Source organism: Euphorbia lathyris, chromosome 7, assembly GCF_963576675.1.
Source record: "Euphorbia lathyris chromosome 7, ddEupLath1.1, whole genome shotgun sequence".
NCBI lineage: Eukaryota > Viridiplantae > Streptophyta > Magnoliopsida > Malpighiales > Euphorbiaceae > Euphorbia > Euphorbia lathyris.
This window is the reverse complement of record NC_088916.1, coordinates 26,213,129-26,285,217: the sequence shown is the minus strand read 5'-3', so window position 1 is coordinate 26,285,217 and position 72,089 is coordinate 26,213,129. Positions and strand designations below refer to the sequence as shown.

Sequence of the window (72,089 nt, the reverse complement as noted above, 5' to 3'; positions counted from 1 at the left end):
TTCGCATATGGAATATACGCGAAGTATGCGAAGATATGGTGTTCCATCATTGGCTTCGCACACTTCGCAAATTTTACGTATTTGTGAAGTATGCGAAGTAGGCGAAGATATGGTGTTCAATCATTGGCTTCGCACACTTCGCATATTTTACGTATTTGCGAAGTCTGTGAATGTATTTGCGTAATATGCGAATTCGCATAATCGGATTACTACGAATTATGCGAAGTATGCGAAGTGTATGTTATTTCATGATGTTATTACATTCTGTTATCTCATTTCTTTTTTTTTTGTTTATTATTGACAGAAGAATGTCAGACCAGTTTGTGTTGTGTGTGATCATGTGGAATGGCCGGTGGAAAACAGTTGGTAAGACCACGACATACGATGGGGGCGAGAAGAAATTGCTGAAGCTGTCTCCGGGATTGAGATTGGAAAGGCTGCAAGAGATAGTATACACTACTGCTCATGTTGATCCAATGTCATTTGATCTGCGTATGACTATGCAGTTAACTATCGGACGAAAGCAACTACCTGGGGCAGTAGTTCCGATTGTTGATTCAAGTGATGTTGAGTGTTTTTTAGATTATTGTCGGATGAAAACTGACGTTGTTACCCCACTATATGCTAATTTTGAGTCACGAACAATCCAACCGCGAGTCACGAAGGTAGAGAATGTTATTCATTCAAGTTGTGATGCCAATGCCACAGTTGTATTTGAAACAAATCCTGAAGTAGACAACACAACTATTGAACTCCCCCCTCATAGGCCAGGAAAAGAACCAATCACTGAGTGCAATATTGCATCCCACACTCCTGGTTTAGATGATATTAGCTCGAATCAGGTTTATCATCGGGAGGACCAGCTGTACGATGATGACATTTGGGGTCATGATCACACAGAGGAAATGGTAAATGATGGACAACCTACCCCTCCGAGACAATCGCATTGCGAAGCTGTTCCCCAAAGCAGGGTATTGGCAGAGAGTGTAGAAACAATAAGGAAGAGGAGTGATCCATTTCGATGGCTACCTGAGATCCATGATGCACCCAAATTTACTATTGAAGATAGTTCATCGAAAGGGGTCGTCGGTTTAAAGGTACACGATATGTTCTCTAACAAACGAGAATTGCAGGCTGCACTAGGTAAATACGCAGTGAATAATAGGTTCGAATGGAAAGTGTACAAGTCTAACAAGTCCATGTTTGAGGTTAGATGTAGACATTCGGATGTATGTAAATGGCGTGCTAGAGGAATTGCGATATCCAATTCAAGTATGTTTAGGCTCCGAATAATGGATACAATGGACAACCACACATGTTCTAGGGATCAAATGTTACCACATCACAGGCAAGCGGGGAAACGAGTGGCTGGCATGCTACTTTCAGCTAAATTTGATATCCAGGGTAGAGTGTTTAGACCAAAGGACATTGTGAAAGATTTTGAGACCCAATACAAAATAAACTTGTCGTATATGCAGGCTTGGAGAGCAAGGAATTGGGCGATAGAAGATGTGATGGGTTCACCGGAAGAGTCATACATGTTGTTACCAGACTACTGTGAGACGTTGAAAGCATGCAACCCAGGTACGGTAACACATATTCAAACCGACGATGCTGATCATTTTCAGTACTTCTTTATGGCGTTTGGTCCTTCACTTAGAGCTTTTAAAGAACACATTCGGCCTGTCATTTGCGTTGATGGAGCCTTCCTAAAAGGTAAGTATCCAGGACAATTGTACATTGCAGTTGGGAAAGATGGTAATAACCAGATTTATCCTATCGCTTTTGGGGTTGGACCAAATGAGAGCAACGAGGCTTGGAGTTGGTTCATGACGAAGCTGAAAGAATGTATTGGGGACATAGATAATTTTGCCATAATCTCGGATAGGCACAAAGGAATTGACTATGCTGTGAATTTAGTGTTTCCAAATGCAATACATGGATGTTGTTGTCACCATTTGAAAATGAACCTGCAGGCCAAATTCAGGTCAGTTAGAAAGATAGGCGATGTGTATTGGGGAGCTGCTAAAGCTTACAGGGTTTCAGATTTTATTGAAGCATTCACTCGGCTACGTGAGCTACATAGCCCAGCAGCAGTATATCTAGAGCAAGCTGGTATCCAGAGATGGTCGCGTGCATATTTTCATACCCGTCGTTATAACATAATGACAACAAACATTGCTGAATCATGGAACGCTGTAATGGTTGAAGGAAGACGTTTGCCCATCACAATGTTGATAGAGTACATTAGAACTACTGTGCAACGATGGTTCTATGAAAGACAAACAGCGGCTGGTAAATATTTTATACGTTGTCATTTATGGTAATTTAGCTGATACATAAATACATTGCCTTCATTTTCCATTTCCAGGAGCACGAGAACATTATCTGTCATTGGACGGTGAACGGAAGATGAAGAAACATGTTACTAAAGCTATACCATGTACATTCAGTGGAATAAACCAACACACATTTCAGATTGGGGACCGAGGGAAAGGGGGTATTGTTGACTTAAATGCAGGTACTTGCACGTGTAGGCAATGGCAACTTTCTCAATTTCCTTGTAAACATGTATGTAAAGTTGCATGTGAGAATCGACTAAGTAACGCATACCAATGGGTTGATAAATATTACACCAACAACGTAGTTAGATTAGCTTACGCAGAGTGCATCTACCCACTCGGACCCCAGACGGAGTGGACAAACTGTGCCCCTCCAAGGACTGTGCTTCCCCCTGTAAGAGGTTCTGCCCCAGTTGGACGACCAAGAAGTCAGAACAGAAGACCGTCACAAGGTGAAAACCCATTGCCAATGATATGTAGCCGATGTGGGAATAGAGGGCATAATAGGTTGAATTGTGACCGACCGTTGCCAAATACAATTCAAACTCCCAGTACAATAGCAAGTTCACGAAGTTCTAGGACTTCGAACAATTGATGCGGTTTGAGCAAAATTTATCCTTATGTCTTATGAGATTAATTATTGTAATGAATTTGGTTCTATCGAACTAAAGTGTGTTTTAGAACTAAAGTGTGTTTTAGAATGTTTGGTTGTATCGAACTAAAGTGTGTTTTAGAATGTTTGGTTATGTCGACATAATGTGTGTTTTAGTTTGTGTAAGACACTTCGCGAATATATGGACAACTTCGTGAATCAATAGATATGCGAACTCGCGAATACACCAGTTTGCGGATCAGGACGTATGTCTGCGAAGTAGACGTTCGCGAATACACCACTTTGCGGATCAGGACGTATGTTCGCGAAGCTGATATGATTCGCATAAGCAATGGTAGCTTCGCGAATATATGGATAACTTCGCGAATCAATAGATATGCGAACTCGCGAATACACCAGTTTGCGGATCAGGACGTATGTCTGCGAAGTAGACGTTCGCGAATACACCACTTTGCGGATCAGGACGTATGTTCGCGAAGCTGATATGATTCGCATAAGCAATGGTAGCTTCGCGAATATGAATATTGCGAACTGGTATCCTCGCGAATTCAGTCATATGCGAATTGGCGAATGCAATGGGCACAAGATATAACTAAAGATCTATATAACAATATATAACAAAAGATCTATATAACAATACAAATTACTCAAAATGCATAAAGTTTGCCATGGAAAATTTCAAGTACAACACGTAATCTAAGGAAATCTCCGTCATCTGGGTCTAATTCATGCAATTGTCGTCCAGCTGTTAAAAGTTGAGAAAAAATGCACACCAGCATCCCACAATCGTTCGATGCTGTTCTCTGTTGTGGAGTGTCCGGTAGCCTAGTCCACCCTATCCGGTTGTCCTGATTTTGACCAGTCCACCTTATGGTTTTGCCAATAGCGTATGCAAGTACGGTCAGGGGCCTCTGGAGTACTTGACCAAGCTTCTCCTCACTGTCATTAGAAAGACAACTATCATATATGTACATGTGCATATTCGTTGTATTTAGCACTCCTAATATCCAGTGGTTTCCTTTTATGTTGAATGGCATGAATATTCGCTTCAACCCCTTCCATGGTCTCATAAACATGTCATCTCTCCCATTGATAGTATTACACACGTGGCCCATATCTAGATTGTGTGACAACTGTATATATCCGGTGAATTGGCTATCACATGTAGTCCAGTCCGCATCTAAGCCATTCTCGAACGACTGGCGCCGCAACAGATACATGAATGCATCGATGTGCTAGTTAAAAAAGAAATATAGACATAAGTCAAACACATGCTTCACAAACATATGCATCACAAACAAACAAAACATAATATCTAAAAGCAATACCTCCCCGTCCCAATATTTTCCCGGTGTCTCAGCTTGTATGAACCACGGGATTTCCGGCTGCAGTGGTTCGGTCCCTTTAACGAGCCTTGATGATTTTTTGTTGCAAAAAATCCTCCACACCTCATACGTAGACACATCGTCCTTATCAATCCGGACTGACCATGACGTAGGTACAGGAGGTGCTCTAGGAACGGCGGGACTCTGTGATACGACAATATCCATGCACTGAGCCACCGTCTTAGTTCCCTTATTGGCTACCTTCTTAGTTCCCTTCGTAGCCAACTGCTTACACCTTTTTCTTTTCTTTTCCTCCGTGTATGGTGTTGTCACGTGCTGTGATCGCTTCCTTTGTCGCACCGCCCTTAACGGCTGAGGCTGATGCACATCATCTATCACGGCTTGTGTGTTCTCGCTTAAAGTGATAATTTCTTCCTATCAAAACATAACGACCAACATCCTGTAAGGAACATATTTAAAAATAAATATAAATCTACGTGTATATAAACTATCATACCTTTTCAGGGAGCATCTCTTGTGGTTCCGTGTCATCACCGATTTCAATCACCTCCCCACACTGATCCTCCTTCCTCTCACCCTCTTCTTTCTTATCTTCTCCACACTGCTCTTCCTTCATCCCACCCTCTTCCTTCCTCTCACCCTCTTCTTTCTTATCTTCTCCACACTGCTCTTCCTTCATCCCACCCTCTTCCTTCCTCTCACCCTCTTCTTTCTTATCTTCTCCACACTGCTCTTCCTTCATCCCACCCTCTTCCTTCCTCTCACCCTCTTCCTTCTTATCTACTCCAGTCTGATCTTCTTTCCTATCCTGGTTTTCGTTCTTATTTTCATCTTCACTATGTTCCGCACCATGCTCTTCTACAACGTTCGCCTCCCCCACATCCCCAACAAATTCGAAGTTAGTATACATATCACATCCAAGACGCTCTCCCATCCGATCTGCCTTACTCACAGCACGTAGATCTGCCATCAACTCCTTCTTCAACTCCACCCTCAACTCGTCCTTCAACTCCGCCCTCAACTCTCCCTTTAACTCCACCTTCAACTCTGCCCTCAATTCCTCCCTGAACTCCGCCTTCAACTCTACCATCAACGCCTCCTTCAACTCCACTCTCTCCCGCCTATTAGACTCATTGAACTCCGATCTCATCTTCCGCTCGAATTCATTTGCCAATGAATCTTTAAGTTCCACCTTCAACATTTCAAATCTCTCCCGCATCCTTGCCTTCCTTTCTTCTTCCTCATTTTCCTGTATATTCACATCATTCTTCTTCTTAGACCTCTTCTCGTTTCTAATTCTGTCCTCTTCATCTATATAAACATACTCTTCGCTCTGGTTACCTACAACATTCTCTTCCTCAATCTCTACAGCATTCTCTTCATCATTATGTACCTCATTCTCTTCCTCATTGTTCTCCTCTTCTTCACTTAGCTCAGACCCCTTATAAGGTGCGAATAACACATCAAGGTCAAGGTCTACAGCTTTCCCATCAAAATAATCCTTCATTGGCGCATACCAATCGCACTTTGCCTCGTCTTCCTCGATAACAAGTTCAGATGCTTGCACATCAGCTGACTGAAAACATGAAAAATCAAACCCAACTCCACAAGTACATGTTACTTACATCCAAAGCACACATTAATTCTGTACACAAGACATATGTACTTACCTTAAATATTTCTTCAGCTTCTAAGAAATTTATATTCTTTGCACTTATCCACCGACATATACGAGGGTACACGTTCTTTGGTCTCCTCAAATAGTATTTAGGGGTTGCATGCAATATCTCCAGTATCCAAGCCTACAAAGTATTAAATAAAAACCATTACATTTGAAATCTAACATTAATTAAATCACATGCATATAGGAAACATACCTGGAATGCTTGTGCTAATCCATGAAGCTGATATGGGACGACCTTCTTCTTTCCTTCTTTCGCGTTGTCCGCGTCAAATGCCTTCTTCCTTCTTGGGATCCCACGTCTCATCGTCTTGTATAGCTCATTCCAAGCAGGCACACCCCATGGAAACAAGTTAAATACAGTCGGGAAATCAGTTAGGTTGATGATATTGTCATCAACCTTTTTCACTGCATCAGTTGTGAGTAGGAACCTGTGTATAACGAACAACATAGCCATTGCCACCGCATCATCGTTATTTTTTTTCTCCCAATTAGTCTCTAAGAAGGTATCGAATATATCTTTGTGATATATGCTCTCTCTACCTCCAAAATAGAGATTCCTCAATCTGTTTTCCCTTTTATAATTGCTCATCCGTTTAAAAATTGGTAACGGATCACCTAGTCTCAATCCGGTTACGAGTGCGAATTCACGCTGACCGAATTTCACTTCAACACCATTGATTTGGAACCACATTTCTCCGGATTTATCCTCTTTCGGATTGATCTCCATTGTAAGCACCCCATGGCATAGAGGAGAGGACAACGAATACACTTCGAAGTCCACCAAATGCCCAAAACATGTTTTCCTGAACATGGCCAATTGCACTGTGGATAATCTTTGTTTCACTTTCTTCATCACCTCAGCATCAGAACGAACTGTGATGGTAGCTCTCGTATCATAGGCGTAGGGGTACCTAAACGTGTCTTTTACACTCTTCTTAAGTGTCTTTGATGTCCTCTTCCTCTTTTTGGAATTAGACTTAGAATGATCACCCTTCCAAAGCATAAAGTATATCAAATTAGTCAAGTCAATACTCACTTCGCGAATATAACATTCGCGAACTGACAAGCGTAAAAGTTGTCTTCGCATATGCGGAACAATAGCATATGCATCGACTGCTATGTGGGCATGAGTTTACTTCGCAGATTTTGCTTTTCGCGAAGTAAACTCATATTCGCGAACTGGTCGATTCTGTAAAATCTGGTCCACCCAACTGATTTTAACTATTTCTAAGTATCATTATAACAAAATGAAGCTCTGAACCAACCAAAAAACACAATTAATTTGCAAACCCTACTTCTAAATCGCATGAGAAGTAAAATCACTGTAGTATAGGAATAGAAGCGTTAAAACCTAATCAGAAATCACAAAATAACATACCTTCGTGCCGGTTCTTGCCATTGAAATCGGGTGGAAGTCGCTGAAAGAAGAAATGTAAAGATTGGAGGTGTTGAAGATGTTCGTCGTTCGAGTTTATAGTTATCGTCCTTCAAGTTTCGCGAATGGTTTAGGAGAGAAATGCAAAAGTCCTTATATATATATGAAGGGCATTTCTGGAAAGTTTTCAGGGCATAGTCTATATATGTAAGTTGAACAATAATGGGTATTAAAATGTAAATGGGCCTCCCATTTGACCCAGTTTTGTAATTTTCCCTAGTATATATCATCCTAAAATTCTAGAAGCTCTTGCAATTATAACTAATATGCTTTGGCTGAAAGCTAACGAGTTGGATAAGGTTGAATTTGAAATTGATCTAGTGGTTAGTAGCGTTCTTTCCAATAAAGTGGATCTTTTGAACTTCAGTAGCTTGATTCAAGACTGTTATTGTATTATTACTGGTGATCCAGACTTTTCAATCTATTTTACTCATCGTTTACCGAACAAAAAGGCTCATTTAATTGGTAGGTAAGCTCGTTCCAATGCTATCGTTTTTTTCTCTATTAATGTTTCCATTTAGCTCCATGATGTAATTGTTAAGAATAACCATCGTTATTTAATGCAATACGAGGTTTTTTTTTTTAAAACATTATCCTTTCATAAGATTATCAATGAATAAAGTGATAATAACATTTAGGTGCAACTTTTTTTTTTTACAAAAAGCTTATAATACTCTTGATTTTTCATTTTTTTTTTAATGTATTAAGTTCTTAATCTTTTATTTTGGATATTTAAACCATTGATGACCATAAAAATTAGTTTTAAATATAAAACTCAATTAACGGTGTTATTCATTTCACATGCATTAAATTTTTTTTATTTTTAACAGTTCGAAATAATTTTTAATATGTCTAATCTATATATAATATAAAACAGTAACGATGGAACTGAGGTGTCACTTCCTCCTTTTTTAGTGATAAAAATTTAATATATTAAATTTAATTGTATTATTATATTTATCTATAAAAATATTATTTTATCCGTACTATATCTAAAAGTTCTACAGAATTTAAATTAATCCCTAAAATCTCTCTAATTCTCTACATATCTATATATAATATAAAACAGTAACGATGGAACTGATATGCTACTTCCTCATTTTTTACTGATAAAAAATATAATATATTAATTTTAATTCTATTATTATATTTATCTATAAAAAAAGATTATTTTATCCGTACTATATCTAAGAGTTCTACAGAATTCAAATTAATCCCTAAAATCTCTCTAATTCTCTACATATCTATCTATATATAATATAAAACAGTAACGATGGAACTGATGTGTCACTTCCTCCTTTTTTAGTGATAAAAAATTTAGGGTTATACTATTCGTCGCCCCTATTTTCCTTACCGTCACCTCCTGTTTGACATTTTTGCCCTTTTCATTTTTCATTCAAAAAAATGAAATTCTCTCAACCCCGAAGAACAAAACGAAGAAAAATCATGCCTCCAAAACAATGAAAAATACTTGAACATCTAAGTTTCGTATTAACCAATAATCTGAAATTTAACGAATTTAACTTGAAACGAACTTTTTTTTCGTTGAATTTACTCTAAACGGGTAGCCCATACGGTCCGGTCCATGGACCGACCGTATGAACTACCAGTTTTGCCTAGGCAAAATCGGGTAGCATACCCCTTTTTACCTAGGCAAAACGGGTAGGCTACCCGATTTTGCCTAAGCAAAACTGGTAGGCTACCCGTTTTCCTTTAGAAAAACGGATTTATTTTTTTTTTAATTATAATAAATATTAAAAATTAATTAATTATTTATTGATTTGATAGAAAAAAACGTATAGATAAATTATAGATTGGAAATAAAAAATACGGTATTGAAGTGTCCAATTAATTTTTATTTGGTAAATTATATTTATTTACCTTTTAGAACGTAAATTTAATTATACGTAAATTATGTATTGACTGGATAGAAAAAACGTATATATAAATTATTGATTGGAAATAAAAAAAATACGTAATAACACGTGCAATTAATTTTTATTTGTTAATTTATATTTATTTATCTTTTAGAACGTAAATTCAATTATTGATAAATTATGTATTGATTGGATAGAAAAACGTATAGATAAATTGGAAATAAAAAATACGTATTGAGGTGTCCAATTAATTTTTAATATTTATTATAATTAAAAAATAAATAAATCCGTTTTTCTAAAGGAAAACGGGTAGCCTACAATCGGGTAGCCTACCCGTTTTGCCTAGGTAAAAAGGGGTATGCTACCCGATTTTGCCTAGGCAAAACTGGTAGTTCATACGGTCGGTCCATGGACCGGACCGTATGGGCTACCCGTTTAGAGTAAATTCAACGAAAAAAAAAGTTCGTTTCAAGTTAAATTCGTTAAATTTCAGATTATTGGTTAATACGAAACTTAGATGTTCAAGTATTTTTCATTGTTTTGGAGGCATGATTTTTCTTCGTTTTGTTCTTCGGGGTTGAGAGAATTTCATTTTTTGAATGAAAAATGAAAAGGGCAAAAATGTCAAACAGGAGGCGACGGTAAGGAAAATAGGAGCGACGAATAGCAATCCACAAAATTTAATATATTAATTTTAATTGTATTATTATATTTATCTATAAAATGATTATTTTATCCGTACTATATCTAAAAGTTCTACAGAGTTTAAATTAATCCCTAAAATCTCTACAATTCTCTACATATATAAAACAGTAACGATGAAACTGAGGTGTCACTTCCTCCTTTTTTACTGATAAAAAATATAATATAATATATAATATATTAATTTTAATTCTATTATTATATTTATCTATAAAAAGATTATTTTATGAGTACTATATCTAAGAGTTCTACAGAATTTAAATTAATTCTTAAAATATCTCTAATTCTCTAATTCTATATATATATATATAATATAAAACAGTAACGGTGGAACTGAGGTGTCACTTCCTCCTTTTTTAGTGATAAAAAATTTAATATATTAGTTTTAATTGTATTATTATATTTATCTATAAAATGATTATTTTATCCGTACTATATCTAAAAGTTCTACAGAGTTTAAATTAATCCCTAAAATCTCCACAATTCTCTACATATCTATCTATATATAATATAAAACAGTAACGATGGAACTGAGGTGTCACTTCCTCCTTTTTTACTAATAAAAAAATATAATATAATATATAATATATTAATTTTAATTTTATTATTATATTTATCTATAAGAAGATTATTTAAAGTAAATGTGAAAATAAAATAATAATATTTAATTTATATAGCACCTTTATGTCATTAATTGTAATTATTAGATTATATTTTTATTAATATTTATATATTAAGATGAATCTGTGCATCGCACGGTCCAAAAACTAGTGTGATTAAAAACTGTAAAAACCTTATTTCGAACAGATAAAATTAATAACATTTTTTTTAACTGCATTAGATATTCATAACTAACTAATTTAATATAAAAAAGCTGTTTAATGTGATAGAAAATAAAAAATCAATGACTCAATCTGTTCAAATAAAAGATGAGACTAATGCATCAAAAACTAAAAAATCAATGCATAAAAAAAAACCAGGTCTCGTATGATAGTATAAGTCCATTATTATTAGGAGAATGAATAAAGTGCAAAAATATCTTTAACATTAGCATTTAGAGCAATACAGTCTTGATCATATGCATCTTAATGAGCACGTAGAATTTGCTCAATCACCGTTAGATTTAGGCTTATTAGAATCCTAAGAATAATACCCCTAACATTAAAAATTGTACAACTAAGGGCCTAATGTTCTAGTCCAATTTTAAAGTTTACTAACACATTTCTTTTATACTGTTAATACTGTTTAAAATTATTGTTTCTGTGTCCACATGTGTGTAAGTTCATACAATTTATGGGATTAAAATTAAGCAAATGTCATTTATACCCTCTTTTCATCTGTAGACGTAAACCTCAAATCTCCAAATCTAAATTCCCCAAACCCATCACTTAAATGTGACGCATGTAAACTTTGGTAGGCAAAGGATTGCAAATAAATAGCAGACTTGAGGGAACTGAAGATGAATTTCTTCTATTTTGCTTTATCTTATTTTGGTCTTCTAATTCTTTGTTGATTTCATCTGTTGCGGTCTCGAAGCACAGATGAGATTGATTCCATGCACCCGGAATTCTAGCAACTCATAGGGAGTTCTATTTTCCCTGCTAGTTTTGATAGAATTATTGGTTGAGATATTGAAACGGACAGATCCAAAGGAAGTTTACGCAAATCTAACGCAGAGATGGGATTGATTCCATGTCGATTAAGATTTTGAGATTCTAGGTTTATGTTTTCTGCCGAAGATCATGGTAGAATGGAAATGTGATACAGATTGGATTTATCTGAAATAGTGGCGTGTTAGTTTTAATCATAAACTAACAAAGAATAACAACTTATCTAGCTAAACTAGAAGGAGTGGATCCAAATTCATGGACTAAATCCATAGGAAATCAAAGATCCCCCATTGTTGAAGGTGAAAACCTTAACAAAGCTTCTTGAAGAATAATTATAATTGATTGATAAAAAGTTAACCATTACAAAGAGAAAGAGATGAATTTATATCATCTCAAAACCCTAAACGTTAAATTACATAAAAGGGTAAAGAGTTTAGCTAATTAAAACATAAAGATAAGGATAAATGGGGTAAAGGTAAGTGGAGGGGGTTGATTTGAAGGTGGGAGAGGAGCTGAGGGACCAAATGTGTAAATAATCAGGAAGCTGGAGTAAGGCACAAGTTCCTGAAAAGTGAAAGTACACGGGACGTACTTTGGCTGGTGAGCTCTTCTCTGGATCAGTATCCATTATACGCGGGACGTGCCCAAAAATACACCCTGCGTACTTTGGCTGCTGAACTCTTCTCCGGATCAAACCCTCAAGTACGCAGGGCGTGTTTTCTTCCACGCGGAGCGTGCCCAAACCAAGCTCTGCATATGTGACCTTCTAGACCTTCTCCGGATCAATCTCAAATACACGCTCCGGGCGTGTCTGAGCGCCCGTGTTGTATTGTTTTGGCCTCTTTACTTGCTTGTTGTTCGCACTTGGTTCTTCCTCCGACTTTCCTCGTCCGGACCCGATCCTAGAGAAAGATGCCCCGCATCAAAATGACATTTGCTTAATTTTAATCACATGAAATTTCATGAGTGGTTAGACACACGGTCAAATTAACGGAAATCTTAACATTGTAAAAGAAATTTGTAAGCGTGTCTAGAATTGAACTAAGTTGGTAATTTTGGACCTTTAATTGTACCATATCCAATATTAAGGGTATTATTGAAGGAGGCATTTTTGCACTTTATGGTTATGATAACAAAAGTATTAAATAAAACAAAAAAAGAAAACAAAAGACAAAATGGAAAATGGAAAATGAAAAATGTAAAGTTGTCTTATTTTCAAAATTTAAGGACATTTAATTTGGTGGGTCTTTTGGTTTGATGTGCCGCGTAACAATAGATCATTAATCAACTTTTTTTTTTAAATTAATCAACTTTATTAAATAAAATCAAATGTCTTTTAAAATTTGAAATCAACATGCACTTATGGGAACTTGTAGATAATTTGAGTACCTGCTGAAGAAAACAATTTTAATATTTCTTTTTAATATATAGATAATGCATAATCAGTCATCTTTATTTTAAGTTTTTTTTTCTAATTTATGTAAACAACCTATTATTTGCTGTTTTTTTTATTATTATTATTATACAATTGAATTAGAAACAAATTATATAATTTTATTATTATTTTATATAGATAATATATAATTTGAGACTGTTAAATATCCGAGTAGATCATCTTTCAATTAATTATTTTTTATACATCTAAAACTCAAATTTCAAAATTTTAAATTAAACGATTTAAATATTTAATTATTCAAATCAACTTTACTTTTGAATATCACTGTGGAAAAGGAATTTCATTTATTATTTTTTTTGAAGGAGGGAATTTCATTTATTAACTGTTCTAAAAAAATAATTAAATTTTCAAAGTTTGAAATCCAAGTGAAATTTACAATCGAGACTATTATTGCTTTACGTTTAATTAGGCAAACTTCAATCATCTATTCCTATAAAAGAAAAAAAATCAATCATCTATACCCTTCAACCAATAGCATTATGCCAAATCATATTTGCAAAATGCTCTGAACAATACACGCAATGAGGGTATTTTGGTAAATAACAGTCTTAGTTACATAAATGCGCTCCTATTGCCACGTGGAGAGATGACGGAAGACAAAAGTAGCCGCTCCTAGGGGAATTAGACTTTTAAGCCATTTACATTGCTCCATGTGGCATTCAAATATTTCGGAAACTAACTTATACGTGGCTGAATTTAAGTGGTGAAGGACTAATGCGTAAACTGCATGATTATTTTGACCGTATTTGAAAAGAAGTTATGTTTTTTTTCGGGAAAAGTACAAAAATAAACCTTGTGGTTTGGCCCATTTTCGAAGTGCACCCCTGTGGTTTAAAAGTTTGTAAGTCGGTGTCTTGAACTTCATTTCGTTAGCAAAGAGGGGTAAAATTGACTAACGGTGTTAAAAGTCAAAGGAAAAATAGTTAATTTGGTCCTTATATTTATTTATTTTAATAATCAACCCTCCTTATTATCTAAGTATTACAAAAAAAACCCAAAATAAAAAATAAAAATCAATTACACCATCTTCTTCCTCTCTCTCTAATTTTTTATTTTTTTCTTCTTTCTCTCTCCTCTCTCTCTCTCCTCTTTGTTAATTTCTCTCTAAAATCATTGAATTTGACTCACTTTCACTCCTTTTACGTATAACCATAACAGTTTCACTTATTAAGTTTTTTCATCCTGGTTTTGAAATGAGTTTTTTAACACTGACCAATTCTTCATTCTATTTACTGAAATTAAATTCCAAAAAACCCATAACAAAGAGGTAAATATACCATATCTAAATTCATATCCTAATTCCCATATCTAAATTCATTTTATTGAAATATATAACAAGCAATAATTTCCCTCCATCTCCCCTTCTCTTCCCATCATCGGCCATATCCATTTGCTGAAGCAACCACTTCATCAGACTCTTAATCACCTCTCTTCCAAATACGGCCACGTCTTTCTTCTCCGATTCGAGAATCGTCGTCTCCTCTCCAACTGTTATTGAGGACTGCTTTACCAAAAACGATATCATCTTCGCAAATCGCCCTCGCTTGCTCGCCGAAAAACACCTCAATTACAATTACAGAACTATAAGATTCTCTCCCTACGGCGAACAATGGCGGAACCTCGGGCGATTAACGACCTTATAGCTTTTCTCTTCTGCTCGTCTTGCCACGTTTACTTCTATTCGACAACACGAGGCTGGGCTGTTGATGAAGCAATTATATGAGGATTCAAGAGAAAAAGAGGTGAAAGTTAAGCTGTCTTCAAAATTTGTTGGTTTTGCTTTCAATATCATGATGAGGATGGTGGCTGGAAAAAGGTATTACGCAAACGATGTAGTTGATAGAGAAGCGGATCGATTTTCGGGATATTATGAGAAAATCGCAGAGGCTCATGGTGTGATGAGTTTGAATGATTTTTTTCCAGTGCTACAATGGATTGATTTTCAAGGAGTGGAGAGGAAGATGCAGACGGTAATGAAGGAAATGGATAATTTCCTTCAGTCCCTTGCTGATGAGCATCGGAAAATGAGGAGTCAATATTTGTTGGTGTAATTCTAGAGAGAGAAACTTGATTTTAGAGAGAGAAAAATTAAAAAAGATGAGAGAGAAAGAAAAAAATTAAAGAGTAATGGAGGAGATGGTATAATTGAATTTTTATTTTTTATTTTGGGGTTTGTTTGTGATAGTTAGATAATAAGGATGCTTAATTTATAAAATTATTAAATATAAGGACCAAATTAACTATTTTCCCTTTGGCTTTTAACACCGTTAGTCAATTTTACCCCTCTTTGCTAACGGAATGAAGTTCAAGGTACCGACTTGCAAACTTTTAAACCACACGGGTGCACTTCGAAAATGGGCCAAACCACAAGGTTTATTTTTGTACTTTTCCCTTTTTTTTCTTTGAAAGGGGAAGTTATGTTATTTGGTGCCAATTAGGGATGCAAAATGGGGCGGGGATTTCCGTCCCCATCGGTGATCCGCTCTAACGGGATAGCGAATTTTTGATAAAAATCCCCATAAGATGGGATGGAGATAATTTTATCTTCTGTGACGGGGATGGAGCGGAGATGGGGAAAGGTATTCCCATCCCGTGGATCCCCCGCCCCATTAATCTCTAATGGGGATTCCCGATTATTCTCCGTGATAATTGATTTTTTTTGGATTATTGTAAGTACATTTTAATTAGGTGATTGGTTGTTTTCAATTTTTAGTTGTTTTTATTTGAAAATTTTGAGAATGGTTGTTAATATTTGGTATTATTAGTCACTGTTTGTTAAACGTTTTTTCATTTACTGATTTTTTAAACATAAACGGTGATTTTTCGTGGTGAATGGAGAATATGAATAACGTTTTGGAACATTTGTAAACGGAGAATAGGGATCCCGTGAGGACGGAGATGGGGATCAGTTGGTCTCCATTTAGCTCGTGGGGATGGGGATGGGGACGGTGAATCCCGTCAGGGACGGGGATGGGAAATGCATTTTCCGTCCCGCCCCGCCCCGCCCCGTTTACACTCCCTACCAATTATATACTAAATAAATACAAGAAGGACTAAAAGGCATCAAATAAAATATATCGTGAAAACATCTTACTATACTTAGTATCGCATAAAACTAATTGAGAAATTAAAAAATTGATTTTCGAAATCGAACTGAAAAATAAATTACCGAAATCGATGGATTAGATAATATGTTTTTATTTTAAAAATTGATGGTTAACCGAAATTGAAAGATAGACTGATTATGCATTGATATAAAAAAACAAAAAAAAAAAACTTTTACCCTCCAATTTATTTGAATTTGATGCAAAATTTTCTATTACATAAAACTAGTATAAATATACGTAAAATTTTAATTATTAATATAAATATATATATATATATTTATTTATTTATATTTAAATTTTAAGTTAAAAATATTAAATAACTTTAAATTTATGTTTAGCTTATTTTTTTAATTGAATTTGAATTTCAATATTTTTATTTAATATTTAAATAATTTTTTTTTGAACTCAAATTTCATTAATAAGCCACAATGGGGCAAGTTGAACACATTACAGAAGAAATGTAACTCGGTAAATTATCAAAATAAACAGGACAAGTTGAAAAACGAGAGGATTGTGCAAATGCGTGAGCCATCTCGTTAGCTTGCCTTCGAACTAAGCAGACTGAGTAATTATCATTGCTATGTAGGATATCCTGGCATTGGCGAATAATATCTCCCACCTCCGATCTCGCCTCACAAGGCCGGTTGATTGCATCAAAAACTGTTTTTGCGTCCATTTCAAAAATGACAGCAACCAATCCCAGATTTCTTACCCACACCATCGCTTCTAGCAGAGCCCGGGCCTCTCCCTCCATTACCGGTAACAGCCCCTCCTCACTAGCACATCTTGCTGCTACAAAATTGCCACTGCTGTCTCTGATTGCTGCCCCTATTCCCGTTCTGTTTAGGCTGTTGAAGAAACTAGCATCAGTATTACATTTATATTTGTTAAGTGCAGGTCTGTGCCACTGGTTGCACTCCTTCTCTCGCCGATCTCCCGTCTTAGATTCTCTGGTTTGTCGAGTTTGTATCCAGTCTGATAAGATTTCGCAGCCTCTCCTCCACGACTGATGAGCTGTTAAAAAAGTATTCCGCCAAAGCCTATCGTTACGACCTTGCCAAATGCACCATAACAGTAGTAAAAAAATTTCACGATGACGAAAATTTTCTTCAGCTATCAACATGAATATCAGATGAGCGAAAGTATCAGCTTCATTCTTCCTTCTTTCCATTTGACTACCCAAACCTGCCTCTTCCCGTACAGCTTTTGCCCAATCACATTCAACCATCACATGCCATTCATCCTTAATATCCAAGCCGCACAACACACATGAACTATTGATAGGTAACCCCCTGTTGATTAAATTGATTCGTGTCGAAAGACATTTCCTTAACAGCCGCCAAGAGAAATATTTAATTTTATGAGGAACATTACTTCTCCAAACAGCCTCCCATGAACCCGCCACTCGTAATTGAAGATTTGGATCGATTTTCTCAGTAATGAGCTGATAAGCACTTTTAACTGTGTAATTTCCTGTTGTCGAGCAGTCCCATATTACCTAATCATCCTCATTTAGCTCTCTTCTACAGAAAATGCATCTTATCTCTCTCACATCATTCTCTCCAAAAAACTCTTCGATCAGCTCCCAATCACACTCAGTTGTATATGGGATAAACAGGTCAACCACTTTCAAACCTTCCAATCCTTCAATGCAAGGGGTCAGAATCTTCCTTTGATTTTCATTCCGCAGCCAAGGTTCCCTCCATACATTAACACTCCGACCATTTCCAATTTTCCACCTATATCCTTCTTTTAGCAATAGTTGGGAGCTCTAGATACTCCGCCATAAATAGCTAGGCGAGTGACCCAATACGGCACTCATGAAATCCCCCTTTGGGTAGTATTTGGCTTTGATGATGCGACTGGCTAGAGAATCTGGATTGGTCATAAGATACCAACCTTGTTTCCTAACATTGCTAAGTTGAAAGCAGTGAAATTTCTGAAATTCAGTCCTCCATACTTCTTTGCAATTCCAATACGATCCCAACTCATCCAATTTAGACTCCTTCCTCCCGAAGCCTTATTTCCCCACCAAAATGAGTTGAGCATCCTTTTAAGCTCCTCTTCAGTAGAGATAGGCAGAAGAAAGACACTCATAAAATAGGAGGGAATTACATGTCCTGCTGAACGGATTAAAGTTGCTTTCCCGGGTTTTGAAAGGTTCTTCCCCCTCCAACGTTGTAACTTTGCCCAAAGTCTTTCTTTAAAATGTGCAAATATGACTCTCTTCTTTCTGCCAATTAGAGATGGTAGACCTAGGTATCGACCAGTATTAATCGGAAGCGAGACACCCACGATTTCAGATATACCCTGAAAAAGCATGCCATCAATGTTACTAGAGCACATTATTCCGGATTTTGCAAAATTAATTGCTTGTCCTGAAGCATTCTCATACTGCCCCAGCAAATGCTTCATAAATCGAGCTTCCTTAATAGATGCTCTGAAAAAGAGGAAAGCATCATCAGCAAAAAGTAAGTGTGACACTGATGGAGCCCCTCTCTGAACTCTACAGCTGTGTAGAAGGCCTCTCTGCTCTCCATCATGTAATAATGCAGACAATCCTTCCACACAAAATAGAAATAAGTAAGGGGATAGTGGGTCGCCTTGACGAAGCCCTCTTTTTGGTTCAATAGGGCCTACAATTTGCTCATTAACTTTAACTGAATATCGTACTGTAGTAACACAGAGCATTAGTAGCTTCACCCAACGATCTTCAAATCCGATTTGGATAAGTACAGCCCTCAGATAATTCCAGTCAACTCTGTCGTAGGCTTTACTGATATCAATCTTTAGGGCAATCTCCCATGTCTTCTTCGCCACATTCCTCTTCATACTATGAATAATCTTGAAGGCGGCCATGACATTTTCAAGGATAGAGCGCCCTTTAATAAATGCAGACTGAGGTTCAGAGATAACATCTGGTAGGATAATTTTCAGTCGGTTAGCCAAAACCTTAGAGATTATCTTGTACATTACATTACAAAGTGCAATCGGTCTCAAGTCTTTCATTGTACTTGGCTCCTCACACTTTGGTATTAGTGTTATTATAGTATCATTGAGGTTAGGGGGAAACGAGCCAGCCTGCAGCCATTGAGAACCGGCTTCAAAGATTGCATCTCCCAGAACATCCCAAAATCGCTGATAGAAAGTCGGGTTAAAACCGTCGGGTCCAGGTGCTTTCTCTGGGTGCATTTCAAACAGCGCTCTCCGGAACTCTTCTTTGACAAAAGGTATTGCCAATCTGCTATTATCACTAGGCTTTACTTTTACTTTTACTTTTATTAGTTTCACAACCTCATTGTAATTACAGTGACTTGCCGAATAAAGATCTGTAAAATAATCCTTTGCAATTACTGTAAGATCGTGATTATCCGATTTCCACTCCCCCAACTCATTCTGCAGCTTAGCAATATGGTTTCTCTTCCTACGCCCTGATGCAAATGTGTGAAAAAATCTAGTGTTGTTGTCCCCGTCTTGCAGCCACAACGCCTTTGCGCGTTGTTTCCAGTGATCTTCCTCCTGGACAAGGAGAGTAATGAGTTTGTTTTTTTCACTTTCAAACTGCTGCACGTCATCTGCATTGCTGCTGTTCCTAAGAGCTTCCAACCTTTTAGTACTTTTGTTTATATCTCGGCGTAAATTCTGTTGTAAAGAGCGGTTCCAATTGCTCAGATGTTGCGCCAATCTCTCCAACCTCTCTGTTATATTCATCTCCAAAGTAGCAGCCCATTTTTGACTGATCATCTCTCTGAAACCTGATTCCCTTAACCATTTATTCTCAAAGCAAAATCGTTTGGATGGCCGGGTCACTACTGAGTCATCGGTTTGTAGCACAATTGGACTATGATCCGAATAAGGCGTAATTGTATTGTATAACGTATTATGCGGGAACATTGATAGCCATTCCTCTGAGCCAAAGGCCCTATCAAGACGTTCTTGTACTTCGTTAGGCTTACCCCTATGTCTGATCCATGTAAATGGATACCCTTTCAATGGGATTTCTATTAAACCACATGTGTTAATAGTGTTTCAGAATCCTGCAATACACCATTCCGGATGATCATTGGTCCCATTTTTATCACTTTGAGACAATAAGTCATTAAAATCACCAATTATCGCCCAAGGTAATTTCGAAGCATCAGCTATAGATTTAATGATATCCCACGATGCTCTCCTTCTACCCCTCTCCGGACAACCATAGAATCCTGTGATTCTCCAATTACCATTAATATGATCCTTAATTTCCATATCAATATGATTTCTAGAAAACGAGAGTAATGAGCACCAATCCACTACCTTCCAAAAAACACATAGACCTCCACTATGTCCAACACAATCCACCGAGTAGCACCCATCAAAACAGATTTTATTACGAATTTCAACAATACGCGAATTACAAACTAGTGTTTCAAATAAGAAAATAATATCGGGACGGTGAGCTTTTACCAGCTCACAGAAAATTGGAACTGCCTTGGCGCTCCCTAGCCCTCGGCAGTTCCAGCTGAGAATTTTCATCTTGGCTGGCAGACCCGACTTGCTGGGCCTGCCTGGCTTCCGTTTTTTGGATCGGACTCCAAGTTTGACTGAATTTCTTTATTCTGGATATTTGTATTTAGATTCACTGTGCCTCCTCCTTCCCTTTCCTTGTCTGGGTGCACATTATCTGCAGTAATTTTAATCACTTCGATCTTCTCCTGACCTTGCTCAGTTTGCTCTATTTCCATAGCCTGAGTTTGTTCCATATGTTCTGTTAGCTGACCCTTTTTCCTTTTGCTACTCTCCTCTCTCCTTCGTTTCTTTTCATCAGGCAAATTTATGCCTTCACTGTCCTCATTCTTATCTCCCTCAATTACTACCTCCTGATTCTTATCTAGAATAGATGCCCCAAAGTTCTTGGTTAGTTGTAAAAAATGATGAGGTCTACTTTCAATGCCTGTTAAAGTAATATTTCTTCTGTTGGGTCCTTGCTCTGTGTTCCCCTTGCTTGGTTCCCCACTTGCCTCCTCTTTTAACCATTTCTCTCCATCCATGCTAATTGGTCTTCTAATTTGTGCCCGGAGTGTTGCGTCCCATTCACGTGTTATTATCTCAGGTTCAGATTGGAAATAGATTTCGCATTGTCAGTCTATATGCCCAATCAATCCACATATAAAACAAAATGATGGCAGCCTTTCATATTTGAATAAACAAACTATCCATTCCCCTCCTGCTTTCCTTACTTTCTTTTCCTTCTTTAGAGGTTGTCTTATATCCACCTGCACCCTGACCCTCATATACTGCTTTGTTGCTGACCATTGGTTTTTTGGATCATATGCTAGGAACTTCCCAATGTAATTTTCCAGGGCAGTAGCAACAGTTTCTGAGAAAAAACCAGGGGGCAATCCGTGTAATTGAACCCAGAAACCTGCTGAGATCAACGGAACCGTCAATGGATCCTCTCCTTCTTTTAATTCGTGCATGACAATCATATGATTATCGAACGTCCACGGGCCGCCATCCATAACCCAACGCAGATCATAGGCATGGTAAAACCTAAATAATATCAGCCCTCCTCCTAATTCCGAGATCGATAATCCTCTCCCGGGTCTCCAGACGCTCGCCATGCGATGTTTAAAGATATGGAAATTATAGGATCGGTCTGTCATTAGGGTTCCGACTGCACACAGATCGTAATTAACGTTCCCATCCCCTTCTCCCAAATTCTGAAATTCGATTCCGCCGTCCACTATAGCGAGATTACGAAGTTGATCCTCCATTCAAAGGTAGCAGTGAGATTTCCGATTCAAATCAACTAATAAAACAAAGGGTGAGCCAACCCTAATCGCACTTTCTCATAGAGAGAAAAAACGCTCTCAACATATATTTATTTTAAAGTGAATAATTATAGATTTAAAGTAATTTTTTTTATCAAATGTTACTAATAACCGATCAAAATATATGTTAACCGACGGAAGTAGTAGATTAACTGAAATATGGTTAACCAAATTAAATGAACTGGTTAATATTTTTTATTAATGAACTGATTAACCGATCATGTGCATTCGTACTACTAATTAGGGATGACAACAGATAAAGTACACGAGGACAATGTCAATCTCATACCTTTATTCATTTATTTTTTAAATTACATGTCCAATCTCATTATTCTAATGGATATATCTTTTTAATCTAATACATGTCCCATTTAAAATATATGTGGTATCTTTACCTGGTAAGAATCAATACATAAAAGTTAAAATAAATAAAATATAAATTTAATAAAATATAACTTTAATAAATTATTCACAAGTTTAATACATATATTCTAAATTATTAAATAATAAAAAAACTAAAAACACACTAAAAATAAAATTCATTTTTATGCAATGATAACCTTAATTTTGATATATGACATGTAATGGGTAACAGGTACCTGAAAGAGTAATTCCATACATGTCGAATAATTTTTTACATCACATACTCGTCTCAAATCCCATAGCACAAGGTTCGAATAATCCCGTTAGGGTTAGGTAATATCGGTTTTAGCAGGTATCTTTACTTGTTATCATCCATACTACTAACTACTCCATTCAGTTTTAAATAGTATTTCTAGTTGTTCAATTTGATCAAATCACCCATATTAAGAAAATGATTAATTGACATTAAATTTATAAGAAAACATTAGCAAAATACCATTTGATCTCTCTTTGTTAAAAAATGATTTATTTGCATTAATTTATAAAATCTCTCTTTATTAATGATTTCTTATTTTCAGTAATATTTATTAAAATTAAACCACTTTTTACTTTCTCTAATTATTTGTCAAGTTACCTTATTATAGATTTACAATTGATATTCAACCTACCTTATTATATATTTAAAATTGATATACTCTAGTTTTTCACTCACAATTTTGGTACTCTTAATAAAAAGAAGTTAAGGCGTGGGGGAAGTGAAATCACTAGTCGTGCCAAGATCTAGTAGGCCACTAGGAGATGCTCCCATCATTGAAGAGATTGATTATTAGTACAAAGGAGAAGCAAGAAGTGGTAATTGCAACTGTTAATATAAAATTGCATATTGAAAATGTCTTAAAGAAGAGATTACAAGAAGAAGAATGCAAACTATAGGAGCAAAAGTGATTTAGGAAGGAGGTGAAGAATAACATGACAAGCTTGAGAAGATCCAATTAGATGAACAAAACCGCATCACAAAATCTTATGGATAATCATTGTAGGAGGTGAATCTGAGCACTAAGGAAGATTTAAATATTACTTTTGTTAGTATCTTGTTGAGTCCATAGTTAAAAAAATAAAATTGTTAAGCTCTTATGGGAGTTTAAGGACCGATGTTCTTAGAGTTATGAGGACATGCACGTGTTGAATATGAGTTTGGCGAATCACATTTTACCCGTTAAGCTTCAGTTTCGACCATTTCTCCAACCACATAGGAGAATGTCAAAAGAAGTAGAGTTGGAGGTCAATGAAGAGATAGAAAGGCTTTTGAAAGCAAGATTCATTATACCATTGATATATGCACAATGGTTATCCAACATTGTTATTGTTGTTAAAAATAATGGTAAGCTTAGGGTGTGTATTGATTTTGGAGATTTAAATAACGCAACGCTTAAGGATGTGTATCTGATGCATCATGCATATAGTCGATATGTTGATAGATGCACCGTCTATGAATAATATTATGTCATTTTTTGATAGTTTTTCAGGTTATAATCAAATCTTGATTGCATTAGAGGATAGTCTTAAGTTTCAAAAGAATTTGGAATTACTTAATTCAAACTTATATAATTTGAGTTATGATTTAACAAGGGGGAGAAGGAGGAAAACTTTTTAGCTTTTAGTTTGCTAAAGTGATTACGTTTTATTTAATATAAAATAATACATCTCAACATAAGTAATTGAACAATTAAAATCCAGACATATTTTGAAGAACATTGAATATGCAGCTTCAATATCATAGATTATGATAAAGTATTAGTATATAGTGCTTCAAACTGTTTTTGGCACAACGATGAGAAACACACTCCATCTAGAATCGACTTCATAGTCGTTTTCTCTAAAAATGATTTCATAATCTTTCAATAAGCTAAATCTATATGATGATAGACAAAACTTTTCTACGTTTCCATGAAGTAAAACTTAATAACATCCATATAGGAAGGAAGACAAACAATAACTAACCATATAATGAGACATACCACAACCACCCATAAAGGGAAAAACAACAAAAAAAACTACAAATAAAGAAGAAATTGTCAATCTATTATAACAGATCAATAAAAAACTTAATTCAATAAAGGAAAAGCAAAGCAAAACAAAGAAAGAGGTTATCTTCCGGCTAAAAATCGAAAGAAACCCCCAAAATCTGGATAAAGAAGACGGAAATTTCTTGACGACTAGGTTTCATGAGAAAGAACATTAGAATATAAATATATTTGAACTCTAATTGATGGAAATTTAATCCATAAGATCAAAATTGATATTATAGAGATCTTAATTAATCACAATTTCATCACACTATCTTTTTAATTACACTTTTTCCCCAGTTATGTTTGGTTGCTTCTTTTCATACTCATCTTTACCTTTTCATTTCAAAAAGGAGAGTTTAAAGTGTTTAACTATTGACCTCATATTCACATTTTACATCTGAAAAGTAGCTTTTTACAAAAGCAGTTTTTTACAAAAGCAGGAGATCCCTGCTTTTTGGAAAAACAATTTTTCCAACATTAAACAGCAAACCACATCATTAACAATAAACAGTAGGTAAAACAAACGGCCCATAGTTTGTAATTTATTAAGACAAACTAAATAAATAAATTATAATATATAATTAAAATGCAAAAATAGAATAATAAAACTTGATTAAAAAACACAATTGTATCATTTATTTTAATTAATGAATTAAACTAAAATTTTAAAATTATATATTTAAAGATGAATTGGGTCAAAAATTAGTATTTATCTATAAGAGGAGGTAAAGTTTATTAGAAAATAGTAGTAAAGTAATAAACCATCTTTTAATTTAATAATTTCTATAAATCAAAGACCATTACATCCTAATTTTTTTTTAGAAACATACCCAAAAATAATAAATCTCGCCATAAGTAATTAAAACATTACAATTCAGAAGTATATCTGCATCTTCAATATTATAGATTGTGATAGAGCAATAATCGACCATGTTTGAAATTGTTTTTGATACAACAACGAAAAAAACACTTCATCCAAAATTAGCTTCATAATATTTTTCAACATAAATGACTTTATTATTTTTGATTGAGTCAGATCTATATGATGATAAACAAAACTCTCGTGTGTTTTTTCATATTGTTGGCATTAAGGGGGTGTTTGGTAGCTGCTTTTCGACCTCCTGTTTGTCTTTTCACTTTGAAAATGAGAGTTTAAGGTGTTTGGTTAGACACCTCCTGTTTGCCTTTTGTAGTCGAAAAGTAGCTTTTTATAAAAGCAGGGACTCCCTACTTTTTGGAACAGCAGTCTTTTCAAACAGCAAACCGTAACAGGAAACAGGAAACAACAAACAGCAACAGCAAACAGCAGATAAAACAAACGGACCCTAAGTTAATTCACCTATATTAACAGCAATTTTTTTGAATTTATGTTATTAGTAGTAGTATTTGCTAATCACAAGTGGGTTACAGTTAATATAATTAATCAAATACTACATTGCTTAAATAAAGGCATTAATAAATCCTAGATTTTTGAAATGAAAGCTGTCATTGATGCATGCAGATATTCCTAGACAGGATTCAAATCATCTAATTAAATATTTTTATTAGTAATTATTTTAATACAATAAAAAAATAATAAAAAAATAAAGCATAACAGCAAACCATAAATAGAGAAAAGGCCAATATAAATATTTTATTTTAGCAAAAAAATATTACCTATAAACCTTGACGTATTTAGACGTTAGAATTGAAAAAAGAAAAATAAGAAAACAGTAGACTATGTGTGGAGCCCACTTTTAAAACTTTCTCGCCATTTTTTTGTGCCTTCTTCCTTCTTCTAAATTCTTCTCTGTTTGGCTTGGAAAATTCTTTACTTGATGAACAGCGGAAATTGAAGTTTTTTTGGTTCGGAAAAGTTTTGAAATTTGAACGGGTTTAGCAATGTTGGTTTGCCTTTTCTCAAACAAAGATTGATGGTTGGAATAGCTCTATCACGCACCATATCTTTCTTGCTTTGGGATTGCTTTTACAGTAAGTCATATATTCCTTACTTTCCTTAATTAATTCTTTTCAGATTTTGTTATCCGCGCTTTGTCTTCTTCATTTGACTTGCTTTAGATAACTTCTCAAGGAAATTTCGTCTATGTCATCTCTACAACTTGTCACCACGAGTTTATCTTGTTTCCATTTTAGGTTTCCAAAGATTGTTTTAGTTGCGCCATTCTATTCTATCGGATTGCTTCAGGAGTTCTTGAGTTCTTCTTCTATCTTGCTTTGGGTTTCAATTTCAACTTCTCCGATTTTCTTTTGTATTTCACTTGTTGATTTCTTCAAGTTTTGGGTATTTATTTTTTCTCTGATCTTTTTTAATTTCTTTGATTTTCTGTCGCGGTTTTGTTAATCCAGAGTTCGGATCTTGATTTTTACTACTTGCGTATTCAAATTACTACTAAAGACTGATCAGGGCTCTGGGCTAAAAAATGGCTTCTAGTGTTTTAGAGAACTATAATCCAGTGCTTTCTGTTTGGCATGATCTTGGTAGATAGCTATCTCCTCTGTCCCTTTGTGCATCGAATTGTCATTTTATTATTGCTTTTTACATCATAGAGGTGGGGAGGGTTTGGTGGGAGAATCTAACCAAATAAGCTTGGAATTATGTCATTTAGAAAGTTACTGCTTATTGCAGAACTACTTATCAATAATGAACACCATGGATAGTATTTTATTTGATGTTGTATCTATTTATGTCGTGGTGATTATGATCTTTTCTATTTTTTTGCACCTTTTTTGGGCAGTGGTTATGTTTTGAGAAGTGTTTTCTCAGATAGTTAAATTTGGTAGGGTTTTGAATTTAATTTCTTACGGCGAACTTTTTGTTTATGTAGAAAGCACTTGCTGATTGTAACTATTTTATTTTTGGATGCATGTTACATGTAAGCTGGTTTCGAAACAGCCACAGATTATATTATGCGACTCTTAAAAATCCTTTCTGGTGATTTATTCTTATACTTCTGGGTTCTAATTTTCTATAAGCTAATGAAATTCTGAACTTCTGAATCCTACTAATTGACATGATAGCTTTAGAAATTCTTCTTATATTCGAAGATTAAATGGGAAAGCATCATTCCTTCATCTGTTTATTTCTGAATTTTCTTGAGAGTTCACATGGTTATGTAACGTTAACCTTTTTGTTTGAACCAAACAGATGAATGGGGTTCTATTCTATATCATTCAAATATACTAGTGGCTTTATCATATTTTAATTTGGATGTGTAGCATGTGTCATTATTGTGGTACCCACCTGCCAAAATCTGAAGATGAAACAAGGAAACATCAGAACGGAAATCATCTAAACGTAAATGGTGTAGGGCAAAGCTGGTCCTGTAGGTTTTGTCAAGAGAAGCAACAACAGTATACAATGCCTAATGGTGTTGCTCCTAATTTACCAATTGCCAGTCCATCAACTTTGTTATCCAGCAGTGACAGATCTGTCTCTAGCAGCAGTAAAATTCTGCATCTTACTCTCATGTTTTATTGATATAATTCGTATAGTGACTTAAATTGTGTATCTAAAGTTATGATTTTTATTTTCTGCGAATTCAGGTGATATTTCAGTGGATGTGAACGCATATGATCGGTATGTGTTACACCATTGCTGATAAATAATGAGATTTTGAGATGCTAATTTGATAGATATCCTCTGTTGGTTTTCTTAGGGGGAGTCAAGATGAAGGTACAGTGGACGGAGCAAGAGAGGATGCCACTTGTGCACTGAATGGACAACTGCATAAGGCAAGTTCGGAAGCTTGTGCAAATGGAGCAAATAATTTGTTTAAAGTAACAGAGAACAACTTGAGTGAAGGCCAGCATAGTGATGTTGCGAGACAAATAGAAATTATGGACGCTTTTGATGGGAAGGAAACAAGAGATAAATCCTCACAAGATTCTGCTGAATCCTTAAATGACAGAAATGAGTTATCTTGCTTAAGTCATGATGAGATGGATTCCCAATTCTGGGAGCCTCCTGAATCAGAGGACCCAGAAGATGATTTAGAGGGCAGTGTGGCTTTTGATGACGAGGACGATGATTATGGTGATGGCACAGAATGGGGCAAGCCGAGTTCATTGAGTTGCTCCAGAGATGAAGGTAGAGGGAGTTACAGATTCAATGAAGAAAAGCGAAAAGCAATGGAGGAGGTTGCACATGGGAAATTTAAGTTCATAGTGAGTCAACTTCTTAAAACTGCAGATGTTTTTTCTATGGGGAAAGATTGTGAAAGTTGGGTGGATATAGTCAGTTCTTTATCATGGGATGCTGCTTCATTTTTGAAGCCAACTGATGGGAAAGGAATGGATCTGGATGGCTATGTAAAAGTGAAATGCATTGCATCAGGTTCTCGCCATGACAGGTGATGTCTCTTGCTACATTCAAAGCATCGATTTTATTTTTCCATAGAACATGCATGAGCTGAGTTGATTGAGGAAAAAATCCTTATTCATTAAATTTATTTATCTTTATTGTTTAGTGCTGCATCTGTTTATGGTAATATATTCTCTCTTTCTTTAAAATAATATCCACTAGTTACTTAATGTGTCCTCACTAAAGGTATGAATATTTGCTTACATAACATATGTTTAACTACAAAGCAAGGTAAATTTCATCTATGATCTGATTAATGTTTTAAAATTTATAAGTAGATAAGAGTATCATGCCTTTTTCTTTTACCTTTCTCAAACTTCTCAAAATTTGTAATTTGATTTATATTTTCTACAGTGAAGTAGTCAAGGGCTTAGTCTTCAAAAAGCGTGCTGCTCACAAGCACATGCCAACTAGCTACAACAACCCAAGGTTGTTGCTGATCCGAGGAGTTCTTGGTCAGTCTTCTAGTGGGTTCTCTTCATTCAAATCCATGGAGCTGGTGAGTCGATCTGAATTTTTTAGTTTTGTGTATTATGTAGAAAAATGCCACTTATACTTTTTAACTGAAAACAGGAAAAGGACAATCAAAAGCTTCTGATCGACTTAATAGAAATGTGCCACCCAAATGTTGTTTTAGTAGAAAAATCTGTTTCTCGTGATGTTCAAGAGTCTATTCTTGCAAAAGGAATGACACTGGTGTATGATATGAAACTTCATCGCCTAGAAAGAGTTGCTCAGTGTACTGGTTCTCCAATTTTATCTTCTGATTCTTTGGCGGGTCAGAAGTTAAAGCAATGTGATTCCTTTCACATTGAAAAATTTGTAGAGGAACATGCTGGCCTGGGTGAAGGAGGAAAGAAGCCAACTAAGACTTTGATGTTCATTGAGGGCTGTCCTACACGTTTGGGTTGCACGGTCAGTAGTATGGACTCTGCAGATATTTATTTCTTGTTTTTTCTGTAATTCTAGATGGAAATGCTAATTGGTATTCACATGCTTTGCTTACACGTGCCTTCATATTGATGGAAATATACTATACCATAAGATACCAGTTAAGCACATGCATGCCTCTGAGAAAATTTTCATGGTCAAATTAGAATATTGTCCCATATTAGCTGCGGAATGTGAATACTGTATATTTTATTCTAATATATCAACTTCTGGGTATGGCATGCATAGCCCCCTTAGTTAGTGGATGAATATGATCCCAAGACATGCTAACTCGAGAGGAGAATATAATAACAAAAGCTATGTTTGGCACAATTGCTTCCTTTGTCCAGGAAAAAGGAATTTCTCCTTATTAATTTATTTTTTAAAATCTTTTATAGGCCATGTTATTGCTATGGAAACATCTTTAAACAAAAGATTGGCTCATAGGAGAACATAATGAAGAAAAACAATATTGGCTTGATGTGACTCATTGATGTGCTTCATATTTGTATTTACACAATGAATGTTCTACAATCTAAAAAATCCATATTTGTTTGTGCTAGTTTTTGTCTTTTACTGCACCAGCTTAACTTTCTGTAACATTATTCTTGCAGATTTTGCTGAAAGGAAGTCATAGTGATGAATTGAAGAGGATTAAGTATGTGGTACAGATTGCAGTTATCATGGCATATCATTTGATTCTTGAGACTTCATTTTTGGTTGATTGGAGAACAATGTTCTCGACTGTCTTGTCACCTGGTACAGTTATGTCACCAAGAGATCTCCCCTCTTCAGAGTTAGCAACTGCTGATTCTAGTATTCCTTATATCGAGAATTCAATTGCTGAAACTGGGCAACCTGATCTTGACATTACCATTTCTAATGGATCTTCTGAAGAAGGTTCTGGTAATTTAAACATTGGATTGGAAAGCAATTCCATCTCTTCTGTGCCATACAACCCTGTCATTTTTTCTGGGTTCTCATCTCTTTCAGCTTCGCTTAGGAAAGTTATAGGGGAGAATTTCCCCATTGCTTCCTCTATTCCGTACCAGTCCCTGTCTAATTACTTTGGGCTCAATGAAAAAGATATTCATGATAAAATTACTAATGAGGTCCCAGTTTTGAAAACTTTGGAAGCTCTAGAGGAATGTGGTATAAAATCTAATCTTGATGAAGAGAAGTCACTTGAAGAGCCTCTATCTTTGATACCTCACTCTGAACCAATTGAGAAAGAAAACATTGATGACAAAGATGATCAAGTGGAGAGCAAGGAAAATGTTGTTGACAATAAAGAAGATCAAGCTAAGAGTAAGGATGATGTCGATTCAGCATTGGATTCTCAGAGTATTTTGGTCCTGATGTCCAGCCGGAATGCTTTAAGAGGGACTATGTGTGAGCAAAGTCATTTTTCTCATATCATGTTCTACAGGAATTTCGATGTTCCCCTTGGAAAATTCCTTCGAGACAATTTGCTAAATCAGGTTTTCTTTTTCTATTCCTTAGGGCATAGTATATTAATTTAGTTACTTGGAACCTGCTCTATAGGATCTTCTTAGGTATATCGTTAATGACTCAGTAGGGTGCAACTGCTTCTTCCTTTCTTTTTTTGCATCCTTTGAAGTATCCATTTGTTGAAACTGTGCATTTTTGCAGAGGCGCCGTTGCACTGCATGTGATGAATTGCCAGAAGCTCACTTTTACTATTATGCGCATCATGATAAACAGCTTACAATACGAGTTAAGCAGCATAAAAAGCATTTGCCAGGAGAGACAGAAGGAAAACTTTGGATGTGGAGTTGCTGTGGTAAATGCACACATGAGAATGGAGTCCGAAAATGTACAAAAAGAGTCTTAATTTCTAATGCTGCACGTAGATTGTCATTTGGAAAATTCTTGGAACTAAGCTTTTCTCAGCACCCGACATTTGGTAGATTATCAAGCTGTGGCCATTCTTTGGGGAGGGACTTCATCTACTTCTTTGGGTATGAATTATAATTCTACTTTTTCTTAGTAGAATGTAATATACGCGCTTATTCTTTTGTCTGAGTTCGGGTAAAAATATATATGACTATATATTCAAGAATTGGTACTTTAATGTCTTAAAAGAGAATAAGTCCGATAAACAAAATATATACATAATATAGAAATGCACACTAACAATATTGTCAGCATCGATTTATCAAACTGCAATTGCTCTAGTATAGTTCATAGACCAACATGGACACTCAAATAAAAGGTTGAATTTTGACTTTCACCTATAAAACTTCAATAAAGAAAAAGAAAGGGCTGGCCTAAAGTATTGAAGCATACGCATTTTTAGGAACAGTATGAATGCAAAAATATAAAACAAAGTATACCTGCCCATATCTACTGATTGAACCCCTTAGCCTCTTAATTTTTATTTTGGGTTTCGCATTTATAGTGTTTGATGTTCAATATTGACTTTTCATATCCTCTTATTTTAAGTTCAATAAAAATAAAAAAGTCAACTTCGTGAAAATTGTAGGGCCTCAATTGGGGTTGTTAATCATTTGATGGCTTTCAACATTTACATAGGTGTCTTTTATCTTTTGCCACTCATGTTGCATAGGCAAACATTCTTCTCATGAGATGACGGTTTGGGTATTACTGGAATTGGATATATTAGTATTTAGTAATCTTCTATCAAATGCTCATGTTACTATTTCGTGTCGTGTCCATATCCATGGCACTAATCCATCTTACAGATTGGGCCGAATGGTAACAATGTTCAAGTACTCTCTGGTTACAACTTACACTGTGTCCCTGCCACCTCTGAAGATGGAGTTTAGCCATTCAATTAAATATGATGGACTGAAGCGAGAATTTGAAGATGTACGTGCGTATTCTGATTATATATGCTTTCAAAATTGCTTATAAAGCTTAGTTGTTTGTTTGGCTAGTGATGCAAGATATTTCACTTCTCCATTTAAGAGATTATTAAGTTATTGAAGAGAAATCGATAATTTCTTTCATCCTGTCAAAAGGTCTATTCAAGAGGGAAATTTCTCTTCAGTGGGATTGCAGACGCTTTGAAGAAGTTAAGATGTAAATTTGAGGGATCTACTTTGAATCTTAATGGGTCACTGAAAACATTTTCTGATATTGAAGACATGTTGAAGCTGGAGAATTCTGAGTTTGAGGTTAGTTCATTCCACTATGTGTTTGCTTCATTTACTTCTGTTAGGTTTTGAAGCATACTTTAGTATTGAGATATGTGCTTTTTTAGAGGGCTGAACTGCCTGAAAGTCTCTATATTTCCTTTCTGGTGATTGGCGGAACGCATTTATCTGACATCAAATAATGTGACAATTTGTGCAAATTGTTTTGCTGCTGTGTACTTTTTCTTTTTCTTTTAAACCACTATATTAATGAGAACCTCATTTCCCTTTATTTTCGTTGCTAATATAGTTTTCGTGGTTTGTTTGTTTGTCTACATATTTTGGGGGAAATTTAGGCAAGCATTAACAATGTTATCTACAAGAATGGAAATGCAGACAAGCCTGTTTACATGTTTCTTAGCCTGAACCGATTATTGTGGGAGCTTCTTCTTGAATCATGCATTTGGGAGCGGAGGCTAAATTCACTTCTCTTGCCTGATAATACTTTGTTGGTTGGTGCTGGTGCTACCGGTAAACCAGTTCACAAGGAAATGAAGATGGAGATTAGTGGCACGACTGATGGCAGGAATATAGGTGCGGAAATTGTTTCAGGGAACAGTAGCGGCAATTCCAAAAGCAATGCAGGTAATCATGTTGAAGGAAATGAATTGCTGGTAGAAGAGATCCCAGTTAATCATACTGTGCAAGAGCCTCTAGTAAAAGATAATCTGGATAAGGCATCTTCTTTTGGTGAATATATTGAGAGGTTAAACTCGGACTCTTCGAGTCAGAGCAGATCATCCAGTCCTCAGTTAAATGCTAAACCTGATGTGTCCGTCGATCATCATTCTGGTGATTGTGCTTCGCCTGAGAATTTAGACGTTGAAAGGACCATTTCCATTTCTCTTGATACTGGAAATGGTGATCTTATTGTTGATTCAGATACATCTAGGAAGGATACGTATCTGCGTTCACTAGGATACAGCTTAGAAAACTCAAATGGATGGTTCTGGATGCCATTTTCAGAAATCCGTCAGATATACATTGAAGATCTTGATAGAGGTTTCATGCCAAAGTTTCAGTCAACCAGTAGCTTTTTACAGGAACATGTACCTGCAGCTTATCAACTAATCACTGAAGAAGGTCAGAGGCTGCATATCCATCTTGGAACCGATAATTATATTATTAGAGACCGAGATGGTGAACTCTCTACTACAATTGCTTGCGCTTTGGCAGTTCTGAAGGATATACCTGTTGCATTAGAGGTTTTTGATGAAGATGGTCGGAAAGAGGGTGGGATGTCTACTAAATCAACTGAAAATTCGCATCTTCACACTCGAATTCCCTCTAGGGTTTCACATTGGTCTTCATTTGGTTCTTCCGATTCAGATTCATTCTATTCTATGTTAAGCAATTCTCCAGAAGAATCTCGCTTCTCCAGCTTTGATGGCTTGAATCTGCTAGAATCTCTGGTTCCTCCTGAGAATCTTAGCCCTGAAGTCTCTCTGGGGGTCTCGAAATCATTTGGAAAGGGTAAATATTCAGTAATTTGCTTATATGCAAAGCAATTTCGTGATCTGCGAAGTCGGTCCTGCCCATCTGAGGAGGATTACATTGCTTCTTTAAGTCGATGTATGAATTGGGATGCTAAAGGTGGTAAGAGCAAATCCGTATTCGCTAAAACACTTGATGAGAGGTTCATTATAAAGGAAATCAAGAAGACTGAATTCGAGTCGTTTGTTAAGTTTGCTCCTCATTATTTCAAGTACATGAATGAGTCTTTTGAGTTGGGGAACCAAACTTGTTTGGCTAAAGTTCTTGGGATTTATCAGGTATGTTATACCGAGTTAAATTTTGAAAATTGCTGCTTTGTTCTTCTAACAAATTCTAATTGTTTCAACATGATTATATGAAATTATAGGTAATAACTAGACAGGCAAAAAATGGCAAAGAAACGAGGCATGATTTGATGGTCATGGAGAATCTTTCCTACGGTCGAATGATTACTCGTCAATATGACCTTAAAGGTGCTCTGCATGCTCGGTACTGTTCGGCTACTGATGGTTCAGAAGATGTTCTATTAGATCAAAACTTCGTCAATGATATGAATTCATCTCCACTCTATGTCAGTAATAAATCAAAGCGTATACTGGAACGTGCTGTGTGGAATGACACGACATTCCTCAATGTGAGTATGATCTTAATTCTGTATATTGATGAAGCTGGTCTGACATAACAGAAACCCCTTTGTGATGAACCTTCTTTAAATAACATTTTCTGAATAATTGAGATTGTTGAGCACTCTGGTTTTCTAAGCAATAGTTGTATTCTTCTTTTCACTTCCTCTCTGCTGGTGGTCCGTTTTGCTTGATAGATTTCTTGTTTTTCTTTGCAGTCGATCAATGTCATGGACTATTCTTTACTTGTCGGGGTTGATACCAAACGCCGGGAACTTGTATGTGGGATAATTGATTACCTGAGGCAGTACACCTGGGACAAGCAACTGGAAACATGGGTAAAGTCTTCCCTTGTTGTTCCGAAGAATGTGTTGCCGACTGTCATATCTCCAAAAGAGTACAAGAAGAGGTTCAGAAAATTCATGGCAGCACATTTCTTGAGTGTCCCAGATGATTGGTGCTCTCGGAAGCAGAGACCTTTTGAGCCCTGTAAACTCAGTGGTATCAGAGAGAATGATTCTGCTGAATTGAACTCCAAAAGCAATCAAGGTTGTCTTTAGTGATTTTTTTTTTCTTTTATTATTCAATATGGTTTCAAGTGATCATATTAATTAGCATGCCAATTCTTAATACTGTAAATAGGCATGGCCCCATTATTGAGCAATTTTTAGCAAATTTATGGGGATAGTTTTGTACGTATGGTGGTATGAATGCTGTGAATTTGTAAAGTCCGTTGAGAAAATGTAGAGCGCCGTCAACTGGCAATTTTAGATTCATGAATATATATGAAGCAGTTATTCAGCTACTGAAGACAACAAAAGTATTTTAGTTGAAATCAGAATTTTCATTCACCAAGATCAGTTATCAATTATGAAAACGAATATCCTCTGCTAAAACATTGATAATTAGTGGAATAGTAATGCGGCATATTGCCTCATCATTATGGAAACCTATTCATGGTCTTGAGCCGACCTACGTTACTCGGACTGAGTTAGACTAAGCTAAGAAACTGATTCCCAAACTTGGAGCTAGACTAAGCTAAGAAAACTGATTCCCAAACCTAACTAAACCCGCCCAATAATTATATTTTTCTATTAAAAATTTAAAATATACATATATTTCAGTAATTGACCCGTGGATAAACATAAGATCTGGTATAAAAAGATATACCAGTAATGGAGAAACTATCACTGCCATTAGATCTTAAGAGTTTTATGTTTAAAACATAATCAAAGAGCAAGCATAAATTGACAAATAATAAAAAACTTCTATTTTTTCTACTATTCAAGGTAAAGACTAAAGACCTTGATAGAAAAATTTCAGGTATATACATATAATGTATATAATATAGGGTGGGCCGGATCAGGCTCGATTCGAGCTTTTGAAATAAATTTCAAATCTAACACATTTAATGTACAGGCTCGAACAGACATGAGCCAGACTAGGCCAATTCTTAAAGGTGTGTCCAAGCCCAATCCATAAAAGGCGGGCTTGGACAGCCTAGCGGACTGATGATTAACAACCACACATTGGCCTTTTGGTTCTGAGAGAACAAAAATATGAATGAAACCGGAAGCTGTAAACTGTCCTTCTAAAGCAAAGTTGTATCACTATTACAGTGGGGAGCAAAGTGAATAAAGATGTGCATTAAATCAAGTACAGTGGCATCTCAAAGGAATTGATACACCTCTTGGTTTCCTATTCTCTCTAACAATGGCTTCCTTAATCATCGGCAATTTTTGTTGGACCTTTTTCCATATGTGATTCACTGCACCATCTGGAGGAACAGGTCCAATCCCACCATGATGGCCATTATCATACTCGAAGATTGGCTGAACTTGTGCCATTTTTCGACGCAATTCATGCCTCTGCATTGCAGGAATGCTTTTAAGATGATTGACGAGCCAACTTGGTTTTAAGGCATCATTAACTGCCACAAAAACTGAGAATTCAGAGTAATCCAACATCCCCTCAAATGGGAGTTCGATCGTGTCGCTGACTATAACAGGTATACAGAGACTTTGAATGGCATCAAAAAGTCTGCAAGAAGTTGGGGTGTCTCCGGCAGGATGCAAACAGAACTCTGATGTTCTCATCCCTCTTATTGATTGCTCTCGTCCCGTGGCATTGGGGAACCCTTCTTCCATGATAACCCCAGGTTCATTAACCAACAAATCCCACAGTTTTTCTCGAACCATACCTCCCTGTCGAAAAGAAACATATATTGTCTCTCAGTAGCACATTGATAGTCACTGCTCATTGTGCACAAGAGACTAAATCATAGAAACAGAAGATTTGCAAACATTATATGAATACCAATATCCTGCTGACTGATGTTAGGGTTTCAGATCAACATTAATAATAAATGGCAGCAGCAATTAAATTAGACAATACATTATTCCCTTAAAAGTGCCCTTTCGATTTTGACTACGGATCCATCAATAGGTGGATCAGGAGGGGATTCCAAAGAAGCCCTAGGTTCAACACTCAACACCACCTCTGCCGATTTCATAAAATAAAAAGTGCCTTTTGACTAATCTACTGCTTAGCATATGGAGCTCCCACTTTAAAGAGGGTAGGATTCAAGATTAATTTCCAATTACCGAGAAAAAGTCTGTAAGTTAGATAAAATGATATTCTGAGTGAGGTGGCCTCGTTTATAGATCTACCAAGTGGCAGAAGGAAAAAAGAATTGTTATGCATTCAGAAAAGTGGAAGTTGCAAAATATAATAACCAGAAACTTACAACTACAAACATGCAAAACCCGATTTTTCAATGACCAATATAAATGCCGAACTTCAGAAGGAGACTCTATATCATATTGGATGCTCGAGAAGAAACAAAATCACTGAAAAAATTTAAGAGGTTTCAGGAATTAGATACTGACCCGTTGCCTATGTTTGGCACCTTTAAAGTAAAGAAGAGTATGTCGTTTCTTGTTCTCGGCCAAGTGCAACGTAGGAAGTAGATGCGTATAAGGAACAATCACATCTTTGAGCAATGAAACTTGGGTGTGATGTATTGTATCTGATGAACTTCCATTTGATGATCTTGAGTCAAGCCTATACCACCCACCAAAATCTACCACCAGGAGAATAGCTGGTGCTATCTCAGCTCTGACATGCCACATTGCGACTGGGTCTGCCAAAGAATGCTTCAAGTTTTAACACAACCTGACAATCCAGAGCACTGAATCATAAGCAGCTAAACTACAGGGAGCAATTTAATTTCTAGCTCCGTAAGAGAAATAAACAAATCTTCAACTGTTTGCAAATGGAATATAACAAACATAGTTATTAAAGGTGCAAGGCGCACTAAGGCGCAAGGGGGGTCCTGGAGCCTTGACACAAGGCGCAACTAAAGGCGCGCGCCCGAGTGACTCGAGGCGCACCAAAAAAAAAAATCATAAATTCATAATACTAGTCACAAATAGTCAAATACCAACAATAAAACCATAAAATGCATGAGTTAAGTTCTAGTTAACTACTAAGGCATAATGTCTGCTGCAATATGTGTAAAAACTTTCGATCTTTGTTTGTTTCTGTTTTTCTTTTATTTTATGAACTTAAAAAACCCTAAAACACCCTCAAAACCCTAAAATACCCTCAACCCTAAAATACCCTAAGGTAGCCAAGGCGCGCGCCTGACTGACCAAGGCGCTAAGGCTGGAGCCTTAGCCGAGGCGCGCCTTTAATAACTATGATAACAAACATGTTGGGTGTGGAGGAAAAAGGTCAAAAATGTCATCAAGTAATTTGTAGTTTGATATTTTCAAATGCCTTTCTATCCAGATTGAAATGGAGCAGACATTCTTCCTACTTGATCCCAAAAACGAACCTTGATAATCAACTTCATTGTGAAGCATAGAAGAAATTCCCTAAGTAGTTGTGACACCATATAGTTCATATTCAAGCAGCTCGAAATGAATAAAAAACGATTCAACATTATACACAAAACTAAGCACCAAAACGAATTGAATTCAGAATAGAAAGCGTAACCATTAGCAGATCATACACCCGCAAGCATCAGAACTATTAACATCTAACAATCATAGCTACAATTAGTTGAAATAGAACAAAGCTTAGCAGATCAACTTAAACCAATAGAAAAAGTATCTCAAACTCACTAAGCAATAGAGATCCAATTGAATAAACATAAAATGCACAGCTGAAATTCAAATCAACGAGCAAAATGGAAAACGCAAATTACCTGTAAGAACAAAGACATGATCCTTTCCACCAGATCGCTTCCACGCCTCAGAACTCTTGACAAATTCAATCACCTCTTTCTGCCTTTTGTAGTCCTCATTGCCATCCTTTTTCCTAAAAGTAGCCTTCCCTCTCGCAAGCTCCATCTCCGCACTCAATGTGGCGAAAAATGGTACAAAAACAACATCCGCCTGATTAACATCAAAAACCCTTTTAGCAAAAGAGTGAGTTCTCAAATTCTCCGGAGTCATCAGGTCCCCAGTGATCCAGTACTCCGCACTGTATTGCTTAATCAATGGATTCTCAGGATAGGAAAGGAAATCGGAGCTTGTGCGCTCACGAGAAGCTCCATTCCGGGGATGATCAGGGTCGGAGCTGATGCGGGAATCGGGCAGGGAGGAGGACCAGTAGAGATCTAAAAGGCCGTAGTTGAGGGATCTAGGGAGGTCTGCTAAGTAGACTTTGAGGGGGTTTTGGGTGGCGCGAAGGGTAATATGAGCAATAGAGAGAGATGGGTTTGGGTTAGAGAAGAGAAAGAAAAGAGAGAGGGATAGAACAGAAACGACAAGGAAAGAGAGAAAGAGAGAAGGTATAGAGCATGGAAAAATGGATGCTTTTACGGAGGTGAAGGTGGCGGTGGCGGAAGCGCCGGTGCTCTTTGGAGCCATGGCTTGCGGTTTGCTTGGGATTCAGCTTCTGTTTACATAACTGGTTTTCATTTGGCAAAAAGCATCCTTCAGCTCCTAATCTTCGGATAAGTTACAAATCTTGTCTATTTTCACATTTATTTATTTCTAGCCCACGAAATTGTGTAAATTTGTATATATTTAACTGAAAAATTAAAAGCCATCAATTGAATCTTCCAAATAAATTTTGTTGATAAATTAAAAATGTTTCAGTGTATTTTTTGACAAATTATTTATATTTGTTTTAATATCATGGTAAACAACAACAAAGCCTTAGTCCCGAAATGATTCGGGGTCGACTAACATGAACCATCATATAAAACCGTGAAATCAAGTCGTGTCAGCGACACAAATTCTCTCTCTCCACTCTTTCCTATCCACTACCATATTTTCCTCAATCCCCAATACACTCATATCACTCTCGATCACCATCCTCCAAGTTTGCTTAGGTCTTCCTCTACCCCTCACCACTACATCCCTTTGCCACTCTTCAGTCCTCCTAACCGGCGCATCAATCGCTCTTCGTCTTATATGGCCAAACCACCTTAGTCGGTTTTCCCTCATTTTATTCTCAATAGATGTAACCCCTACTTTTGTCCTAATTATTTCATTACTCACCCGATCCTTTCTCGTATGACCACACATCCATCTCAACATACGCATCTCCGCCACCAATATCTTATGAGTGTGACAGTGTTTCACTGCCCAACACTCCGTACCATATAACAGTGCTGGTCTGATTGCCGTGCGGAAGAATTTTCCATTCAATCTATTTGGCATGCCGAGGTCACAAAGGAAACCCGTAGTACTCTTCCACTTCGCCTAACCAGATTTAATTCTATGAGCAACATCTCCATCTACTTCTCCATCCGTTTGGATAATAGATCCTAAATACCGAAAGCAATCCGATGCCTGAACAACTCTCCCATCTAGGGTGATTGTCCCTGCCTCCCTACTCCTATCGCCGCTAAACTTACACTCCAAATATTCTGTCTTACTTCGGCGCAACTTAAAGCCTCTAGATTCTAGAGTTTGTCTCCATAGTTCCAACTTCCTCTCCACGCCTTCTTTCGTCTCATCAACCAACACAATATCATCTGCAAAAAACATGCACCATGGTATACCATCTTGAAGTGAACTCGTTAGTTCATCCATAACGATGGCAAAAAGAAATGGGCTTAGTGCAGAACCTTGATGCACTCCAATCGTAATAGGAAACTCTTCAGTCTTTTCAACACTGGTGCGTACACTCGTGCATGCTCCCTCATACATGTCCTTTATGATGTCAACATATTTTCGCGAAATGCCTTTCCTTATTAGGGCCCACCAAAGTACTTCCTTTGGTACCTTATCATATGCCTTCTCCAAGTCAATGAAAACCATAATTCAAGTCTTTTTTCTTATTTCGATAGTGCTCCATTAATTGTCTCATTAGGTGGATGACTTCCATAGTTGATCTTCCCAGCATAAAGCCAAATTGGTTTTCCGAGATCTTCACCGTCCTCCTTAGCCTTTGTTCGATCACTCGCTCCCACAGTTTCATAGTGTGACTCATTAATTTGATTCCTCGATAGTTGGCACAATCTTGGACATCGCCTTTGTTCTTATACAACGGGATTAGGATACTTTTCCTCCATTCAGATGACATCTTATTTTTCTCCAAATTTTGTTGAAGAACGTCGTCAACCATTCGATTCCTCTCTCTCCCAAACATCTTATTTTTTTTTAATTTTGTATCTGAAATATTTAAATATTGATATTTTCACATATTATTTGTAACTGTGTTACTAATTTGATAAATATCTTAAACATAATTAATACTTGAAATGTTAAATATAGTAGTTAAATAGCGAGTACTAATATGTTTAAAAAAATTAGGTAGGAAAAAAATTAATTTTTTAGAAAAGTTAGAAGTAAAATATTATGGTTTTGTATGTTATGGTAAACTTGCAATTCTAAAGAAATAATAGCTACAAATTGGACCTTATCTTTTTATTTTAACAAAATAAGTGATCATTTATTTTTTTTATCTATGTAACATAGAATTTAGCTAAAAGATCGTTCCTCATTTTTATTTATGTCTAGAATGGTACTTTTTGTATTTTACAATTATATAGTCGCATCAAGAGATCAAATCTTTGAAGAAAGAAGTAAAGAGAATGATACAAAGAAAATTATGGACATAGGGAAGGATGACGAGAATCTCTCCTCTCTGAAGGAGAATCAAGAGCCCGACTCTTCAAGTGGAAGAGCAAAATAAGGTTTTTGGTGAGAAAGTACCCTTTTTTTGGATGAAGATTCCACATCACTTGTAAAATATTGTCACATATATGAGGCGTAGGAAGTAGAAAGCCTAATTATAGTATGTTGCATATTAGTCTGAGTTAATTCAGAATTGTTTATATTAGTTAATTCTGTTATGTTTATGCAGCTATTGTATTTGGCATAATACTCCTTTATGGCGTTATTTAGTATTTTGGATTATAGTGAGGTTGTTAAGACATTTGGCCTTAGATAGTTGTATTTGTAACCATTTCTGCTGACCTCAGCTGTAAAAGTTGCTATATCAAGGTCATGCCTTACCTCATTTGGATTATCAAAGAAAGAGAAAATAGAAGAGATCAAACTAACATAGAAGAGATCAAACTAACACTACGACATTTCCCTTTCACATGATACAAGATATATAATAGACATTTGTTTTTGCATCGTCTGAAAGTTTTTCGCGACACTATAATAAATTTATGCCATCTGAAAGCTTAAGTGCAAACAACCTCAAATCACATGTGACATTACGATGACACACGTCTATCATCCAAAAAAAAAACATAATTTTAATTGAAAAGGTACGTAATTATCAGATGACACTAGTTATATATAGCTGTCATGGTTGTCTGAAAACAAAAAAGTGGCAAATGAAATAAGTTATGCAGCTAGACCAAAACATATTTCAAATTTAACGCATTTAAATGTTTGACTAATATTTCACCTTATATTTGAACCAAAACCTACAGAGTTAATTAGGTTTCTTTGAGCTCTATCAGTCATTTTGAAGGCTTTCTTCTCGATGATTCAACATTTAGCTATCCCATCCATCTCTTTAGCTAACTCCATGGAAGCTTTCTACATGAAATTCTCTATTTCTGAAATCGAAACATAGAAATGGTAAGCTATATTTGTTCTCTTCCTCGATGTATTAGAGTTTTATTGTTCCTTAATCTAGCTTTCCTGATCAAACCTGTAATAATCATCAAATTTACTCTTGTGGTAGTTGTTCAACTGCTGGAATAATGATGTATTAATTGTCAAACTTACTAATGAAAATGTTGGATCTTTCTCTTAAATACACTGATTTCACTGTATTAATTGTCAGATTTACTAATGAAAATGGTGGTCTTTATCTTAAATATGTTGATTTCGCATTTTAAATTCATGTTACAGGTGGGCATTTCTCTTAGATACACTTGAGATTCCTTGCTGTTGGCAATATACTCCGTGATGCTATTATGGGTGATGTTGAGATAAGTAGATCTTGCTCTTTTTCTTTGCAAATATTATTAACATTAGGGGTTATGAAATGATTTGAGTCTCTTTTTCTTTGCAAATATTATTTATAGAGATATTAACAATGCTTATGTACAGGTGTGAGCACATACTTTTTTCGGTCTAGTGATGAGTCTATGTTACACTCTTGCTAACAGTTTGTGTAGATGGGCTCCACACGTCACGTTGTGCGGGATGCGAGCTAAGACCTGAAACCCATCATTTCTACGTTCCTTAGCTTACTTTACTTCATTTTTATCAAAATCCACAAGATTTAATCTTTCTGAGATTTAAAAAGTTCCCGCCTGACACGTAGATCTCCGATCGGGTACCCTGATCCCCAATCGACAACCATAAACGATTTTCGTGTGGTTTCTGAGCAGCTTTTTGGCAGTTTTGAGAGGTTTCTCCACTACTTAAGTGGAAAAACCTGACAGAACCATAGAATATTAGTTTTTAGCAAAAGAAAGAACTTAGTGAAAAAGGAAGGAAATTCAAGTGAAACTACTTCAAAGTAAGTGAAACTACTTCAAAGTAAGTGAAACTACACGGAATTGAGTGAAAAAGAGAGTGATCTATTAGGATGTCCTTATAGTAGCAAGATGAACGTGGAATGTTGGGGGAATGATGAAAGTCATGGTTGATTTTGTGCTGGTAACGGCTCTAATCACCCCATCACTACTTGACGAACTCATGATGATTTCTCAGACCCACGCTCACTGCACCAGTTAGTAGGTGAAAAACATCACTTGAGAAGCTGGTAGTCTTATTGGAAGATTTGATTCAACACTTATATAACGTTCCTGCAACACATAGATTGGTCGTATCTCGATGAAGGACTCTGACGCTTAATGCAGTTCTAATCTTAAAAGAAATAATAAGATAACAATAACAACAGTAATGAGTTGTATTACGTAAGAGATTAATGTACGTAAGATGTTTTGTGCGAGAGTGGGACCCTTTATGTAGGAGTGAGAAGTCTTATTCTAAAGAGAAACAAACTAACTCTAATTTATATGAGAAAAATCCTTAAATATATAGAACTTCATCTATTTAGGAGCACATGCCCGAGATTCATATTTAGAGTAGAACTATAATACCCTAATCAGGAAAGACTACATTTCTAAAAGAACGTACTGGATCCAATCTTAACAAGAAAAATCCGAATAATCAACATCTAAGTTAGATCTCCATATCTTAATCCAAATATTTATAATTATCATTACTTTATTTTCAAGTTGACTCCAATTAAGCGTATGCGAATGTGAGCCGAAGAAATTACAGAAAATATTAAAATTTTGAATAAATAAGTTGTGCTAAGGAGGAACTCTCCTACTTCAAGATTCTTGTTGGAATGAACTCAAAATCTAGTTAAGTCAAGTCACGAGTTCACCAAAAGTATAGAAAAAACTATCAATTTAGCCAGAAAATAATGGTATATAATATAATATGATTAATTACATATATTATATATATACTCTGTGATTTGGTCGATTTGCTCATAGGTACATGTGGTATATTTTTTTTTTTGCAAACACAACTTTGTGGTTGTCGCCGAAGCAAATGGATGGAATCTGTTAATTTAGTGACATGACACATGAATATTTTGGAAAAAACGAATTTTTCGAATTTTTTTTAACTTTTTATTTTCCTCCTCTCCTTACGGAATTTTGAATTCTAGTGAAATTTCCAACCGTTGAAAAACGTCTGGAATTTCTAGATGTTCAAGAAGTAAAAAAAAAGAAAAGTCAAATTTTTTTTCTTCCGAAATTGCCCAATGATTTAACAGAGTTAAATAAGTTGGCTTAACAACCACAGATACCCATCTGCAAATCGGCCAAACCACAAGGTATGTATATGCAATTAACCCAATATAATATAATATAATATAAGAAGGAAATTTATGAACAGTGTTTTAATATTGAAGTTTCCTACAATGGTCACAAATGCTCCTGCTCTTCCAAGTTGGAAAGTGAGTTCTACTGCACCACTTATCTAAGAAAATACACCAACATGAAAAGCTCTACTGTTATCTCACTACTGGAGAGAACCATACGTTCTTCTCAATTAAACTAAGCCTCAATCACTAGCCCATCAAAGTTCCAATCTCTAACAATATCTCTTCGCACAGCATGACTGCGGACTAGTCGAGGCGGTCCTGTCATTTCATCACGACTCGGATAGTTAGGCTGCGGCGTGACCTTGGATGTAGATGCAATAGTAGGAGGAAGAGAAAACTTCCTTGTTAGACAGGTTGCAATAGCACTACATCTTCCATCATTCTCTGAACTTGACACCGAGTAGCTTCTAAACGAATGCGATGGACTTTCTACACTATGGCAAACGAGACAAGCTAGGCTCATCTTTGGTGTTGGCCTAGTTTCAGATCAACTGTATTGGCTCTGCTGCAACTGCAAGGTACATGACAAGTTCGAACATAAGCTAATACTGTTACTTGATATCAACAAAACACAATCCCAGAAAAAGAGAACTTGAAAAAATCAGCTTCAGAAATTAGAATGCTATTCCACATAAAATATGAATATGCATATGTTGGCTAGAAAATGAGCTGTAGAGCACTGATATGCTTAAAAAAATAGAATTTGTGGATGCAAAATGAAAATTAATTAATTAACAAATAGATTGCATATATTGACATCAGACAACTAGCAAATTAAACTTAAACACTATGAATAGCAAAAAATAGTAACTAGAGATGGCTACAATGAAGAATATAGGTTCCATAGCTATATATCATACCGCACAAACTAGAAATTTTATCTACTATGAAGCAGCCTAAAGCAATATTTATACTAGTTAGGATAAAACCAAATTCAAGTTTGAAAATTGCTCGTACTTAATTAAGTGAAGATACTTTATTGAATAGCATAACGAAAAACTACAAGTATAATGGTAGCAAAATTACAATTTATACTAGTTTTGTACTTATTACATGCAAAAGTGCATTTAAGCATAATGAAGTTTCATTGTTTTTATCGTTATTGTCACTTTTATCTGTCAACCCCCATCCACAACGACCAAAATCCCGTACCCAAACCACCACTTGTTAACTACCATTACCACTATCCACCAGTAGGCTTCAGCCTGCATTATCTCTTAACCACAACCATAGCATCATTATACATAAACTAGATACATAAGCACACAATACTACATAACATAATATGTAGTTTCAATAATAGGAATAAAATATCATATTATTCGTAAAGCATACTTATTGATAACCGAAAATTCTTTCTCACAGTTTATTCACAATCCGCAGAAAAATCAATTGGATCTGCAAAAATGAAGTTTTTGTCGTATGATTATGCAAATTACACTTGGAAAACTGAACCTATATGAGAACTAAAGCTATAATTAAACAAAAATAACTACTATAGACAGCTTCTAGCATCTATGAATAATTGTAGATGACAGATTCACTGCACAAAGAAATATCATCAGCTGAAATTAGATGCCCCAGTACTTTGCATATATGATATAACATCATTTAGCATCCATTAACACGGCACAAGTCTATCACTGATGAAAACCATAATTATATGCACAAATAGAACCTAGCCATAAACTAATAAATAGCAGAGCAAGGAAATATTAAAGCTACTTTTCAATCCAATGTTAATGTGATTGACACTTCTCAAAGACGGAAACAATGTTTGATCATAAACTTCAACCAAAATCAAATTCTACACAGAAAGTTTCAGGAACCATCAAATATACTTCAAAGCTCATATATCTTCATGAATGCATCTTCAATTAACATTCAATCTGCATAACATATATCTTCATGAATGCATCTTCAATTAACATTCAATCTGCATAACATATTAATATAATGACAAGGTGGTGCCACAATACACAACATCTTCCACAAAAAATAGTACACATGAATGTAGTGCCTTGTATGTGATCATGTTTGTTTTGTTTTACTATTTAGTTTCTACAATACAAGAGGTCCATTCAGGGACTTCTTTCAACAAATCTATCAATCAATAGCTTTTGTCATAAAAAATTTCTCTTCTTTTACCATTCCTTTTTCTGTTAAAACAGTTCATTTGAGCATGTCTAATTAGCCCCATTATTTATCATTTAAGCTAAATCCATGCAACTGCTCTTGTTCTATACTCACTCTGTCCCAAAAAGATAGTCCAGTTTGAGGCTTTACATAGTTTAGAAAAAATATAGTTGACAATCTTTTACACATCATTTTCCTTATAAATCTCTACTTAAATTTGATTATTATTGACCAATTTATAGTTCTAAGTATTATTTAATAAATGTATCCCATAGTTTGTGAATAACAATGTGCATTAAACAGGGTTCATCGAGAAACTGAAAAATAAACTAAAATCTTGAAAAGAAAAGTGCACTGTGATTTGGGACGAACTAAAACAGAAATATGGACTATCCTTTTGGGACAGAGGGAGATACATAGTATTCAAATATTGCCACCAATTTTTTTGACTCAATTCTATCCACATCACAAAGATCGCCCATGATATTCCTGCTGCCAGAGAAAGAGAAATTGGTATTTGACTATCTTCTCTTTCTGAATTTCAAAATTAATAACTGCATTCTCTTAATCCATTATCCATTCTTCACACCATCTTTCTTTATGTTGTATACCATTAAAATCAAAATCAAACAAGACTATAGAGCAATACTTTTTTTTTTTTGCTATTTTTTCTGATAGGCTGCTGCTTAGCGTTTAGACTATATGAAAACTTATAATCCCTTCCTAAACAAAATTGGCACTGCAATTAAAGAGAGTTTGCTTCAATACTATGCAGATATATATCTGTTAATGGTTTTTAACTAGTGTCTTTCACCAATCAATTCAGATAAGTATCTAACTAAAATAAGCACAGAAAAGTGTTAGTTCTGCTACTAGGATATGCAAAATCTTCCTACGGTCCTAAAGTATAAGCAATCAGACAAAAATTGATTAAGCTATAATATAATTCCATCATGATTAAGAAAGAGGGCGAGCCTTGGCGCAACGGTAAACGTTGTTGTCGTGTGACCAAGAGGTCACGGGTTCGAGTCTTAGGAGCGGCCTCTTGCCAAAATAAATTGGTAGGGGAAGGCTTGCCCCCAGTACACCCTTGTGGTGGGACCCCTCCCCGGACCCTCGCTCAGCGGGGACGCGTAGTGCGACCGGGCCGCCCTTTTTATTAACTCTTGCTATGGTATATTAGAATATCACAAGTGAAAGAATTGATTGAACTATAATATCATTCTGTCATTAACTGATATATTGCAGCATATTTTAGTACCCTCAACATTTTGAAGGCACAAACTAGATCACACAATATACTCACAAGTTTATACCATTGAAGTATTTCTTTTAGCTTACAATTCACAAAGCAGAAAAAGGATATCAAACTTGATATTTTACCCTGCATAGTTCAAAATTTCCTCCAAACATTCAAGATTACCATAGTTCAACCGAACATGTGAAACACAAGTAACAATTATCCAACAATGCCAAATCCAAATTCATCCCTGTCAATGAACCCTAAACATATCGTGTTACCTAATTCCACACCCTAACCAATTCAACCCAATTTTGAAATGAAAAAAGATATCGCTGACAAAACCAAATTGGCAAATCAACAAACATTCTTCCGCAATTTCCCAGTGTACGAAGCAATTGATAAACATGCATAAACACATACAAGATAGAAAAACGAGAGATCTTACATGAATCGAGAAGAGATTAGAACGTATGACAGAGAATGAGATCCAAAGAACAAACCTAAATGTCGAAACTTTGATAACCGCTGTCCCGGATTAGAGATTCCTAAGAGATTAAACACGGGAGGAATCCGGAGGCAAAGCAAGTCTGTCTTGTTTTTATATCCGAGTAATTGAAAACAAGTAAAGGTTAGATTCTGTGAGGAAGCATTAAAGAAGAGCGTCTAAGACACGCGCAAGGCTTCCGCGTATGGGTCTCATGATGACCAACCAATCACGAAAAATAACGTCATTGGAAGTCAACGCTTGTGTTGGCGAAAATTTCTAGCTCAGTTACTGGATAACAGAAATAAAATTTCTGTAGTCTCATTTTTAAAGAAAAAAAAAAAGCGGTAATTAATCACTAATTACTAATAATAGGAACATAGAAATAGTAATAATTGTGAACAATTAGATCAAAATTAGTAAATTCAATCATAGTTGACTTCAGATTCAATGTTGGCTGTTATACTTTTTGGCTAATTTTCATAAGATAAGACAGCCACTAAATTATCAAACTAAAAATTCAATGGTAGATTCTAATTCTATATATACTTAAAAAAAATTCTTTTTTTTTTGTTTGAGAAAAAAAAAAATGGTAAAAAACGAATTAAACCCAATAACTACTTACTGTAAATTAGTTATTGTGTGGTAAATATTCATATATATTTTTTAGGGATAATTACTAATCTGGCCCAATCAAGGACCCCAATTTACATATCTAGCCCACCTTGTCTCAAAGTTACCAAATTAGACACTTTCACTCATTTTGGACAAAACTAATCTTAGTTCTATTCGATCAATCGATCGATCGATCTTCTTCTTCTTCTTCTTCTTCTTCTTCTTCCGCTTCTTCTTCTTCTTGTTGTTCTTCTTCTTCTTGTTCTTCTTCTTCTTCTTCTTCTTCTTCTCCATTTCAACTTCTTCTTCGGTTCATCTTCTTCAATTTTTGATACCAATCGTTAGCGATTTTTGAGATTTTTGACATATTATGTTCAATTTCCCGTAGAAATGGTATATTTTTAGCTTATACGCTTGCTTTTCTCGTTGGTTTTGCCTCTTTCTTCATCTGTAATGGTACCGTTTCAATTTCCTTTATTTTCCATAATTTTTTTCCATTTTTTTCCATTATTGTCGCATTTGTGACGAAATTGTCGCATTTCGTCACAAATGCGACAAGAGTTGTCGCATTTCGTAGCAAATGCGGCAACTCTTGTCGCATTTGCGACGAATGCGATAATTCTTATCGCATTTGCGACGAAATGCGACAATTCTTGTCGCATTTGTGACGAAATGCGACAATTTCGTCACAAATGCGACAACAATGGAGGAAAATGGAAAAAAATTTATGGAAAATTGAGAAAATTGAAACGATACCATTACAGATGAAGAAAGAGGCAAAACCAACGAGAAAAGCAAGCGTATAAGCTAAAAATATACCATTTCTACGGGAAATTGAACATAATATGTCAAAAATCTCAAAAATCACTATCGATTGGTATCAGAAATTGAAGAAGATGAACCGAAAAAGAAGTTGAAACGGAGAAGAAGAAGAAGCGGAAGAAGAAGAAGAATAAGAAGAAGAAGAAGAAGAAGAAGAAGAAGAAAAGAAGGAGTAGATCGATCGATTGATCGAATAGAACTAAGGTTAGTTTTGTCCAAAATGGGTGAAAGTGTCTAATTTGGTAACTTTGAGGCAAGGTGGGTTAGATATGTAAATTGGGGTCCTTGATTGGGTCAGATTAGTAATTATCCCTATTTTTTATCCAACTATTATTTGCTGAGTTTATTTTAGAAATAAATAATGAGGTTTATATAGTTTAAGGACTAGATAGCATTTTAGTTAAAACTAGTTATTAAGTTTGCTATTGACATATGTAATTCATTTAGGTATGTGTGTTATTGTGTGATCAAAATCTGTGATTAAAGATAATTAGAAGAAGTTGAATAGGATTAGAATTGTAAATTCCCCTTAATTAGGGGATTCTGTGGAATTGAGTATTGATAATTCAAATTTAAATAACTAAATCAGTTCCTAACTGACAGGAAGATAATTAGCTCCTAATATTGGCTAATTATCTTGTGAGAGATTAATGGAGTGAATATCTCTAACATCTCCCTTCAAACCGATGGCGGGATTCGACTTGCAATCCAGAGCGAATTAGTAAGAATCGAGTGGTAGCTAAAGGTTTGGTTAGGGTGTATCTACAATTTGATCATCAGAACGAACATTGATGAATCTGATTCAAACCTGTTCCCAAATGAATTGGTAATCGAGTTTAATGTGTTTTGTATGAGCATGGAAGATTAGGTTGATAGTGAGATAAATGGCCCATACATTGTCGCATAAGAGTTGTATTGGTTTTGGCACCTAGCAACCAAGATCAGTGAGAAAAGATCGGAGCCACAAGAGTTCGATTGTAGCATTGACAATTGCTTTGTATTCACTTTCTGTGGATCTGACAATGCTTGGTTATTTTCATATATTCCAAGAGATAAGACTGTTGTCGAGGAAGATGCAGAATGCACCTATGGATCACCTATTTGGACATCCATAGTACTAGTGGACGTGGGTCGTCGGGGTAGATGAGAAGATAAGACCATGGTTAGGTGTACCTTGAATATATCGGAGATCTCTTTTGACCCCCTTTCCAGTGTTCATCCGTAGGGGAGTGAAGGAACTGGCAAAGTTTGGTGATGGAAAAGGCAATGTCAGGTCGTGTTAATATGAGATACTGTAGAGCTGCGACAATACTGCGATATTCATCTCTTGAAATTTAGTAATTATTTAATGAAAATATTAGTCTAACAAGGAAGTTAAAAAACTAGTTGACCTATAATTTATATTGTCTTATCCTTATGGATCAGGAAGCCTTAGCTTATATAAATGGTCTATGTTAGACATAAAAAGACATATAAGCACTATGCCGTTTTCCCTTTCACATGACACAAGATACATGACAGATATTTGTTTTCGTGTCGTCTGAATATTTTCGTGATAGTATTTTAACTGTATGTCATCTTAAGGCGAAATAAAAAATGCGTTTGATTCTCAGATGACATTACGATTACAGAATCCTATCATCCAAAGAAAACGCGCGTTTTCATTAAATTTGATGCGCTCAACAGATGACACTTCTACTAAATGAATGTCATTGTATGTCGAAAATAAAAAAGCGGCAAATGAAATTTCACTTACGCGGCCATACCAAATTTTAGGCGCTCTATATCATTTGACTGAAATTTCAGCTGATATATTAACCCTCTCTCAATCCCAAACCCTAGTTTTAGGTTACGCAAGCTTCATCCCTCTCATCCCTCTCTATCTACATTGTTGATTTGAACATGCAATCACTGGGTGAGCTGGAAACACGGTACTGGTAAGCCATATTTTCTTCGTTCCTAGATGTATCATTGTTCCTTACTCTTATCTTTTCCTCATCTGATTTACTTTTGTGTATGTCGATTTCAGCAGCTGGTATAAGGATCTTGTGATTTTCAGACCTATCATTAAAAGGTTTAGATCTCTCGCTCAGCTACACTGATTTTATTGTATTTAGATTCACTGCTGTAAAGCTTGTGTCTTTATCTTTTTTAATCTAGGGCAAGACAGTGCCTGATATAGTAGATGGTATGAACTCATCTGTTTCCTTTTTATTTGAACACTATTTGCAGGGATAGTAAGAATGCTTCAGTACATGGGACGGCTGACTGAAGAGATTGTCAATCGGTTCATGCCTTTAGCATATGGGAAGATTTCTTTAACTTACTGAATATATATTAATGTTATGTTGGTTTGAACTGATTGGTCATGCTTTTAGAAGTGACTGTGTATGTTTGATGTACTGTTTTGGAACCTAAAACTCATTGATTTAGGAAACTAGCCTGATTTAGTATATATATTGTTATGTGGGTTTGAACTAAACGATTACATATATGTATGATGTTTTGGGTGATGATAAAATGATTGGTATGAACTGATTGGTTAGATATAACTGTTTAGGAAGCTAGGACTCATAGACTTTATGTATGAATGATCATTAAGCATGTGGCTGATTAGGCATACTCTAAAGCTTTGAATGTTCATTGAGATTGGCATTGCTCTTACACCTATGAGTTATACTGCTAGAAGTGATTGAGTATGTGTATGTGTATGAAACATGTTTATGTTTGATGTTTTGTTGATGCTTATGTTTGAGGTGCCTAATGAGTATGTGTACGATTGTTCATTTGGGCATGTAGCTTATTAATCATGCATCAAGTATTAGAGGAACATTGTAAAAGGGTCATTAAGCATGTGGCTAATTAGGCATACTCTAAAGCCTTGAATGTTCATTGAGATTGGCACTACTCTTACACCTATGAGTTATACTGCTAGAAGTGATTGAGTATGTGTATGTGTATGAAACATGTTTATGTTTGATGTTCTGTTGATGCTTATGTTTGAGGTGCCTAATGAGTATGTGTACGATTGTTCATTTGGGCATGTAGATTATTAATCATGCATCAAGTATTAGAGGAACATTGTAAAAGGGTCATTAAGCATGTGGCTGATTAGGCATACTTTAAAGCTTTGAATGTTCATTGAGATTGACACTACTCTTACACCTATGAGTTATACTGCTAGAAGTGATTGAGTATGTGTATGTGTATGAAACATGTTTATGTTTGATGTTCTATTGATGCTTATGTTTGAGGTGCCTAATGAGTATGTGTACGAGGAACATTGTAAAAGGGTCATTGAGCATGTATGAAGCATGTACTGATATGGCTTGCAAATGATAAGATATATCCATACTCTTTTTGAAATTGAACATGACATATGATGATAAGTAAGGAATAAGTTGTCTTGAATAAGTTGTCTTGAATAACTTGTTATAGCATGTTAGGCATACTCTTGAAGCTGAAAATGTTATGAACTCAACTGGCTCATTTTTATTTGAAATGATAAGTAAGGATTCTGAATGCAATTCGTTTATGAAGCATGTATTAAAGGGTAAATTTAGGCTAATTGCATGTACTGATATGGCTTGCAAATGATAAGATATATTTTGATTAGATAGAATATACATATACATACGAACTGAATAATAAGCTCTACATAAAGGGTTATGTATGTGCATTGGCCATACTCTTATTATGTTCCTTTCCACTTGGTTTGATATCATAACAACAACATTAAACATGGTGATAGGTTTATGATGCATTCAGCACAAACAGAGTCCCTTGTTTTGATAGCATCATAAACCTCATTACCAAGTTTAGAGTACCACGAGTACAACCCAAGTGGAAGGAGCATTGTAAAAGGGTCAGTTTAGTCTACTTGCACATACATACAAACTGAATAGCAAAGCTTTATGTTATATTACAAAAGGGGGGATGAGTGTTGCCTTTCGGTTGTAATTGACAGTCCAAAGTTCCTTAGCTGTTTTGACTAGTGAAAGGAAATTTGGAATTGGAATGAGAACCACATTTGGATATCACATTGCCTTTCAATTCTCCTTTCACTTAGCCAAGACAGCTTAGGAGATTTGAACACCCTTCATATTCAGCACAAACAGAGTCCCTTGTGGTGACAACATCATAACCCTCATTACCAAGTGGAAGGAGAATTATAAAAGGGTCAGTTTAGGAGCACAAAGCTCTACGTTATATATTACAAAAGGGGGGGAATTAAAGGTCCAAAGCTCCTTAACTATTTTGACTAAAGAAAGGAAATTTGGAATTGGAATGAGAACCACATTTGGAGCTCACATTGCCTTCTGATTCTCCTTTCTCTTAGCCAAGATAGTTTAGGAGATTTGGACACCCTCATATGCACTTTGCATACTCCTCAGTCCATATCCGGGCGATCCCCTCATACTCTTCCCTGTTGCTGCGGTATTGCTCAGCAACTACTTCTTGCCCAGGAAATGGCTCCTCACTGTGGGGATGTAGAAGTAGATCATATATGTGCCACAGACACTACAAAATGCATAGAATAATTAGAACAAAAATATGATGTTGTATGTTTATAAAATGAAATAGATAAATGGTTGCATTATACCGTGGCAGTGGAAAAGCGATGGTCATTAAGGATACTGGGAAGATGAATCGACCCATGAGTATCCACGTTAGGATGATATATCCTATTCCGGAACCAAAACTGAGAATAAGAGGAGAGCTCTATTAGTGTATATTTCATATAGGGGATTATATCTTACTGAGTTGAGTTAATATTACTCTTGCAGGTCTGTTTGGGAAATCCGGATGGTGTCTGATTCTGATTTCAAATACACCCCTTTCATATGGGGTGTATTGGGGGCCTTTCATTCTGATCGACCATTGGAAGAAGTTACCATTGAGAGGACATGTACGTTATCATCCAAGAAGAATCATTAGAAATACATAGAAGAAACCAGAAAGGGTTACAGAACAACTATGGATTGACATATGTACCATTGATGGCCAGAAGCCACTCTAGGTTCTCCATGTACAAGTTACCCAAGTCAGCAATTATTTCTCCTGGAGTTTCAACAAGAGGATCCATTGTTGGTAAGTTTTCTGGCTGTTGAAGGTATGATTATGAATTATGATGCATATATTTATAGTGATATGATTGTGGTAAGTGAAAGGCCGTGTTAGGGGAAGGGTCACGTAATTACTACTGAGTTTAGGGTTGTGTGTAATATTAATGACCTGTTTGGCTTTTGCAGATAGCAAGACCTTTGGGATTATAGGCCTAATTATTACTCCAAGATACAGATTGACTTATGGAAGATATGAATTGACGTTAGGCACAAATGTATTGGTTATTATTTTGGTGTTTTAATTCAGAAATGTATTGATATGGATTGACGTTAGGCACAAATGTAAACATATTATGAGTATTGGTCTCCAATAAAATTAAAACCATTGACATACAGAATTTCATCTTCATATTTTAGAATGTTTATGTATTCAGGCATAAAAACCAGAAATTCAAACGAAGAAGAAGGCATAAAGTGACATTTTAATTTTTAAAAATGTCATCTAAACAGGCTATAACGTCAGAAATTATTATACGAACTGTCATCTAAACAGGCTATAACGTCAGAAATTATTATACGAACTGTCATCTCAAATTGAATATGCCAATTTCCCACACGCTAACCTGACGGCTTTAATTGTAAAAATGTCATTTGATGACATTAAAGGTGACGGCAGTAATAAATAAGCTGCATCGTAACAAGGGTAAAATGACAGTAAGAAAATAGGTTAATGTCATGTGTGATGACGAAACATGACAGAACCTGAACGTCATCTGAAGGTGCAATAGACGGCAGCAAGCCCCGTGACAGATTTATATCTCGCGGGACAACGGTTTTTAATCGTCGTCTGAAGAGGGTTTTAGTGTAGTGAAGAGTTAAGGAAATAAATTTTCTCTCCCTTTCTCTTTATATTTCGACACCTCTCTCTCTCTCTCTCTCCATGAAGACTTTATTTTTAGACGTTGATTAATCGTTCTTCCTCTCGAATAACTTTAACTTGGGAACAATGTTATTGGTAATACAAGGTTTGAGTTTTCCTCTGCCTACTTAACGTTAATATGTGTTTCAAGTTGTGACCCATAACCCGTTTAGTGAATAATGATGGCATGAGAAAAAAATTCAAGAACAATTTTTATATGTAAACATATTTTAATTATAAAGCAAAGTCTTGAATGGTTATTCAAAACAGTTTCTACTGACAGTGGAGGTCCGAACTTTGAGTCCTGGCTCCACCCCTGGAGACAAAAAAAATATTGCATTATAAAGAAGTGATATAAAAACCTGTTTACATGGATGGTACGAATTGGTGATCGGTTTTATAGGAAACTGTAAACTAGTAAACTGACAATTGATCTCCATTGGCATTGGCATGATGATTACTAAAATAAGTAATATATGGGATGAAGTAGTGATAACACTAACTAGGGTTGTACAATAAATTAATTTGTAGTGTCTGGGTTATAATCTAATCCTATTAAAACAAGCAACTCATGGATTGGTTGATAAAACTAACTCATCGCATCAAATATTCAATTGGAAAGAGCTGAGTTGGATTGGGGTTTTTTTTTTTGATGATAATACATATATATTTCATTAAATAAGCAAATGTGAGTACAACATGAAAATAGTAAGGATTAAAACCGTACCCATATATAGGCCAAAGCCTAATATAAAAATGGGAGAATTACTAAACTAGCACCTTTTAAGGTGTTAGTTTATATTTCTAGCTCCTTTTAAATAAATGACCAAAACTAGCATATTTCAACAGATAACTTTCAAATTTGCCATCGTCTTCTTCATAAACATAACTTTGTGTCTTTCCCCCACTTTCTCTTTCTCGCGCTCTCTCTCTCTCTCTCTAAGGAACAAAACAATCTACAGAACGACTACGAATACTACAATAACCAATCCAACCCACAGTTCATACAACAAGATTTTATACAATCATGTAAGTTTTTCATTGGTTTTTAGTTTCATTGAAAAGATTTAAAGCTTAGTCCATTCATCATTAAGATCTAGCAGTTTGTTTCTCTACAACCCAATGTATATTGTTTCTCTTCCTTTTTCTTATTTTTCCTGGTTATGTGAACCCCAAAAACAGTGACATTATTGTCTGAAAATTCATTTTGGTTGGAACATCAGTTTCATATTTTTCCACGACAGTATCGATATCTGTCGATTTCTGATCAATATCGACAGATATGATGATATTGCATCGTATCGATATTGGTCGATATATGTCGATATTGTATTTGATATCGACGTATATCGACCGAGGTTATAGTCTTCAATGTCGATATATGTCGATATCAAATACAATATCAACATATATTGACCGAAGTTATAGTCTTCAATGTCGATATATACCGATATTTGTCGATAACATTTACAATATCGACATATATCGACTAAAGTTCAAAATAATATATGTTGTGTTCCCATAAGATTCAAATTGATAACTGTAGTTTTTATATTAATAAAAAAACAACACATAAGAACAAAATACATAAACACATAAGAACAAAAAACAACACAAAATAAAATACATAAACTAAAAAAAAGCTAGAAATATTCAGGACCCATAAGAACATCAACATAGTCCTTTTTGGCTTTCTCCAACTACCTTTTGAGATTCTTCACCTCCTTCTCCATTCTTCTCTTTTCATCCTCGACTGACTCAAGATAGTCAGTCATGGATTCACAGACAAAAGATATGGTTTTTTCCATGCCTCTCACGAATCTAATGATTTCTTCCGTGTCACATCATAGAAGGAACCTTGGAATTCAGAAATGAGTTTTTCAAACTCGGAAAGATCAACATATGGTGGAGGTGGTGAAGAAGGTGGCGTAGAAGATGATCCTCTCTCCATCTTAAACTCTAGAGGGTAAAATGAAAGTTGATAGAATGAAGAATTATGAACAGACAAATCGTATATTTATAGGAAAAAAAACCGAACTGTTCATGGGGAATCTCAACAGCCAACACTCAGCTTTAATGATAGATTGATATTTGAAAAAGACCGTTGAACTTCTATACAGAGTGATTATTAAATAACTGCACTTAAAAAACGTGTATTGGTCTTCTGTCAATATCTGATCAATATCGACAGATATGATGAGATTGCATCGTAGCGATATTGGTCGATATATGTCGATATTACATATGATATCGACATATATCGACCGAAGTTATATGTCGATATTGTATTTGATATCGACATATATCGGCCGGGGTTATAGTCTTCAATATCGATATATGTCGATATCAAATACAATATCGACATATATCAACCGAAGTTATAGTTCCAAATGTTATATCCATTGATATGTTTCGATAGCTTTCTTTAAGTTACAAATAATATATAATTAATTCATTGTTTATGAAAAATGCAGAAATATGTCCACCCCGAATACTTGTTTGTGTATGCTTTCTTGGGATGGAGAATGGAAAAAAGAGGGGCCTATGGACACAATGATATACGTTGGTGGTCAATCGAAGGTGCTCCATTTTTCAACGCCAACTCATTATCAAACTTTAAGAGAGAGAATTTACGCTTCATTGAATGTTGATGCAACCTCACATGACAATGCACACAACATACGGTCTAAATAAAAATTTTGGAAGATTGGCAGCCATAGTGGAGGACAATGATATTGCTGGATTCGTAGAGTTTTGTCGATGGAATAAACCCGATGTGATGCCATTATATGTTTCTATGACACCGCGAACAAGTGTTGCGGAAGTACGGTGAACAAGTGTTCCGGAAGTACGATGACCAAGTTTTGCTGAAGTACGACGACCAAGTGTTGCTGAAGTACCGCAACCGCGCAACAAGGACTATGTTGGGCCAAGTAAACCATCCAGATTAAGTTCTTGTGTTCCCAACATAGAACTTGAGACTCGTGGGCCTCTTGCAAAACATGTCATGAATCCATATACCCAATCTCCTCTTGGGCTAGACGATATTATTGAGGATCAAATGCTTGGGTATGCGAATGTAGTGAACGGGGATGATCATGGATATGATAATGATGATCATGGCTATGATAATGATGGTCATGGCTATGATAATGATGACAATGGATATGATAATGATGATCATGGATATGATAATGACGGTCATTTATATGATGATCGTGATCGTGGCAAATCTATTTCAGACCCATCGATTGATGATGTTCAACCAAGTTTGAATGTGATTGATGAGGAAGCCAAAAGGAGAAGGATAACAGATCAATTTCGGTATGTTCCACAGGTACCAGAGGAACCGGCTATTCTGATGAATATTACAAAATCTTCAGGGGAGGGTGGTTTGAAGGCGCACGACATTTTCAAAAGCAAACGAGAACTGTGAGATACACTTGGGAGATATACAATTGATAATATGTTCGGATGGAAGGTGCACAGATCAAACAAATCATTGTTTGAGGTTCAATGTAAACATTTTGACACATGCAAGTGGCAGGCTAGAGGTGGAGTCATACTAGGTTCGGATATGTTCATGCTACGAAGGATTGACAGTATGGACAGTCACACTTACGATAGGGGTGGACAACTATTTCCGCATCATAGGAAAATGGGGAAACGAGTCGCAGGTATCATACTTAGAGATAGGTTAGATATGGAGAATCGAGTGTACTGGCCAAGTCACATCTGAAAAAGATTTTTCAATCAACCTATCCTATATACAAGCTTGGAGAGCAAGATGTTGGGCGATAGATAGCGCTAGTGGTTCACCTGAAGAATCGTATATGTTCCTTCTCCTCCCTCGCCTTCTCCTCCTTCGCTTGCTCCTTCTCCTCCCTCTCCCTCTCTTTCTCCTCCCTCTCCCTCTCCTCCTTATCTTTCTTCTCCCTCTCCGCCTTCTCTTTCTGCTCCCTCTCTATATCATCTTTATCTTTCTTCTCCCTCTCATCCCTCTCCCTATCCTCCTTCTCTTTCTCCTCCCTCTCACTCTCCTTCTTGAAGGAAAATAGGCTAACGTTTGGCAGCGGAAATATAAAAATTTTAACCTTTTTCCATTAAACCAAGATCCGTTAATCGTTATTTCATATAAAGAGGGATAGAAGGAAATACCTTTTGATGAACTATCTACCGTTGTAAGCGAAGTGCCCTCAACTCTTACTCCGAGTTCACGAGCACAAAACAAAAACACAAGATCAAATCAAGTTAGAACTCAACCATATAAAAGCAATCAAGAATAGATTGCCTCTAATTAATCAACACAAGACCAAGGAATAAGAGAAAGAGATGAAAATCAATTGAACGGAAGGAAGCGGTGGATGATCTCATCCTCAACAAGGGGTGTCGAAATTCTCTCTCCAAGAATACTAGGGCTGGCCGAAATTTGCTAATAGGAGGGGTATAAATAACCTCTTGTATCTAAACCTTAGTTAGATAGAATTAGGTTACTTAATAAGAGTTATATTCGGAATAATACTCTTGTTATTATTATCTATAACTATATCTAAATATAAAGATAATATTAACTTATTTAATAGGATCACAATTAGAAGTAATTTAATCACAATAAACCTTCTAATTGAATTATCCTATAATTAATTTAATCCACAATTATAATCTAATTAAAATTGTTAAAATCAAATTAATTATTTATGTATTTTATATATATAAAATCGCGCCCCTATATACTGGCCTTAGTGGACTCAGTTTGTAATGACCCTAACCTAAATAATATATGTGTATTTGATTTATAGTACTCTTGGTTTTGTCTATATATATATATATATATATATATATTAATTTTATAGTACCTATTAGTTAATTAGGTGGTTATAGTTATTTTAATTATATTAGAGCTATATTTTAAATCCCTAAATTTAAGTCATTATATGTTTTTGAAAACCTATCTTCCTTCTAAGAGAAAACAGTTTTCTCCTAAATTCCTTGAAGAGCCGCCGTCAACCCACCTTTAGTGCCGAAGACGAAATCGTTTTTCTTAATTTATTCTACATGTTGTTCATCATTTCATCACCTTAACCCAATATTTTACTCTTCAAATTCATTGTGCTATAAGGGATATTCCAAGTGGGGCTAGCAATTCTTTTTACCCAAATCACCTCTGCACATTAGAAACAGAGATAAATTATTCATGATTTTCATTTTTTTTTGTCCTTGTTATCATCATGGACCCTTAACATTGATTATATTACATATTTTTTTTTGAGACCATTGAACTTTTTGGGTAAACATATATTGTGAAAACTAAACCACATTTCACACTTTTTATTTTCTTTCGCCTAATTTTTTGGATATAATCAGTACAATATCAATTGCGTAATATTCTAATATATGCCAATTGTTTTGATTTATACGTTTTTAACTCTGATGTTCCTTGCTTCCCAATTAGAAATTTTGCTTATAGGTACTCAACTTTCTTTTAGAAAGTACATATTAATCCTCTTTCCTTAACATTTAGTGTCCATGATAGTTTAGTCCCTATTCGAGTTTAGATTAATTCGTTCGGTTTTCCATCGTTCTTGTGCAATAGGAGGTTCAGAAGTTCCCTTGGATTGTTAATCGACAAGAATTCGTGATCTTAGGTGAAGCATTATTTCAAATCTCAGGTGAGTGGTAATTATAGTATGTGACACTATTTGATTGAAACCTCTGATTTTAAACTGTTTATCAAAATTGACATTTGATTGTATAATTTCTTTTAGAAAAACGTACATTTTGAACCTTACGTTTACTAAATATCCTTAGTATTAGATCCTATATTCTGGGAACAGGCCTTTATATTTGATTTGTTTTATTATCAGTTACAATGATAATATTAAAATTTGATTTGATATGATTTGAAGTTTCTGATACGCGATTTATCGCAGTTAGTACCTTTGTTTTATAAATCTGATAATTTGTTCAATCAGTTATGATTTTCTGATTTATATATGTATACTATATGTTTTCAAACTGGTACAAGTGCTCAGTATATCTGTATCTGTTATCTGACCTCTCACCGATCTTCATAACATTAGGTCCTTGCATTTGTCTTTGAGTCAGGTTGTCAGCCTGTCGTCAGTTGTGCCAACATTAGAATCATGCATAAGTTCGGTGAAGGCAATTATCTGTTATCTGTATCTGTTATTGGTAGCGCTTACCATTTATCTGGCCCTGATGGTGTGCAGTGTCACCACTCTGTTACACTGTACCATGTGTTTTAAAGCTTTTGTCTTATTTTCTGATTATTCTAATATTTGATATTTTGAAATGCTTCAGTATTATGTTTGACAATTGATTGTCAGCATTTTGGAATTGATTACCTTATATTGACTCTTCAGTTTAACTGATTTTGAAATACTATATTTTGAACTATATTTGTCATGATTTAAAAGTATCAGCTTGCCTGCCTGTTCCCTTTCTGTTGTGTGATGTAGCTACTACTCACTGAAGTTTTCGCTCGTATAGACGAAAATCTCATACCACGTTGAATCTTTCTTTTTCAGATTAAGGTCCCTGTTCGTGAGGTAACCCTTGGATTGATGTTGAAGGAGATTGCCTAATAAATTAGCTTTATACTATCTTTGGAGAATTTTGATTATTGAGGTTTAGACTTGCACATTTGATTCTTTTAAGGTTTATTCATGTAATTGAGACGAGTTTGATATTCTGTTAGTAAATTTTGGAATTTCTATTAGTTCAGAATTAAGGCTAGCATAGATTAAAGTTAATTTAATTTATGCGCCGGTCATGGCCTGGGTTGGGTCTTGACACAGTTGAGCTTCCATCAATTAATTAACATCTGTTTCTCTTTTAGGCTCCAAGTCTTATGTGTGACCCATTAGGTTCTTATTGCTTCTAGCCGTATACAATTATTAAATTAATTTTATCAGAATTATATTTAATCTTTGTATAACGGAATGAGTACGCGAACTTTGATTGGCAGATCTGAAACATTCCCCCAGAGCTATAAGAAGACAGGTTGATTCCGTCGTTGTCCTTTCTGTATTAGTTATAGTATAATTCGATCCTTCATCAACTACATCCTTGAACATAATCTTATGACTATGGATAATGTCAAGTCATATATAGCGACACGTTCGTTTTACTTGTACAGGCCGAGTTAACTCCAATTAGATAGGTTAAGTGAAATATGCATTTCAAGTCTTAAGCTATCACCTTGCAAGGATTTAGAGTTAAATCTTCCACAAGCGATCCTTGGACGTATCTCCCATTTATCAGGAGTGACAAATGCTCAATCCAATGTATAACTATCCTGCAATTACTTCCTGTGACACCCAACGTCTGCCGTTCACACCCCAGAGTCATTTCTGTTATGGATCGTGTTACAACAGGATCAAAGCATCACATTCCATAATCCAGAATCACTAATTAACATTCCTTTGAGTTTTAGGATTACTTATACCTATTAATACCAATGAGATGAACAGGTGACAAGGATAAATCTACCCATCCTGTTATCTCAAGTCGGGTCCCCAATCCTAATGAACCCCCTTTCATTAGATCCATGTAACTGTCTAGATATCTGCATATCTGAAGCTTGTGAGATCAGCTCTATGTCTCGACAGAAGACATTGTTACATGCAAGTCTCAACAGTGATATGTCAATCCCTATTCAAAACATATTACTTGACTTGGGCTGGTTTTAAGTTTATTAGTTTATTATAATGTTTCGTCTGACTTCATGCTTGTATGAACACTTTATAATCACTTTAAATAAACTTAGGGATTTCCTTTTATTAGACTTATTTAGTTCTTTAAAAGAGGTTGCCTTTATATAGTTATAAAATCATATCTTATTAAAACAAATGACATAAAGAACAATTCATTTATATTAGGTTTATATCCTGGAACAATTGTCTATAGGACACTAAACCCCAACACTTTTCCTCCCTCTCCCTCTCCCTATCCACCACCTCATCATCCATCCCATGAACCACATCAACTACTCCTACCGTGGTCTCCACATCATCTACTCCCCGTTGTGCCTTCAGTTGCTGCACATCACGCTCTACTACGGACAATCTTTTTCCAAAGGTAGCAAACTATTCATTTATTTTCTTCTCTTGCTCACCAAACTATTCATTTATTTTCCTCTCTTGCTCAACAAACAACCTCCTCATCAGTCGTTCTAAATCAGATGGTTTCTTCTTCTGGAGAGGTACTCTAGGAGAGACAATGAAGGCATTTTCATCCGGTTCAGTGTCATTGTCATCTTCTCTTTTTTCTTCATTATCAGTTTCAGATTCACTGTCATCATTTTCATCCTCCCTTCCTCCTTCATCTCTAACCGCTGTCTCCTTTCCCTCCTCTCCCTCATCTTCCTCCCCTTCCTCCTCTTCCCCCTCTTTCAAATAAGTAAATAAATTGTCATAATTAGACGGCCGACCCTCGACATGGTCTATAAGATGTTGGTACTAGGAGCTTTCTTTCTCCCTATCTTCAGCTACAAGTTTGGTAGCATTTGGGGCTTTATATGACTAAAATACACATGTACAATTAAACAAGTCGGTCAGATGTGTGGCATAATATTGTCGATATCGGTATCATATTGTCGATATCGGCATAATATTGTCGATATCGATATAATATTATCGATATCGGCATAATGTTTAGTCAACTTACATCAAACATGGCTTTAACTCTAGCCAATGTAGGGGTATTGGTCTTTTTCCATCGAAGCCATCGTGGGATGCAATTAGATGACTTCACAAAGTATTCGTGGGTGGCATCCCATACTTCACACAACCAAGCCTGCAACAAAGTTCCAATTCATTATTTATGCCTATTACTAATATTTCTAGTATGTGGAATATACACACATCATACCTGAAATACGTGTGCAAAACCATATGGGTTATATGAGACACGGGATTTCCTTTTTCCATCCCTATAAGCACATAATTGATCAAGTTGGTCTTTGCCACCAACCACACCATTAACAATGGACCTGTAGGTCGCATCCCAGGCCACCACACCCCACGGGAACTCATTAAATAGTGTTCAAAATTCTGCAAGTTCCAAAACCCAAGGAAGAGCTTGTTTCATGGCAATGTTATCCAACACACTGCCAAGTACAAAGTATAACATGGCAAATGAAACTGCATCCTGATCACCTTCATTAGCCCATTCAGTTTGCTTCATTATTGTGTCCACGTCTCTGAATGTTGGTGCAGGGTAGTGGGCAAAAAACTTCTTTCTAAATCTTTCTGTCTTCTTTAGCGCACTAAACTTTGCCCTAAATGCTTCCAGATCTCCAAACCGTAACCCACTTAGGAGTCCAAACTCCCAATCTCCACATCTCAACTCAACACCTCTAACATTGAAGCAAAGCTCCCTGGGGTTGAGGTCTTCACATTTGATCTCCCTTGTCAAAAGGGTATGACAGAGAACTCCTGCAAATTGTGTAAGTTCCATCTCACAATACTGCCCGAAGCAACTCTGCTTAAATAGCTTTCTCTTGGTTGGTATTAAATTGGTCATTATATTTTTTTGCTGCATCTTCATTACACCTAGTTGTGATGACGCTTTCCGTTCCAAATGTTTTTTTATATTTATATTCTGAACCCTCCTTGACTTTCTTGGAAGAAGAGACATGCTCATCTCTCTTCCTCTTTTGTCCATGATCATGCTGAAATTTATTGTAGATATATCATAAGCTAACATACAAGTAAGCTAATAAAGAAGTTAAATGAGCTAACATAGGCTAAAATAAGAGAGATATCGACAATTAGGTTGTCGATATCTATGTGATATTGATAGTTAGGTTGTCGATATCTATGTGATATTAAGAACCAAATTGTTGATATCACATAGATATCGATAATTTGGTTCTCGATATCACATAAATATCGACATATATGGACCAAACACTTACCAATTGCAGATAGGATATCGATTGATATCGATAAATATATGCATAAATATAGAAGATAAACAAACAAGGAAAGGAGGGTTTGTCGATATCACATTGATATCGGCAACTGCAAACCCAGATGAACCCTAACACCAGAAGAAGTAAGCATAACGAAAGATTCCTTCTCAAACCCATGAAATGTACATACAATACAAGAACCTAGCAAATGTACATACAATACAATAACCCATAAGTAAAATCGAGTTATTTACCCTCTTTTTCGTCCTTCCTTTTGAATCCGATTCGTTGTCTGATCTTTGTGTTGTCTGAGCTTCGCGTTCGCCGGAGGAAATCGTCGAATGAATCGTCGGATTCGCGCAATGAAATATGTTAGAGAGCAGAGTGTTAGAGAGCGTGGGTGTTAGAGCGGAGTGTAAATGACGAGGGCAAATGTGGAAGAATCTGTTGAAAAATGTTACTTTTGATCATTTATTTAAAAGGAGCTAGAAATGTAAACTAACCCCTTAAAAGGTGCTAGTTTAGTAATTCTCCCATATAAAATCCACAAAGGGAATGGAAAGACTACAAAGAGAAAAAGATGCCATGAAGAGAATAGAAAGACAACAAAGAGCAAAAAATACCATAAAAGGTACTTTTAAAATAAAAGCACAACAAATCTCATACTTTGCTCGAGTCCAAATCCACCTGAAAGCAGCTGGAAACCAATCATCATCATCTAGTTTCTTCCGACTATTCGGATCTGAGTCATTTTTATTGGTGCGGGCTGGATTTGTTTTTAATTCAAATATTTGTATGCGTTTTTTCTCCTTCTTTAATTTTCAAAAAATTATTTTAGTTCACGTATTAAATTAAGAGAAAATTAAAAAATATTGTAATTTAGATCCATTTCTTGTTTGACCCAACTAACCTCTATAATAAACATGTTGGGTATATTAGAATAGTTGAGTTGACCCCAAAACGGAAAAAAATGCAGAAAACGAAAAAAAAATGTAAAAGATAGAAATGTGAAAAATGTAAGGAAAAAAAACAAAAATTTGAAAATATTTAAAATGATTTGTATTTTTTTTGGATAGTTTGTCTGATTTCTCAGTTTGATATTTGTTCGATATTTTTTAAGTAGATCATTTTCCAATTAAAGCTTTTTACGCACCCTAACATCCGAATTCGAAATCTAACTTAAGCGACTTAATACCCTTAACCACTCAAACTAATCTTAATTGGCATGCTATTTTACCATTGAATCTATGTGAAATTTAGTGAATGTTAAATTTTAATATCCAGAAGCTTAATGTCCAAAAGTCTAGGATGATGTGCTCTAAAAATATGAACCAGAAAGTCTGTAAAAGGTTAAGTGATATGTCGGGTATTCCTCTGACTAGCTCTCTCGGGAAGTATCTGGGTATCCCCCTCCATAGTGAGAGAGTGTCTAAAGTGTCTTTTAAAGATACTTTGGATAAAGCTAATATGAAGTGTGCCACGTGGAAAGCTAAGACTCTCTCTCTCGCTGGCCGTCTTACGTTAATTCAATCTATTAATTGTGCGACTCCCAATCACATTATGCAGGCTTGTCATCTTCCTGAACCTGTGCTTAAAGATCTTGATAAAATTAACCGTAGGTTCCTGTGGGGGGAAGCTGAGGAGGGGAGAAAGATCCACCTTGTTCCTTGGAGTGAGGTTTGTCAGCCTAAAGATATAGGAGGTCTGGGCATTAGGAAAGCCAAAGATAATAATAAAGTCTTATTAATGAAACTCCTGTGGCGGATGTGGCAGTTTCCTTCAGCTATGTGGGTCCAGCTTTTATGTGGTAAGTATCAGAAGGATAAGGTGTTTGGGGGGCCTAAGGATAGAGTGGTTAATTGTTCCTTTCTTTGGAAAGGCATTAGTGCAGTTTTTGCTGAATTTTGTTCTAGGATTGGGTGGAATGTGGGTAATGGCAGGTCCATCAGTTTCTGGAAGGATATTTGGATAGGTAAGAAGTCTTTATTAGAGGTTTGTACTTCCTTGCCTCCATTGGACATTCAGGACTGGAGGATTGCTGATGTGGTGGATTGTCACGTCCGTATCCAAAAAAAAGTACGAAAATGATAAGGGAATGAATTAAAGAATAATTGCTCGAATTGGAAGATTCGGGGCTAAATTGGAGAATTAGGACTAAATTGAAATGTTAGAATAAATTAAAAGGGGAATTATAAGGACCTAATTGTATACTTTAATAAATTGTGAGGATGAATTATAAACTTTTTCCTAAGTCTAGCTATCTAACACGTATCAAACACGTATCAATTTTAGGGATTTATATAAAACCGAAGGGTCATTCTGGAGAAGAGGGATCCCATTGTCTTCCTCACCTTGCTCTCTCTCTCATGGCACCAGAAATTGCTTCCTCACTCCTCTCTTTTTTTTTCTGTGTCATTCGATTAGAAAGAGAGGGTCTTCGTTTGCCTTAGTCGGATGAGAAACATTGTTAAAATCTATATATATATTGTTGAAATTGTCTATGGAGCTGGGTTGAATATTCTGGTTCATCAGGTAGCAGGACAAAAGGAGTTTAGTTCATCTGTTAGATTCTTTCAATTTTAGGAATCAGAACCACCTGTTGTGAACGGTGTTTCCAGCGGTATCTTGAGGAGATCGGCTCAGGTCTAAAGTTTTTCACGGTGGTCACTGAAATAGGAACTCCTAACTGTCCGATTTGAATATGCATTGCGATTTTCGAAGGTAAAATCGTTTGGTGAGTCTGTTCATGATTTCTCTGTTATGAGATTATTTCTTACAGTAGTGTTTAAATGTTTTCTTTTTTTTATCATCTGTATTCTTTGAACACGGGTCTGTGGCTATTCCAGTGAGGGTTCTGATCAAAATAGGAGGGTTCTGATCAAAATAGGAAGGAGGAAGATGACCTCGGATACGGGTTACTGAGATTTATTGTGGATTATAGACATTTAATTACTTTAGTTGGTGCTGTCAGTAGAAAGAGTCGTTTCAGACTTAGATGATGAGCGGGTTTTGAATCTGATTGTTCTGTAGGAAGATTCGTTTTAGATTTAGACCTTGAGTTAGATTCGTTTGGTAGAAGGAGGAGTTTCGACACTAAGTTGGATATATTTGCGAGTAAGAAACTGTTTGGTTTCCAAATTGAATTCTTACTCTAAAAAGAGTACTTTATACTTTGAGTTAGATTTGTTTCGGTATAAAGGGATAGTAAACTGAGTCTTATTAATCACATGAAATTCGAAAATACCATAAAATGAGCTGTTTACGTTGCCTAATATTTATAGAGGAACCCTTCAGTATGATCTTGTAAGATAACTATTCAAGATGGGTGTGGTGTTCTCAATAGTGGCCTACCATTACTGAACCAAAAGAAATGGAATATTGAGAATTTGCCCAATATTTTTCGTGTGACTTTGATTCTTGCTAAATCATTCTCCCTTAAGAACTAATTTGGTACTTTTTGCTGTTCTTCATCTTGAAAATTTAGTTAAATGAGTTTTCATTGTATCCCATTTTATAAACAGATCATATGTTTACGCATATTAGCAAAGGTTAATTTAATTCATTGAATTTTATTATAAATATTAACATGCTTGAGGTAACTATAATCGGGTGTTGCCGGTAAACGAGTAGTTTTAGATTTAACGTTTTGAATTTGAATTCATATGAGAAAAAGAATCATTTGAACCTTGAGTTGAATTGATTCGGTAACAAGAGTCGTTTATGGAGTAAAATGAGTTCGGTTAATCATATAAAAATAAATTAAAATTATTGTTAAGGTAAATTATTCTAAAGTGAATTGATTGTTTGGTATTATTATATATAACGTGAATAATTTAACCGGAAAAGTGAATTACATAAATAATGCTACCATTTCAAGTGAGTTACGCAGGTACAAGGGTAAATGTAAAATAAATAGTGTCTAGTCAAACTGAGTAGAACTACGTGGCTTTGATTCCCAACTTGAAAATATCGGGATACGTAGGAAGCTTGATTATATTATCAAGTCCAAGCCAATCAGACAGATTAAACAGTTAAATTAAATAGTTGCTAATAGTCTGTTAGATTTTTGGGTTAGCTAGTAGAGAAATTCCTTAAATACTTTGTTCAGTTTATATTCGGAGATAAGTAACAGAAATATAGATTGGTATTATTTGTTGGATAAAAGTTTTGATTTATGTAAATAGATTGGTGTCTATAGAATAATGAAATGTAATTTGTTATTGATTGTAGTGCATCGAGTAGAGTACAGGTGTTATAATAATGAATTATGAGGGATTTTTGGGAAATTAATGTGGATAAAGTTGATAAACGTTTAGATAACAAGTTAGGGACCATCCTCTTAGAAATTATAATTGTATTTTGGTCTCATAAGTGGTAGTTATTTTGTCTCACCGTCTTATCTGATAGATTTTAGGGTCGGGTTTGACATGGATTCTGAGGGTGAGTGGATTTGGGATAAATTTGATTCCTACCTCAGTCTGGAATCACTCCTTACTATTAGAGGTGTTCAAATTAGTAATTAAATTGAAGACAAGGATAGTTATTATTGGGCGCTGACTAACAATGGGGCCTATTCGTGTAAATCTGCTTTTCAGGCGTTCTATCAGGGTTTGGATTCTTCATCCCCTGGGGGGTGGAAGATTATTTGGGCTTTAAAAGTGCCGTACCGTATTAGGAGCTTCCTGTGGCTTGGGGCTAGGAATAGGTTGCTTACTAATTCGGATAGAAAAAGGAGGCACTTGGTGGATTCTGGAGCCTGTGGTAGATGCAGAGGGTTTGAGGAGACTTTGTGCCATGCTCTCAGGGATTGTGAGAAAAGTAAAGAGGTTTGGAGGAGAATTCTCCCTAGGGATGTGCTATCTTCCTTTTTAGCCCATTCTGAGAATGATTGGTTTGTAGATGGAATTAAAGGGATTCTTCTGCCTGGGAATCAAGGTGTTCTTCTTTTTGTGGTGGTTTGCCATCAGATTTGGAGATGGCGGAACGAGGAGATCTTTGGAGGAGGAGTGGTTTCTCAGCCAAATGTCCTTGATTTCTTTTCTAAAAAGATTAGTACCTTGGTTGAGAGTTTTGTTGAGGACCCCTTAGCTAGGGATGTTCAGAGGAAGGAGGTCAATCTTTTAGGCTGGTATAGGCCGAGTGAAGGTGTGGTTAAGCTCAACACTGATGGTTCTTGTCTAAGAGACGGGAGATTTGCCGCAGGAGGGGTCCTTAGAGACGATGGTGGCAGGTGGGTTTCTGGCTTCTCTCAGAATTTGGGTATTGGTTCTTCCTTTTCTGCAGAGCTTTGGGGGATTTTCTCTAGCCTGAAGCTTTCTAAGGATCTAGGGGTGAAGAAGCTTCTTGTTGAGTCAGATAACCAAGAAGCGGTTAAAATGATTTCTGAGGGCGATGCTGTTTGCCGGAATAGCCTGAACATTATTAAAGGCATTAGAAGGATTGGATCCTCCTTTGAGTCTATTAGGTTTGCTCATATTTATAGGGAGCAGAACTGCGTAGCGGACCGTCTTGCGATGGAAGGGCACT

The 72,089-nt window shown here is 35.7% G+C and overlaps 3 protein-coding genes and 1 pseudogene across 9 annotated transcripts; 2 read left to right on the top strand and 2 right to left on the bottom strand.

Moving 5' to 3' along the window:
* The first annotated feature begins 14,363 nt into the window (after positions 1–14,363).
* Positions 14,364–15,116, top strand: LOC136236045 (cytochrome P450 81Q32-like; annotated as a pseudogene).
* An 11,069-nt stretch (positions 15,117–26,185) lies between these two features.
* Positions 26,186–35,777, top strand: LOC136200791 (putative 1-phosphatidylinositol-3-phosphate 5-kinase FAB1D). Of its 5 annotated transcripts, XM_065991243.1 has the most exons (14): positions 26,186–26,388; positions 26,551–26,698; positions 27,563–27,860; positions 27,961–27,994; positions 28,074–28,766; positions 29,132–29,276; positions 29,351–29,692; positions 30,322–31,188; positions 31,361–31,689; positions 32,434–32,560; positions 32,713–32,868; positions 33,183–34,658; positions 34,748–35,014; positions 35,222–35,777. In XM_065991243.1, exons 3-14 carry the CDS (start codon positions 27,626–27,628, stop codon positions 35,561–35,563), a joined length of 5,013 nt encoding a protein of 1,670 aa, XP_065847315.1. In that variant the 5' UTR covers positions 26,186–26,388; positions 26,551–26,698; positions 27,563–27,625; the 3' UTR covers positions 35,564–35,777. The 5 variants fall into 5 exon arrangements, with proteins under 5 accessions (XP_065847315.1, XP_065847318.1, XP_065847314.1 ...); XM_065991246.1 differs by lacking the exon at positions 26,551–26,698 and having other exon boundaries at positions 26,188–26,388; positions 27,634–27,860; XM_065991242.1 differs by lacking the exon at positions 26,186–26,388 and having other exon boundaries at positions 26,449–26,698.
* Positions 35,778–36,563: 786 nt separating this feature from the next.
* Positions 36,564–39,970, bottom strand: LOC136200958 (probable arabinosyltransferase ARAD1). Its single transcript, XM_065991463.1, has 3 exons — positions 39,214–39,970; positions 37,892–38,145; positions 36,564–37,207 (listed from the first exon to the last, which is right to left on the bottom strand). The coding sequence occupies exons 1-3, from the start codon at positions 39,878–39,880 to the stop codon at positions 36,656–36,658; spliced, it is 1,473 nt and encodes a 490-aa protein (XP_065847535.1). The 5' UTR covers positions 39,881–39,970; the 3' UTR covers positions 36,564–36,655.
* Positions 39,971–45,299: 5,329 nt separating this feature from the next.
* On the bottom strand, positions 45,300–49,378 carry LOC136200876 (uncharacterized). 3 transcript variants are annotated; one of them, XM_065991365.1, is made up of 3 exons: positions 49,221–49,338; positions 46,677–46,739; positions 45,300–45,852 (listed from the first exon to the last, which is right to left on the bottom strand). In XM_065991365.1, the coding sequence occupies exon 3, from the start codon at positions 45,802–45,804 to the stop codon at positions 45,514–45,516; it is 291 nt and encodes a 96-aa protein (XP_065847437.1). In that variant the 5' UTR covers positions 45,805–45,852; positions 46,677–46,739; positions 49,221–49,338; the 3' UTR covers positions 45,300–45,513. The 3 variants fall into 3 exon arrangements, with proteins under 3 accessions (XP_065847437.1, XP_065847436.1, XP_065847438.1); XM_065991364.1 differs by lacking the exon at positions 46,677–46,739 and having other exon boundaries at positions 49,221–49,378; XM_065991366.1 differs by lacking the exon at positions 46,677–46,739 and having other exon boundaries at positions 49,166–49,331.
* Between the last annotated feature and the right edge of the window lie 22,711 nt (positions 49,379–72,089).

What these genes read in the sequence shown, in the direction of transcription:
- LOC136200791 (XM_065991243.1), top strand. Translation starts at nt 27,626, where the DNA reads ATGTGTAGCATGTGTCATTATTGTGGTACCCACCTGCCAAAATCTGAA. An exon ending in CATTCAAATCCATGGAGCTG is followed by an intron (nt 29,277 to 29,350) that starts GTGAGTCGATCT and finishes AACTGAAAACAG; the next exon opens with GAAAAGGACAATCAAAAGCT. An exon ending in TGAAGCGAGAATTTGAAGAT is followed by an intron (nt 32,561 to 32,712) that starts GTACGTGCGTAT and finishes TCCTGTCAAAAG; the next exon opens with GTCTATTCAAGAGGGAAATT.
- LOC136200958 (XM_065991463.1), bottom strand. Translation starts at nt 39,880, where the DNA reads ATGGCTCCAAAGAGCACCGGCGCTTCCGCCACCGCCACCTTCACCTCC. An exon ending in TCATGTCTTTGTTCTTACAG is followed by an intron (nt 38,146 to 39,213) that starts GTAATTTGCGTT and finishes ATTCTTTGGCAG; the next exon opens with ACCCAGTCGCAATGTGGCAT. An exon ending in GTGCCAAACATAGGCAACGG is followed by an intron (nt 37,208 to 37,891) that starts GTCAGTATCTAA and finishes TCTTTTCGACAG; the next exon opens with GGAGGTATGGTTCGAGAAAA.
- LOC136200876 (XM_065991364.1), bottom strand. Translation starts at nt 45,804, where the DNA reads ATGAGCCTAGCTTGTCTCGTTTGCCATAGTGTAGAAAGTCCATCGCAT.